The 72,089-nt window shown below is 40.2% G+C and overlaps 1 protein-coding gene, 1 non-coding gene and 1 pseudogene across 2 annotated transcripts; 2 read left to right on the top strand and 1 right to left on the bottom strand.

Annotated features, from left to right (window-relative positions):
* Nucleotides 1-456: 456 nt before the first annotated feature.
* Nucleotides 457-6,357, top strand: LOC122649808 (protein NRT1/ PTR FAMILY 5.6-like). The gene is made up of 5 exons (XM_043843049.1): nt 457-644; nt 3,815-4,032; nt 4,142-4,689; nt 5,272-6,152; nt 6,188-6,357. Exons 1-4 carry the CDS (start codon nt 488-490, stop codon nt 6,149-6,151), a joined length of 1,803 nt encoding a protein of 600 aa, XP_043698984.1. The 5' UTR covers nt 457-487; the 3' UTR covers nt 6,152; nt 6,188-6,357.
* Nucleotides 6,358-15,133: 8,776 nt separating this feature from the next.
* Nucleotides 15,134-36,054, top strand: LOC122650695 (annotated as a pseudogene).
* LOC122653368 lies at nt 23,820-23,926 on the bottom strand. The gene has a single exon (XR_006331799.1). It is a non-coding gene; the product is annotated as a small nucleolar RNA R71 (small nucleolar RNA).
* Nucleotides 36,055-72,089: the final 36,035 nt, after the last annotated feature.

Genomic DNA, 72,089 nt, shown 5'->3' with positions numbered 1-72,089 from the left:
TAAATTGAAAAAAAGCCAAGGACCTACGGCTTGCATGTACCACATGTGTTCATCTCATTTACCCAATATTTAAAGGATAGATGATGGCGATTTCTTGTCTCTTATGTTCGATAGTTACACTTGTGGCCTGAAGTTAAGCTACCATCTTTTTTGACTTATGCTATTTTTTTTTTCTTTTTGGTAAACGACTTATGCCATTATATATACCATATATCTTTTTTTGGTAAGAAATATATACCATATATCTGAGTGGTAAATATTTATAGTGTCGTACCAACAAAAGCCTGTTCATTCCTTGTTACGTCATTATATATCTATACACTTTATTTTCCACTTAAGCCAAAGTAAGGAATCATCTCTATATAAAGGAGGCCCTCACTTTAATAACCCACAATCCATCCATATCCTTCTCCATCTCTATCTATTTCTGTTGTCCTTCAATTCTAGTTGTGTGAGGTACTATTAGTATTGTCTTTCACTAGTAGAGATGGAGCAAGGAGGAGAAGAGAAGATGAAGAGAGGTGAACAAGCAAGGGATGAGGTTGATGAGGATAAATGGGTTTATGATTCATCTGTTGATTATAAAGGAAGGATTCCTCTCCGAGCTTCCACTGGTGTATGGAAAGCTTCCCTCTTCATTATTGGTAAGGATGAACCAATTAAGTACTTCTCTGTTTTGTGGGTTCTGCAACCTCACTTTACTATGTTTATAATTTCATTTTTCTCTAAAATCTCCAAGATGCTAGTTTGCTAGCTAGGTTGGTCCATGTAGCTTTACATTCCACTTTAGATTTCAGTCCTAGCTTGCTTCCAGTACCTTTCTTCATTCACAAACAACTGTCACTGAACAACCACTTTCTTGTCTTTACAAACATTTCCCTAATCTATTTTTGTAGGATTAAGTGATCATTACCTTCTCTTCTACTCCCTACAATGACCTAATTAACTTTAAATAGGGCCACCCAGCTGTGCCAGACTCGCTGCTCCTATGTCTTAACACACGGGCTCATGAAATGACTGTCGCATCCCTGACAATTTCCGGGGATCCAAATGGTGTGGCAGTCATTTTAGGGGTGCAGGGGCAGCATGCGCTGCACGACCAGGTGGCGTTCTCTTTCCCTTACACGCAGAAAGTGGCATTGTTTGTTTCCTACTCTTTCAAGTAGTTCTATTGAAGTGTTTCTGCGTTATAATTAGTAAGGAGAGAGAGAAAGAGAGAAGGGGGGGGGGGGGGGAGGACGAAATTTTGCTGGTCCCTGGGTTGCAGGAATGTTCTTGCTACCCGGTTCACAGCCAAAGAAATGGAATCAGAAAAGGCATTTTGGAAAACTCTATAATCTAGGAGGGTATTTGTGAACCCTAAGGCGAAGTGAAGTATTCCATATCTTTGGCTACAAGCCCAGGTAGCAGAAACATTCTTACAACCTGGGTAGCAGCAAAGTTTCTTTGGTGGCCGGGGGGGGGGGGGATGGTATAAAAAAAAGGAAGAATGTTTTCTGTGCCGGTGGCACAGGCTGTGCCCAGACACATGGGGTGGGCAAAATGACCATCTTGCCCCCTTGAATGGGAGGCCCATGTGTCTGAACGCAGACTGCGCTGCGGCACAGAGAACATCAACCCAAAAAAAAAATCTAAGAAAATGGACACCATAGGGACGATCTCTATCTTGTGACACTTACTTGGAAGAATTTTAATAGTCAACATATACGAAGTGTCCCACAAAAGTTTCTAAAGGCCCACCAGTATGTCTTGTAGTTCTCTTTTTATTTTTTTGGTAAGATTGTAGTTCTCTTATAGCAATCATATGTTTCCTATCCATCTGATTTCATTGTGTACAGCAGAAACTAGTGGAGAACACCACACAACTAATATAAACCTTAAATTTATATGGGTCGGTGTTCAGCGTGGCCCCTATACACAGAGCGTATGCATTGGCATCATTGGGTGGGATTTCTGCCTTTTATGTGAGGCAGAAAACTTTCTTCCAATAAATATTTACCAAAAACGATAAGAACTCCTTTCCCATGAAATTTTTGGAGCTATGGACTACAGTTTACCAAGTCGTCCCTCAAATCTCAAATCTCTCTCTCTCTCTCTCTCTTTTCTTTCTGATTCGGGTTAACATTCATGTACGCGAACGTACAAGAATGACTCACTGCCATTCAGATGGAATCCACTCTATGTGGATCCCACAGAAAGGATTCCATCTGAATGGCTATGAGCCATTCTCGTACGTGAACGTGATCTTGACTTCCTTTCATGCATACTTCCAAGTAGCGATGTAAACGGATCGGATTCGGATCGGATATGGATCGGATGTGATCGGAGCTGGATATTTTCTGGTCGAATACGGATACCTCTAAACGGATTCGGATGCGAATCGGATTCGGATTTTCGACCATCCGTTTACATCTCTGCCTTGTGTAACCCGGACCTTCCTCCCCCTAGCGGATACAATTCACTCTCAATCCATATCTCTTAGATCATGATTCTCTTTTCATCATATTCTAGAACTTATTTAATCTTCAAAAACCCTTGAAATCATTATTTACTTAATTTTTTATTATTAAGTATTCGGATTTTTTTTCGGACGGATTTTAATCGGAGTATTCGGATTATTTTCCGGATATCTCTAAACGAATACGGATGCCCCTAAACGAATACAGATGCGAATTCGGATTCGGATTTCGGTTATCCATTTACATCCCTACTTCCAAGTGGGTCATAGTGGACAGAGGAAGATAGAATGACGTCAATTTGATTTTCAAATGTTATATGTAAATCACACAACGCCTTCTTATGTCAATTTAACTTTCTTGGATTCTGATCCTCTACCCACTGCCCAAGCACTCTGCCTGATCATAATGACCGCTTGGCTGCCCAGCCGTAGAGGATTCAAATTGTTCTTATGTAAGGCCAAAGCACCTTATGGTGTTGCACTTTTTTGGGCAAGTAGCAACCTATGGGAACGCATCACTAACCCTAGGCCCCAACCAAAAAGAAAACTAACGACTGCGAATCTTTGAGAAAGTGGGATAGCACATGGAGTTCTATGACCACTCTTTAGAAATACTAAAGTGTCTCCCTAGCTTTAATTTGCATTTTCAAGTTCTATTGGGTCATTGAAACATAACAAAGGTGTCATTATCTAGCTAGTTATAATCTATGAAGTTAAAAAAGAACACAAAATTTAAGAATCTTTAACTTTTTGATAGTTATCTTTATTTAGTGGGTCTGTTTAGGCATCTCTGTACCTAAATATAATGTTTCACCACTTGTCATTTATTAGTGGATGGATTAGTCCATGTGATAGAGAACCTCACATTTCAATGGTCAAATTTTAGTTCAAAGTAAGCAAGGAAAGTTGCTCAAGCTCTAATTCAAAGTTTTAGTTAAAATTACTAGAATACTATCAAATAGAGATGAAAATAAAATATAAAATGACATCGTATATAATTTTCACTACTTCATCTTCTAATTTTAAGTTGAAATTGTACCAATGAGATACTTGCGTAGACCTCTATGGCATGGACTAACCCATGAACTACCATGTAGCAAATAGTGAAGTATTATACTTCACTAGACATAGTGACGAAAAAGAAAACCCTTATTTATTATAATGAGAAAAAGATCTCATCTTGGTGATGTTTCCTACCCTCTCCAATGGGTGAGCACACACCAGGGTACCCAGGGGTAGAGGCATCATCTCATGGTGCCCTGTGCGAGGGTGTAGGAAACACCACCAAGTAGACATCTTTTGCCTTTATTATATTATATTATAAGTGTATTAATCATTAATGTTCCTGTGAGACAGCAATTGAGTTCAGTGAGAGGTTGAGCTATTTCGGAATAGCAACAAATCTCATCACATACCTCACCAGAGTGCTCCATCAAGACCTTACCATGGCAGCCAAGAATGTAAACTACTGGGCAGGAGTAACAACCATGATGCCACTTATTGGAGGGTTCCTCGCAGACTCCTATTTGGGAAGGTTCCGTGCGGTCCTGTTCTCCTCTTTTATCTATCTCTCGGTATAATATCTTATATTCTCTCTCTCTCGCTTGTTTTCAATATATATATCAAGAGTCAAGATTACCTAACTCATTCAAAAACTTGAAAAAAAAAAACACATAACAACAGGGGCTGAGCCTATTAACAATGTCGGAATTAATACCAAGCTTGAGGCCTTGCTATATGGAGAAGTACTGCACCAAGTCTACAAAGATTCACGAGATCATATTCTTCCTCTCTATGTACTTAATCTCATTAGGAACAGGAGGTCACAAGCCCTCTCTAGAGAGCTTCGGAGGTGACCAGTTTGATGATGACCATTCCCAAGAAAGAAAGAAGAAGATGTCTTACTTTAACTGGTGGAATTTCGGTCTCTGTTGTGGTCTTCTCTTTGGTGTAACCGTTATAGTCTACGTGCAAGATTATATCAGTTGGGGTATTGCAGATATCATCCTTACTGTGGTTTTGGCCATTACTATTGTAATCTTCTGTGTTGGAAGGCCATTTTACCGATTTAGGGTGTCAGAAGGGAGCCCTTTAACACCCATGTTGCAGGTTTTGATTGCAGCTATAAGAAAGAGAAATCTTCCTTATCCTTCTGATTCTTCTCAATTATATGAAGTTCCCAAGACACACAAGTCCCAAGGAAGGCTTTTATGCCATACACCTAAGCTCAAGTAAGTGATCCCTAGCATAATAACTTAGATTACATCCTATAAATCTTGTTGTAACCAAGGTTGCGATTACAACAAGATTGTAACTTTATTTTTTTACCCCTTGTCTTATTCCTAAAAGTTATTTAATATTGAGATAATCTTATCATTGCACATGAAAAATAACAACTTTTACCCCAACAGGCAGCATAGTTGGCAAGGGACGAGGCCTAAGGAAGTTGAAGGTCCTGAGATCAACTCTGCCTCTCCCCTTGGGGCCACCCGCCTGAGAGTAAACTCCCTAGTGAACATGGGGGCCCCAGTATCACCAGGTTAATGTGTGTTGCGGGGTCATACACGAGCTCTGGGGGATTAGTCTACCTTGTGTTCCAAAAAATAGAAAAGAATATAAAAAAAAGTGACAACTTTTTAAAATAACAAAATGATAAGTTACTTTCAACTTATTTTGAAAACCTTTTTTACTCACAACGAAAATAACTTTTAGGAATAAGACAAGAGGCAAAAAAATAAGGTTACAATTTCTTAATTCACCTACTTGGTGACAACAAGATACTTCCTTTTTTGAAATATAATTTGGGTTTGCAGGTTGTTGGACAAAGCTGCAATCATTGAAGATGAAGATATTGGTAACCAGAGTCCATGGCGATTAGCTACAGTAACCAGAGTGGAAGAGATGAAGCTTGTTCTTAACATGTTTCCTATTTGGGCATCTTCCATGGCATTTGGAACATGTGTAGCTCAAACCACCACTTTTTTCATCAAACAAGCCAGTAACATGGACAGACGTATAAGCCATGATTTTGAGATCCCACCAGCTTCAATCTATTCTCTTGCTGCAATTGGAATGATAGTTTCTGTTGTCATCTATGACAAGATCTTAGAACCTGTACTGCGAAAAGTTAAGGGCAGTGAAAGAGGCATTAAGATCCTACAGAGGATTGGTATTGGAATGATATTCTCAAGTCTAACCATGGTTACTGCTGCCTTGGTGGAAAGAAAAAGACTTAAGGTAGTCGAGAGGCTTGCCACTGCCAGCGACAGCGGCGGCATGGTCGGTGTCCATCCAATGAGTGTGTTCTGGTTAACTCCACAATTCTTTATCATTGGTTTTGGGGATGGGTTTACTTTGGTAGGTTTGCAAGAGTACTTCTATGACCAAGTTCCTGATTCCATGAGAAGCTTAGGGATAGCTTTATACCTCAGTGTGTTAGGCCTTGGGAATTTCCTTAGCAGTATATTGATAACCATTGTTGAACATGTGACAGAGAGAAGTGGGAGAAATTGGTTTGGTAAAGACTTGAACAGCAGTCGCTTGGACAATTTTTATTGGTTGTTGGCAGCCATGAATGCGGTGAACTTGTGCGTATATGTGTTCTTAGCTAGAAGGTATTCTTACAAAAATGTGCAGAGAAGGGTGGCTATTGCTGACTGTTATGAGAAAGATGGAGCAGAATTCATTGCCTGAGATCCACAAAAAGTCTCTTATGTTCATATCCAATATATTAAATATATGACTGTAAGGAGTGTTATAGCTTTTCTAGCTAGGTTGGTTCTTCTGGGTTTTATAGTGCAATCTGTAAATGAAGAATTTGATCTTTAGTAGAAAAAAAAGGGGATATGGTTGTATTTCTCTCCATGGCTGCCTACATGGGAAGCACTGCATGGTTCCAAAATAAAACAGCCTAAACTTCAATTAACATCCAAGGCTCCAAGCACTACAGTTTATTTTTGGTTAAGGCCCATTTGATATTGGGTTGAGTTGAGTCTGGGCTTTAACAGTGTTGTTGGGGAAAAAATTCCAGTGGTAAAATGGAGAGCTGATATGGTTGTTCCAACCATTGGATTGACATTAGCCTCACTTATATATATTGGTCTGAATGGCAAATCCTATATAGCCTATCTCAAGCATACCGCTCACCATTTAGTGGATTTTTTGAGTGTCAACTAATATGCCATATGGTAAATACTTCTAAGTAGGGTTTTTTTTTTGTTTTTTTGGGTGAGAAACTAAAAATTTATAACTAAAGAAAATCGGGAAAAGAGCAACTCTTGCCAGCATAAGAAGAACTTGGAAGAAAACCTGGAGGGAAGGCCACCAAGTTCTAGACAACTTGAAGTTGGAAGCCCCCTTAGCAAGTGATACACCATTTTCTGTGCATCCAATCCCTGTTTTACACGTGGCCCCACTTGGACTATAACCAAACCGGTTCTCAAACCAAAGCCCAAAAAGTCAAGCCCAAGACAGTTATACCGGCCTGGACATGTCAGCAAAGACAGTTGTAAACTTTCAAGTGGGTATACGCAAATAATCGTAATTCACGTGCCATATCCAGAAGGATCCCAAGATTTGATGAGAGAATCTTGGTTCTTATAAGAGTTTGCTAATCCGAGCATACAGGGACCACCTTACCAGAAAGGAAAGGTCCACTGGTAGATCAGAGGGATGGAATAGGAAAGGGATTGGACATGAACTTGTATAAATAAGAGCCATGTCGCTCATAAAAGGAGAGACTTCATAAAATCATCTATCAATAAAGAGATCAAGAAATTTAGCAGAGCTATCTTTGTTTTTCCCTAATTCATTCCTAGCCCAAGGCTAGCTTGAAAGTTGTACTGCCTGAGGGTCTTCCTCCGGCAACATTCTTTGTGCAACAGCTAGAAATGAGCAGACAAATTTGAATCTCTAGGAACAAACAAAAACAGAATACTAGGAAAAGAAGAAACAAAAGACATAATATCACCAACAATAACACGGGTGGCCCTTCCAAGAACCACAAGAGAACGGAGAGCTTGGATACAATGACAACACACTTGTAGCTACAGATATTTTATAAAAGGGAAAATTATGTTTACCACCCCTGTAATTTGAATCTATTAACGTTTACCACCCCAAAAAATTTCTTAATTACATCTGTACCCTTGAATGTTAACTTTGTTAGTTTTAATTTGAAAAGATAGTTTTGCCCTTTCCTATGTTCCCGAACAACCAAAAATACATGACGTGGCTACATCTGAACCAACCATATCACTTTACTGTTAAACTCTCTCGCCAAGGTTCCTCCCCACGCCCCACCCCATCCCTGTAACCCCTGCCCTCGCTTGGAACCCAACCCCATCCCCTGCTTCACCACCCCAGCCTTACCTTCCCGTGCAACCCCAGTCTTGAAACCAGATTACTACTAGATTGAACCATAGCGAGAACAATTACCCAAGACCGGCAACCCCAAATTGCCCGTACAACAACCAAAGTAAACTGAAAAAATGAGTAAATCTGCTTCTCTCCAGAAGTGAAACATTTACATATGATTCACCGGAATCCCACCACCACCCGTTGTTCCATTACTACTACTGTTGCTGCTATCGTAGCTCAAAAGTGTTGCTGCATCAAGTACTCCATTTGGGCTTAATGGTGGATTAGTAGTTCTCGAATTCATGACCTCTTAAACCAGTTCATAACACTTCAATACTCTCTCCTGTGTTGCAGAAGCAAACCCGTTAAAAATTGCAAAGCCTAATCAAAGCAATTGTTAGGAATACGTTTGAATTTGATTCTCCAACAGTCTTTTGAATTTTTAAAATAGTTTGAAATATTCAAACTATCTGTTACTTCTTATCCCTATCTTCTAGCTTGTTCAATACTATCCCAACTCTACAACGGATAGAATCCTCTTATAGTTCTACTTGTACCAAGAATTCAAATATAAATAGAACACTCAGCTCATCGATTCAGATGAGGAGAAATACCAAAAACACATCGTTATTTACATAGTATCATCTGCCACACGATCTCTTTAGTGGCCAACAATGTCTTCCGCTCTTTTGCCCTCTTCTTTTCCCACTGCTAACTTCTAACATCATATTACTTTGAAGCTCTCCGCTGATATTTTCCTACTATGGAGAACTCAACTCTTTCCACTCTTGCGTTCCTATGATCTTGTGGGTTTCATTGATGGCTCTAACATCTGTCCACCAATTCAAGCAACATCCCCAAATTCTTCTTCTGCTGAAACGGATTCTTCCATCTCCTCTCCTTTGACTATTAATCCAGACTACACTGATTGGATTTGAAAGGACCAGGTGGTCATGAGCTGGCTTCTTGCTTCCCTTACTCCTGAAGTACCGCCATATGTCGTTGGCCTTAAAACTACAGTTGAAGTTTGGCATGCTCTTGAAATGGCATTTGGCACACTATCAACTACAAGCATTCTTCAACTACATATGCAGCTGCACAGCACTATGAAGGGTGAAAAACCAGTAGCCACTTATCTTCGAGAAGTGAAGTACATCACTGATCAATTGGTTGCAGCCAACAAACCTCTCTTCGTAGAGGAACTCAATGCCATTGCGTTTAAGAATTTGGGAGAAAATTTCAGTGATATTGTGTCAGCCCTTGCCATCAAGGCTGAACCAGTTTCATTCCATGATCTTCATCGCCTTCTTATCAGCCACGAGATGTGGATGAAGACTGCTGAAATTGTTGTTGAAGCCCATCTCTCTCATGTTAAGACCGACTCTTCCAAGAGCACTACCAACTCTGTTCCTTTGCAACAAGGTATTCTCCCCTCCTGCAGGTCATACCAACCAGACCTATCATAGCCAGGGGCAGCATCCTAGGAGGAAGGACCGCTGTCAAATCTATAACAAATTCAATCACACTGCAAGTAGGTGTTATTTTCGGTACTCCACCAACTCCTCGGCACAGACTCCACCCAATGCTAACATGGCTGGAATTCTGCCTTCTCCATCACCAAACCTGAAAGAATGGTACCTTGACACTGCACCAATGAATCATATTACCCCTGATCTATCCATGCTTCAAAATTCTTCAACCTACTCTAGTAAGGATCGGCTACATGTTGGTAATGGGATGGGTTTACCCATTACTAACATTGGTTCTTCTAATTTTATCTCCCCCACCCAAAAGAAATTCCATTTTTCCAATCTTCTTCATGTTCCCAAAATTACTAAGAATCTGTTATCTATTCATCATTTTACTAAAGATAACTCATGTTTCTTTGAATTTCATCCTTACCATTTTGTTGTGAAGGACTAGGTGATGACAATGTCGCTGCTCCAAGGGTCCCTTAAAGATGGATTGTACTAACTACCCAGTCTTCACCTCCCTAATAAAGCTCTTTCAAAGGAAGCCAACATCAGTTCCAGCAGCTCCATTGATGTATGGCATGCTCGTTTAGGTCATCCGCATTGTCATCTTATTCGTAATATTGTTAGCTCTAATTCATTACCTTACTCATCCACATCATCAAATAAATGTTCATCTTGTTTCATGGGAAAAGCTCATCGTGTTTCTCTATCACTCACTGGAACTGTTAGTAATGCACCATTAGATTTGATATTTAATGATGTTTGGGGCCCTACACCTATTTCTTCTACCAATGGTCATGTTTATTTCTTGATTTTCATTGACGATTTCTCTAAATATACCTGGCTTTATCCTATGACCAAACGGTCAGAAGTTTATTCACTCTTTGCTCAAGTGAATACCAAAAATTGAATAAGCTTCTTACAAGTTGCAGTATTGTTCATCGTGTATGCCCCCACACACATGAACAGAATGGAACTGCTGAGCGTAAAATTTTTCATATTGTTGACAATGGACTCACCATTTTGGCTCATGCTTCACTCCCTTTAAAATTCTGGAATTATGCTTTTGAGACCATTGTCTTTCTGGTAAATAGGCTCCCTACACTGGTTCTCAACAAGTCTCCCTTTGAGCTTTTGTTTCATACTAAACCCGACTATAAATTTTTAAAAGTTTTTGGTTGTGCTACATACTCATTGCTTCGACCTTATAACAATCAAAAGTTCTCTTTTCGAACAATTCCTTGCATTTTTCTGGGTTACAGTTCGAATCACATGGGTTACAAATGTCTAGATTTTTCAGCAAACCAGATGTATATTGCTAGACATGTGGATTTTATTGATTCTTCATTCCCATATAATTCTTTGTGTAAGCCTATACAATCCTCACCATTTGAGTCTCACTCTACCCCATGGCTTACGGTTTCAACAGTCTCCAATCCATCTACAGGACCCAATGGTGCACACGGCCATCTAAGAGGTATGTCACTTGATCCTTTACCCAATCCCACACCTCCTTCACCCGTGGCCTCTCCATCTCCTATTGCTGCATTGCCATCTCCAAGCCCTCCTATATCAGCACCCTCTTTGGATCCAACCTCAAATTCCCCATCACCAACTACCCCATTACCCATTCCTATTTTGATTACATCTAGTTCACAAACTCAGCCAATTGTAATTGATACACAGGAGCAACCAAAAAGGACCCACACTATGCAACTAAGAACCAATCCAAAACCCTCAACCCGATATCCATTACCATCTGCTTTTCTTACCCAAACCAGTGCTGAAAAAGAACCTACTTGCTATACAGAGGCTACAAAATATTCTCACTGGAACGATGCAATGTTACAGGAATTTAATGCATTGTTGCAAAATGGAACAAGGGTTTTGGTATCTCCATCTCCCAATCAAAATATAGTTGGGTCAAAATGGGTTTTTCAATAAAGAGAAAGACCGATGGCACCATAGAGAGGTACAAGGTTAGATTAGTAGCCAAAGGGTATAATCAACAAGCAGGGATTGATTACACAGAGACATTTAGCCCAGTTGTCAAACCTACTAACTACTATACGAACAGTTCTCTCATTGGCAACATCCCGTAACTGGCCCCTACGTCAACTTGATATCAGTAATGCCTTTTTAAATGGTGCACTACATGAAGATGTTTACATGTCCCAGCCGTTCGGCTTCACAGATCTAGATCGACCTGACTATGTGTATAAACTTAAAAAATCCCTCTATGGATTGAAGCAAGCACCAAGAGCCTGGTTTGAACGTTTGAGTTCTTACTTAGTGAAACTGGGGTTTCAAGGATCCAAAACCGATACATCCTTATTCATACTCAACAAGAGTGAACACTATCTCTATATCCTGGTTTATGTTGGCGATATAGTTATCACTGGTTCTACATTATCTCTAGTTCTACAGGTGATTCAAGATCTCCATAAGGAGTTTGCTTTGCATGACTTGGGACAATTGCATTACTTCTTGGGTGTAGAGGTCATCCCTCACTCACAAGGGATTATTTTGTCTCAACAAAAATACATCACCAATATGTTGGAAAGAACCAGTCTGGATGGTGTCAAGCCAATGCAAACACCTATGGCGACTAATGCCCAGCTATCTAAGCATGATGGGAATCCATTGGTTGATTGCACCTTGTATCGTAGCATAGTTGGGGCTCTTCAATATGCCACACTCACAAGGCTAGATATTTCCTTTTCAGTCAACAAAGTTTGCCAATTTCTTCAAACTCCTACAGAAGTTCATTGGCAGGCTGTCAGGATTTTGCGCTATCTTAAGGTAACTATGACTCACGGCCTTCTCATTTCTAAGAGTTCCACAACTCGTTTACTGGCCTTCTCTGATGCTAACTGGGCCGGTTGTGTTGATGATCGTAGGTCCACTGGAGGTTATGCGATTTATATGGGAGCCATATATTTAACAGCAAATCCATTATTTCATGCAAGAACAAAACATATTGAAGTGGATTTTTATTTCGTTCGACACTTAGTAGCTCAAGGACAAGTTGAAGTAAGGTTCATCTCAACCAAGGACCAGCTGGCTGATATTTTAACCAAACCACTATCAAAGGCTCGATTTGTCTTCTTGCGAGACAAGCTGAAGATTTGTAAATGCACCTCTTCATCTTGAGGGGGGATGTTAGGAATACGTTTGAATTTGAATCTCCAACAGTCTTTTGAATTTTTAAAATAGTTTGAACTATTCAAACTATCTGTAACTTCGTATCCCTATCTTTTAGCTTGTTCAATATACTATCCCAACTCTACAACGGATAGAATCTTCTTGCAACTCTACTTGTACCAAGAATTCAAATATAAATAGAACACTCAGCTTATCAATTCAGATGAGGAGAAATACCCAAAACACATCGTTATTTACAACAACAAAACAATTTGGGTTTTGGGTTTCATTTGTTTAGTCACCTAGTTTAAGTCAGAGGAAGAACAAGAGTCAAGTGTTGTTCAAATCGATGATTTGGGTTTCTCCAGCTATGGAGATTGCGACAACTAATGCTCTCTCTGATGGCCGCAATTTAAGGAATTCGACACTGCCCATCAGCAAAAACAGTTCAAAATCTATAAAGTGTCTAATTTTTCTCTTTATTTTTAGATTTCAAGTTAACTTTACAGATAGATAGATACCTTTGACCGTAATTAGAATTAGCTCGACCGATCGATAAACCACGGATTTGGGGCCTGGGTTTTCTGGGTTTGTCAATCTCTGCAAGAAATAGTTGATGAATGAGAGAGGGATAATTGCATTAGTCCTCCACTTCAGTACTGATAGTAGGAGAAGCTCCATTCTCTATATCATTTTCGGTTCGAAGATCAGGTTTCCTGAATCACCTACAAATATTAGAAACCCCTAAATGATTTGGGGAAGATGAGAGATAAAATATAACCCCAACGTTAGAAATCAAAATTTAGAATAGAACAACGTTGCTGGTCTTAAAGATCGGAATATGCATATTTTAGGGTTTCATAACTTTTTCATTATTTTAAGCTTGAACCGAGTTTGGTTAGAAGTGGAGAATAAGAGTCCAAGGAGGAGGAGGCGTAGCTGCAGTGGTGATGGTGGAGGAGGCGACGGCAGTGGTGGTGGTGGTGGCGGTGGAGGAGATGATGCTTTGCGTCATCCCTAATGAGGGTAAAAAAGTAATATCACTTGATTCCAAATAGGGGTAAATACAAAATGAGGTGTTATTAAGGGTATTATGGGCATTTAGATTAAAATTGGGCGATGACATCATCACTTAACTGCTCTAATCTAATGGTAGGGGTACGGTTGTAAGATTTTTTCAAAATACAGGGGAGGTTTTTGAAATAGATCAATTTTCAGGGATGGTAGACGTAATAGATTCAAACTATAGGGGTGATAAATGTAATTTTCCCTTAATAAAAAAATTGCAACTATAAATGCCCTATAAACTATGGTTTCTTCATGTGCATTAATATGGGATATTTATTGCTATTGTATTTGAAAACCGCATTAATAGATGACCTTGTATCTATGAAAACAAATATGAAATACTTATTACTGTAGTATTTAAAATTGTAGTAGCAAAGGGCCCTATAACTACGTAAACAAAAATACAGTTGAAAATCGTACTAAAATGGGATACTTATTGTTGCAGTATTTAAAACCAGAGTAACAGAAGACCCTATAACTGCGGCAACAAAGCTACAATTAAAAATTGCAGTAATATAAGATGCTTATTATTACTGTATTTAAAACCATAGTAATGGTCTAACATAGGACTTAATAATTGTGGAAACAAAACTGCAGTTAAAATCACAATAATATGAGATACTTATTGCTGCGGTATTTAAAACCGCAATAACAGAGGATCCTATAACTGCAGAAACAAAACCATAATTGAAAATGGTAGTATTATGGAATACTTATCGTTGAGATATTTAAAACCGCTGCAATAGAGGATCCTGTAACTACGGAAACAAAACTGCAATTAAAATCAAACTAATATGGAATACTTATTATTGTGGTATTTAAAACTACAGTAACAGAGAACCTTATAACTGTAGAAATAAAAGCGTAACAAATTACATTTCTCCCCCCAACCCTCGAGCCCTAATTTCTCTCCCCAACTTCAATCTCATCCAAACCCACCCGAAAAACCGTCTCCCCCCACTCACTCTCACTCTCTCGCAGCCTTGTAGTCCTGCTCACTTTGGACTTCTGATCTATTGCATATCTGACATTGGAGAAGGTACTCTCTCTCTCTCTCTCTCTCTCTCCAATACTCCAAGTTGTTCCCAAATTGGACCCCTAAAATTTAAAGCACCAAATCGTCCCATTCAACTTTTCTTCTGCTTTGTAAGCCTTGCTTTTGACACATGTGATTTGTGTCTAAAACAAAAAAAAAACAGGAAACCTCAATAAAACAATAAACAAAATAATATAGAAAAATAAAATAGAACACTGATATCCCTAATTCATGCACAAAACTTTAGAGGTTGCGTACACCCCTTAAATGTGCGAATTTGGCTCTGAAACTTCAATGAATTCATTGCATAGCATGTACAACATTAGCTGCCCTTTTCAAAAAGGTATTATGATTACTACAACTCAACCCTAGCAAAAAAGTTATGACCTTCGAAATTTGAGTTGGAAAATTAGTATTTTCAACCCGACCAAGTGGACTTTTGTAGGTCTAGCCAATCTAATAATTCTTTGGAAATCTTCTCTACATTTATTAGTGGTAGTATTAGTAATTGCCGTCAAAGACATGTGTTCGGCTGCGGAAATCTAAAACCACTATTATATATAGTTATGTATCGGCGGTCTATAAATAGATGCCATGGAAAGAGGTATTAGTGTGGGACTTTTGACGACAATTACAATAACTGCCATATATTTCTCTGTAACTGTGGATTTGAAAACCACAGCCGTATAGTACTTTCTTGGGAGAGGGTTTCTCATGCTGCCAACGTGGGGAGGAATTTCTTATTCTTGCAATATTCAATGTGAATCAACTCTTATAGGAGAAGCATATGCTATCCGGACGGGTCTTCTACAGGCGGCTGCTATTGGATCTACCTGTGTCATAGTTGAATCAGATTGTCAAAAACTGATTAATCTATTAAGCGCAGGTTCACAGGTGGAACAGGAAATTTTTAGCATATGCCTGGACATATTATATTTGCAAAAGACTTTTGTTTCCTGTACCTTTTCTTTTGTTCCAAGATCCTCCAATACGGTGGCGGATTACTTGGCCAAGGCGGCCCTATCAGTTGAGTCTCCGGTTCTGTGGCCATGTGCCTCTTAGTGATTTTTGCAACTTTGTGATGCAGATGCTATTGCTTGTAAAGACTCCTTTTATATATAAAATTTCTTTTGACCAAAAAAAAAAAAAAAAAAAACGTGGGGAGGAATTTGGACGCCACACCCAATTAATGTATTAATTTTTAATGAATGGTATAAGCATTTAATTGAATGATTGGTCTTTTAGCCATTAATTGATGGTTGGTAATATTTTATTGAAATGTGCGAATTGTTTACGGATATTTAATATGTTTCTCAGATTATTTTAATTGGAGATTGTCATGGTTTGGATTTTACCATCATTACATATTCTAGAGGAATTATTTAATTAGATGAATTATTGATAAATAATTTTATGTGAATAGCTATTTGCCACTTGGTCTAAGTTTACGTACATACCATTCCTATAACGACCCAAACCCGAACAAGGAATTAGGTCCCGCTCTCACAAGCGTTGCCCACATATGGTCACAATCATTCATATAAAAATAAATTATGATCCCAGATCATTCGTACAAACACTATGGAAGATATTACAATTAAAAACATGCTGAAAGTTATATACACTGATGGCTAACTTTAAATATAAATTATAAACAACTCTTTACATGACCAAAAAGACTATACACAAAACCTACCACAAGTTGTTCTATTAACTAAACATCTACATAATACAAAAAAAGAATACTAATCCCCAAAATAAACATCCTTCCAAAACTCTTGTAAAAATTTATAGCATCCAATCACGGTTCTTCACTTTCAAAACCACCTGCTAAGTATACCTTTTCTATAGTCTCATCATCTGTAAAACATCAACTTAAATGCAGTGAGCTTGCGCCCAGTGAGATACCATGAATATTACATACATATGCATGCATGGAACAATAAACTTACAAGCATAAATGACAAGTCAACACATCATAAATCATTCATTTGGCTAAGTAAGATCATAGCCATTAGTGATCTACTGAGTGCACATTATGTTGAGGGTCGTAGCCGGCCTCATATCAGCCCTAAATGAATGACACAGAAACATCATGGATGTACTCTACTCCATGTATCCAGACACCCTTTGGGGAGGATCCAATACCCATCAGGATGCGCTTAACTCCACCATAGGCACTGGGGAGGACCTAATATCTATCATAAAATCTCGCTAGATCACTTGTCAAAACAAGATCCAGATTCACATATCTCGCTAGATCACCCTTAAGACAGGCTCTAGATTCAAGTAGGCCCTCCTTCAATACATAACTCCCTACCGGAAAAGAGTGGTACTCACAGGGAAGTTTATATATATTCATTTAGTTACAAACATTCTCATACGCATCATTCATATACATTCTTCATCATGTTTGCCTCATGTCCATGACGTACATATAACATCATTGCAACTTCATTCTCATGGAATACAAGGGCATATCATATAATCCATCATAATTTATCAATGCATCACTTCCCATTCAAGCATACATGAGCATTACATGGATCAAGACACAAACACCCAACATTAATCATTCCTATCATCTAACATTAATCATTATTGCATAAATCATCTTATAATTATACATCAAAATATTCATCATAACATACATGTATTAAACCATGATTCCTTCAAACATCATACATATATTACATTATAGTACTTAGCCATAGATCCCTCGCCTTCCTTTCTTATCTTCTTTTTCTATAAACACTTCTAAACTCACATATGCTAGGATATGGCAAAATCTCTTATATGACATCAATAAATTATGATTACAATAGCTTGACTTATTGCTAAAAATACCCAAAGACCCATAGAACATGGTCGAAGCATGTAGGAGGGTCAATAGTTGGATATTCGGGTAAAAATCACTGAAACAGAGCCATTCAGATCCAATTTTCGGAGATTCGGCTTGCCGGATTCTTTCCTGAGAGCAATCGGTGGGCATTGGATGTTCATCCGGTGAGGCCGACAGAATCTGACTTGCCAGTTTCGCCTAGAAACCCTTCTTGAGGGAGCAATTCTGCCAAAGGGTTTTTGGGGATTTCAAAAGGGGTCTCATGGGGGTTAACCTCAACTTACCATACACCTCTAATGGAAATAAAAACACACTAAAAATAATCCTGATTGATGAGCACATTTATGTGTGAAATCTTAGGGCATAAAGATTACATTTTACCACATTGGACAGAGTTACTCGGTGCTTTCTTGTGCTTTTCAGGTTTTAGGTGAATTCTTGTGAAAATGGAGGAGATGATACTAAGGAAATGTTTTTAAGCTATTTAACGGTGTTAATGGCTTGGATACGTAGCCCATCGAGTCAGCTTCGTAACGGTTCAAACGGCACTTGATTCCGAGTTGAAACGAAGAAGTTACAGCCGTTTCCGTAACGAAGCACGAAAATGGTCTATAGGGATTTATTTGTAATTATTAACAGTCGGTTGGGGACAAAGTGAAACGAAAGTTCAGATTTTAGGGGCCTTAGCGAATTATTAGAAGTTATATTTCTTGTACCCGAAAGATTCCATTTGGAGGGCTCTGGACAGTCCAACTTCAACTTGAGATATCTTGGGCTCCCCAACTCCAAATTGGACGAAATTTGGATCTATTTTGGGTGATTTTTCGCAAGGAACACAACGGTGAGGCCTATATAAGCACCCCATGCTCCACGTTTTCTGAAGGACAGAATGGGTATTTTATTTATTCTTGAAGGAATCCTAGTCATCACCCTTACTCTCTCTCTCCTCCAACTTCTCAAAGGCACTTCTGGAATTCTACTTGGGATAGATTTATATTTTCTCATCTATGGAAGGTTGAAAAATCAAAGATGCTTTGATTTTATTGTTTGGAGAAGATATCTACAAAGAAAAGGAAGCACTTGTTAGAATTGGAAGTTTATTTTTCTAGAAATAGAAGGTCTATGTAAACAATCTTCTTTTCTTCTTCTTTCTTTTTTTTTTTTCTTTTTTCTTAGGATTCAAGGCATTGTAAAAGAGGAAAGAGAAGAGAATATTCTCTTTTCTTAGGGAATATTTCTCCTACACTTCCATCTTCTCTCTTCTCCTCTCTTCCACCTATAAATACCCCCTACCTCTCTTGTAAAAATTGTTCATTCACTTAGTGAAATTTCTTCTCTTCTTCTCCTTCTAATTTGTGATTTTTGACTTTTCTAAGTTCTAGTTTGCTTTTATGAATTTTAGTTAATGGTTATAATACGTTTAGTTTATGCTTTAATTTCAATTTAAGTCTTCAATTGGGTTGTAATTTCTTAATTCTAGTTTAGGTTTTAAGCCTTCTAATCTAACTTCTTCAGTTGATGACAAGACTTGAAGATTTAGAAGAGGAGGCCATGGTAAGTTTATGCAAGTATTCAAGCTTTTCATTTACATTCATGCAAACACATCCAGATTTTACTATCTAAACTCTCAATCTCATTCTCCATCTCTTCTATCTCTCTCTATCTTCTTCTTCTTCCCCCTCTATTTCTTTTATTTTAATTTTATATGGTTGTGATTTATGGATGCATTTTTATTCCCTTATTTCTTTTTATGTGGTTAGTATGTATGGCTGCATTTTTATTCTTTTCAATTCGTTTTAGTTTGATAGGTTAGATGCTCATGTGTTAGGACGCCGATTTAATCCCTTAATTTTGTTAGATGATTATGAGTTAGTATGCATTAATTTTCGTTAGTTTAATTAGTTTAATTTAACATTTTAATTTGGTTCACTTTGCATTACTTTTAAGTTAGTTAAATAGAGTGGCGTATATCTCCTTGTATCCGACCCGTAGCTACGATTGACCCATACGCTTGTGGTTTTATTTTAACTCAAACAAGTTTTTGGCGCCGTTGCCGGGAAAATTATTGTCCATTTTATTTAACTGATTTTTAAGTAGTTCGAAGTGTTTTAGTTTATTATCTTCTCTTCTAAAAAGAAAAAAAAAACAATTTTTGAAAACCTCTTCTTGTTTCTCTTCTGTTTCAAATAGTGTGCGTCCAATCTAAAGTCCTTCATATGCTTCAACCCTCTATCTTTTGGTGTCCCTCATAGGATTAAGTTACCTATGACGCTACATCTTGACTTGGTTGGGTGGATTGATATGTGACTTATCTTTGGAGGTGACCACTCTTGATAACAGGAAAGCGACATAGTGAGAGTGTTGGAAACATAAACGTATAGTAGACCTCCATTCTACATCAGAATCCATATTGGAGTCGCACGTAGGTGGCTACAGAAGACTATACGGGTTTCCTTGCTGTCAACCTATATGGCATCCTTACAGCTTTTGAACCATTGTTTCGCTTTTTGAGGGATAGAGATGCACTATCTACCTTGGGCTCCCTCTTGTTTCTAGTTTTTTTTTTTTTAAGTGTTTTATTTTTGTTTAATTTTTCTAAAGGAGATCTCATATCTGTTTAGGTGGCTAAGGTGTGGACTCGTGATTCAAGTAATCGTCTTATTAGAAGACCACCTTCTCTACTACCTTTGACCATGGGTGACCAACAACCCAAGACTCTTAAGGATAGGTTTTACCCCACCAGGGCTGCACAGCCCTCATGCATTAGTCTGCCTGTTGTTATAGGGAATAACTATGAACTCAAGACCAACTTCATCAGCATGCTACCCCATTTCCATGGGATGGCTAATGAGGATGCATATCTCTTCCTTAGGGAATTTGAGGAGGTCTGTGTTCTAATTAAGGTACAGAATTTGACTGATGATACAGTTAGGCTTAGGTTTATACCCTTTGCCCTGAAAGATCAGGCCAAGAAGTGGCTCTATGGACTGCCAACAAACTCCATTAATATATAGCATGAGTTCACCATTGTCTTTTTGAGAAAATTCTTCCCTCTTCACAAGACCAATAAGCATAAAAGTGACACCCTCCAGTTCGGGCAGAAACCACATGAGTCCTTTTCTAAATTCATGGAAAGATTCAAGGACCTCCTCTTAGAATGCCCTCACCATGGTTTTGACTTGTGGCAGCTATGCCAAATTATTTATGAGGGTATTGATTATCAGACCAAGCAACTTGTAGAGTCTATGTGTCCAGCAGGCTTTACTTCTTTTTCTGAGGAGAATGATGCATGGATATTCTTAACCAACTTGGCTGATAAGACTAGGGAATGGAAATCTTCCCAAGAGGCTGAAAGGACCTCTAAGGGGTATCTCATTGAGGGTATGCCAGTCAAGGAGGCCAAACTTGACAGCCTCATAAAATGGTTGGAGTCCATAGTTCTTAAAGAGTCTATACCAGTTAATCCGGTCAATCAGGCCAACCATATGTCGGTATGTAGTTGGTGCCAAACCCCTGGACACCTTTTTGAGGAATGCCCCAACACCTTGGTGGGCAATTCTAGCACTGAGAATGTAAGTGCTCTCTACCAAAATAACCCATATAGCAATACTTACAATCCAGGATGGAGAAATCACCCCAATTTCTCATGGAATCAAGGGAACCAAGCAGGCCCATCCAACTTTAACCATTGATGAGCACATTTATGTGTAAAATTTTAGGGCATAAATTATACATTTTACCACATTGGACAGAGTTACTCGGTGCTTTCTTGTGCTTTTCAGGGTTTAGGTGAATTCTTGTGAAAATGAAGGAGATGATGCTAAGGAGATGTTTTTAAGCTTTTTAGAAGTGTAAATGGATGCATAGCCCATCGAGTCAGCTTTGCAATGGTTCAAACGGCACTTAATTCCGAGTTGAAACGAAGAAGTTATGGCCGTTTTCGTAACGACGCGTGAAAATGGTCTGCAGGGGTTTATTTATAATTATTGACAGTCGGATGGGGACAAAGTGAAACGGAAGTTCGGATTTTAGGGGCCTTAATGAAATTATCAGAAGTTGCTTTACTGTACCCGAAAGATTCCATTTGGAAGGCTCTGGACAGTCCAACTTCAACTTGAGATATCTTGGGCTCCCCAACTCCGAATTGGATGAAATTTGGGTCTATTTTGTGTGATTTTTTGCAAGGAACACAATGGTGAGACCTATATAAGCACCCCATGCTCTACGTTTTCTGAAGGACAGAATGGGTATTTTATTTATTCTTGAAAGAATCCTAGTCATCACCCTTACTCTCTCTCTCCTCCAACTTCTCAAGGGCACTTCTGAAATTCTACTTGGGATAGATTTATATTTTCTCATCTATGGAAGGTTGAAAAATCAAAGATGCTTTGATTTTATTGCTTGGAGAAGATATCTACAAAGAAAAGGAAGCACTTGTTAAAATTGAAAGTTTATTTTTCTAGAAATAGAAGGTCTATGTAAACAATCTTCTCTTCTTCTTCTTTCTATTTTTTTTTTTTTTTTTCTTAGGATTCAAGGCATTGTAAAAGAGGAAATAGAAGAGAATATTCTCTTTTCTTAGGGAATATTTCTCCTACACTTCCATCTTCTCTCTTCTCCTCTCTTCCACCTATAAATACCCCCTACCTCTCTTGTAAAAATTTGCTCATTCACTTAGTGAAATTTCTTCTCTTCTTCTCCTTCTAATTTGTGATTTTTGGCTTTTCTAAGTTCTAGTTTGCTTTTATAATTTTTAGTTAATGCTTATAATAGGTTTAGTTTATGCTTTAATTTCAATTTAAGTCTTCAATTGGGTTGTAATTTCTTAATTCTAGTTTAGGTTTTAAACCTTCTAGTTTAAGTTCTTAAGTTGATGACAAGACTTGAAGATTTAGAAGAGGAGGCCATGGTAAGTTTATGCAAGTATTCAAGCTTTTCATTTACATTCATGCAAGCACATCCAGGTTTTACTATCTAAACTCTCAATCTCATTCTCCATCTCCTCTATTTCTCTCTATCTTCTTGTTCTTCTCCCTCTATTTCTTTTATTTTTTTTGTATGGTTGTGGTATGTGGATGCACTTTTATTCCCTTATTTCTTTTTATGTGATTATGAAGTGTGGCTGCATTTTTATTCCTTTCAATTCGCTTTAGTTTGATAGGTTAGATGCTCATGTGTTAGGACGCCGATTTAATCCCTTAATTTTGTTAGATGCTTATGAATTAGGATGCATTGATTTTCTTTAGTTTAATTAGTTTAATTTAACACTTTAATTTGGTTCATTTTGCATTACTTTTAAGTTAGTTAAATAGAGTGACGTATATCTCCTCGTGTTCGACCCGTAGCTACGATTGACCCGTACGCTTGCGGTTTTATTTTAACTCAAACAAGTTTTTGGCGCCGTTGCCAGGGAGATTATTGTCCATTTTTTTTATCTGATTTTTAAGTAGTTCGAAGTGTTTTAGTTTATTATTTTCTCTTCTTTTTTTTTGAAAAAAAAAAAAAAATCAGTTTTTGAAAACCTCTTCTTGTTTCTCTTCTATTTCAAATAGTGTGCGCCCAATCTAAAGTCCTTCATATGCTTCAATCCTCCATCTTTTGGTGTCCCTCATAGGATTAAGTTACCTATGACGCTACATCTTGATTTGGTTGGGTGGATTGACATGTGACTTATCTTTGGAGGTGACCACTCTTGATAACAGGAAAATGACATAGTGAGAGTGTTGGAAACATAAATGTATAGTTGACCTCCATTCTACATCAGAATCCATATTGGAGTCGCACGTAGGTGGCTATAGAAGACTATACGGGTTCCCTTGCTGTCAACCTATATGGCATCCTTACAGCTTTTGAACCATTGTTTCGATTTTTGAGGGATAGAGATGCACTATCTACCTTGGGGTCCCTCTTGTTTCTAGTTTTTTTTTTTTTTTTTTTTTTTTTTTTTTATTTTTCTTTAATTTTTCTAAAGGAGACCTCATATCTATTTAGGTGGCTAAGGTGTGGACTCGTGATTCAAGTAATCGTCTTATTAGAAGACCACCTTCTCTACCACCATTGACCATGGGTGACCAACAACCCAAGACTCTTAAGGATAGGTTTTACCCCACCAGGGCTGCACAACCCTCATGCATTAGTCTGCCTATTGTTACAGGGAATAACTATGAACTCAAGACCAACTTCATCAGCATGCTACCCCATTTCCATGGGATGGCTAATGAGGATGCATATCTCTTCCTTAGGGAATTTGAGGAGGTCTGTGTTCTAATTAAGGTCCAGAATTTGACTGATGATGCAGTTAGGCTTAGGTTTATACCCTTTGCCCTGAAAGACCAGGCCAAGAAGTGGCTCTATGGACTGCCAACAAAGTCCATTAATACATGGGATGAGTTCACCATTGTCTTTTTGAGAAAATTCTTCCCTTTTCACAAGACCAATAAGCTTAAAAGTGACATCCTCCAGTTCAGGCAGAAACCATATGAGTCATTTTCTAAATTCATGGAAAGATTCAAGGACCTCCTCTTAGAATGCCCTCACCATGGTTTTGACTTGTGGCAGCTATGCCAAATTATTTATGAGGGTATTGATTATCAGACCAAGCAACTTGCAGAGTCTATGTGTCTAGCAGGCTTTACTTCTTTTTCTGAGGAGAATGATGCATGGACATTCTTAACCAACTTGGCTGATAAGACTAGGGAATGGGAATCTTCCCAAGAGGCTGAAAGGACCACTAAGGGGTATCTCATTGAGGGTATGCCAGCCAAGGAGGCCAAACTTGATAGCCTCATAAAATGGTTGGAGTCCATAGTTCTTAAAGAGTCTATACCAGTTAATCCGGTCAACCAGGTCAACCATGTGTCGGTATGCAGTTGGTGCCAAACCCCTGGACACCTTTCTGAAGAATGCCCCAACACCTTGGTGGGCAATTCCAGCACTGAGAATGTAAGTGCTCTCTACCAAAATAACCCATATAGCAATACTTACAATCCAGGATGGAGAAATCACCCCAATTTCTCATGGAATCAAGGGAACCAAGCAGGCCCATCCAACTTTAACCATCAAGGCCAGGTTGGTGCCCAAAGGACCAACTATGCACCACAAAGCCAAGGAATGTCTCCTAACCCCTTTCCCCCTCGTCCTTATCCAGGATCTTCTATTAATTCTGCTAGGCCTCCTCTCCATGCACCTTATCAGCAACCCCCAGGGTTTACCAATATAGGAGAGGCAATAAGACTGAATGAGATGGACAACAAGATAGCTCTTCTCATGACAAGCCACAATAACATGGAAAAACAACTCACCCAGCTTGTCACAATCCTGCATGAGAGGGAAACAAGGAAGTTACCTAGCCAGCCTGAGCCAAATCCTAGGCATCAGGTTCATATTCAGCAAGGTACCCAAGCTCCTCCAACCAATGTTGCACAAGGCCAACAGCACCAAGGGCCCTCTAGACAGGTAAATGTTGTTTATGCTTTAAGGAGTGGCCGTGAGTATCAACAGGCTAGTGCACCTCAGTCTTTATCATCTCATACTCCTATTGACTCTCCCCCTTCTGAAGAGGCCATTGAAGTGCCTACAGTTTCAGGTTCGTCTGATGAACCTAAAGATATACCAGATGATTTGGTTGAGGAAACCAAAGAGGATTCTGTTGAGGAAGTTAAAAAGACCAACCCTGAAAGAATTTATACCCCACCTGCCCCTTTCCCAAATAGGTTGGTTAGCAAGAAGTCTCCTTCTATGGAGAAGATATTGGATGTGTTCAAACAGGTTCAGGTGAATATCCCCTTGTTGGATGCAATTGCCCAGATCCCCACTTATGCTAAAGTCCTCAAAGACTTATGCACCCAAAAGCGGACCACCAATGTGCCTAAAAAGGCATTCTTGGCTGCTAACATTAGTTCTCTAATCTCACAGCCAGTAGCAGCCAAGTATAAGGATCCGGGAAGCCCCACCATCTCTTGCACTATAGGCCATACTACTATTGATCATGCCTTATTGGACCTTGGTGCAAGTGTGAACCTCTTACCCTTTCATGTCTACCAACAACTGGGATTGGAAGAACTGAAACCGACCAAAATTACTCTTCAACTTGTAGATCGGTAGGTTAAAGTTCCTAAGGGAATGATTGAGGATGTCCTGTTGAAGGTTGGGGAATTTATTTTTCCTGTAGATTTTATTATTTTAGATACCCAACCCACTGCCAACTTCAAGGACCAAATCCCAATCATATTGGGTAGACCATTCCTAGCTACCAGTAATGCTTTAATCAATTGCAGGAATGGTCTCATGAAATTATCTTTTGGAAATACTTCTGTTGACTTCAATGTGTTTAGGTTGGGCAAGCAGCCTGACATGGATGAAGAGGTGCATATGCTTCAAGGATTTTTCGATGATATTGATATGTTCTTTGAGATTGATTTTGATTCGGGATTTCAAGAATGTATGCAAGAATTGGAGGGTGTTGATGATACTCCCTTATCTGAGGTCTGGAGCATCCAACCACCTTTGGACCCCTATCCACTTCCATTCCCAAATCCTCTACTATTGAGCCCCCCACATTAGAGTTGAAGGCATTGCCCTCCCAAGTATGTCTTCTTAGGCCATGATCATACTCTTCCTGTTATTATTGCTTCTGATTTGACTTCTATTCAGGAAAAAGAGTTGATTAAGCTTCTAAAGGACAATAAGGAAGCCATAGGTTGGACCATGTCTGACATCAAAGGTATTAGCCCCTCCATTGTTCAACATCATATACATCTGATGGAGAGTTCCACACCTTCTAGGGAACCCCAAAGGAGGGCTAATCCTGTGATGAAAGAGGCAATCAAGAAAGAGATCCTAAAATGCTTGGATCATGGCATCATTTATCCTATTTCTGATAGCCAATGGGTGAGTCCTGTGCAGGTTGTGCCTAAGAAAGGAGGAGTCACTGTAGTTGAGAATGCTAATAATGAGTTGATTCCAACCCGTATCCAAACAGGATGGAGAGTGTGCATTGACTATAGGAAATTGAATGCGGTAACTTGGAAGGACCACTTCCCCTTACCTTTTATTGATCAGATGTTAGAGAGACTAGCTGACCATGAATATTATTGTTTTCTTGATGGTTATGCAGGCTATAACCAAATTCCTATTGCTCTAGAGGACCAACACAAGACCACTTTCACATGCCCTTATGGAACCTTTGCTTACCGGCGTATGCCTTTTGGGCTTTGCAATGCCCCTGCTACATTCCAAAGGTGCACGATGAGTATCTTTTCTGATATGGTAGAGCACTTCCTAGAGGTGTTTATGGATGATTTTTTTATTCACGGCTCTACTTTTTCTAATTGCTTACATCATCTCTCTTTGGTTCTTAAAAGATGCATAGAAAAGAACTTGGTCCTGAATTGGGAGAAGTGCCACTTCATGGTAAAGCAAGGTATAGTTCTTGGTCACATTGTGTCCAAAGAAGGGATCAAGGTTGATAGATCTAAGGTGGACCTTATAGCCAATTTACCACCACCCAAGAGTGTGAAGGACATTCGATCTTTTCTTGGCCATGCAGGTTTTTATAAAAGATTCATCAAGGACTTTAGCCAGATAGCTAGACCTCTCACCTCTCTTTTGGCAAAGGACTGCCCATTTGATTTATCTTCTGAGTGTCATGATAGTTTTGAGCAATTGAAAAGAGCGTTGACTTCAGCCCCCATTATTCAAGCTCCAATTTGGACAGTTTCATTTGAACTTATGTGTGATGCCTCTGATTTTGCTATAGGGGCTGTTCTTGGGCAAAGAATCAATAAATTGCCCCATGTGATTTATTATGCAAGTAGGACTCTTAATGATGCACAACTTAATTATACCACCACTGAGAAAGAATTTTTAACTGTTGTGTTTGCTTTAGAGAAGTTTAGGCCCTACTTGGTTGGATCATATATGATTGTTTATACTGACCATGCAGCTATCAAATATCTTGTGCAGAAGAAAGATACCAAGGCTCGCCTCATTAGGTGGGTTCTTTTGTTACAAGAATTTGATCTTGAAATTAGGGATAAGAAAGGGTGTGAAAATTTGGTTGCAGACCATCTATCCTGGCTGCCTAATTCGTTAACTGTTGATTCTCCAGTCAACGAGAATTTTCCTGATGAGTATCTGATGGCAGTGTCTAGTGAACCTTGGTTTGTTGACATTGTTAATTATCTGGTTACGGGTGTGACACCTGCACATTGGTCCACCCAAGATAAGAATCGTTTCTTTTCACAAGTTAAGTATTTCTTTTGGGATGATCCTTATCTTTTTAAGACTTGCCCGGATCAAGTAATCCGGAGATGTGTCCCTGATCATGAGCAACAATCTGTCTTATCTTTTTGCCATGATCAGGCTTGTGGAGGCCATTTTGGGCCTAATAAGACTGCGGCCAAAGTTTTACAGTGTGGATTTTATTGGCCGAGTCTGTTTAAAGACGCTTTTACTTATTGTAGGGCATGTTCTTCATGCCAATCCTTAGGGCGTCTTACTAAGAGAAATATGATGCCCCTCAACCCAATTCTGGTGGTTGAGGTGTTTGATGTATGGGGTATTGATTTTATGGGGCCTTTCCATAACTCTTTTGGTAACCTGTATATATTACTTGCTGTGGACTATATGTCCAAATGGATTGAGGCGATTGCTTGTAAGACCAATGACCACAAGGTGGTTGTGAAATTTCGAAGGAGAACATCTTCTCCCGTTTTGGTACTCCCGGGCTCTCATTAGTGATCGGGGCAAGCATTTTTGTAATCGGCCTTTTGAGGCCCTCATGAAAAAAGTATGGTGTCGTCCATAAGTTGGCCACACCCTACCATCCCCAGACCAGTGGCCAGGTTGAGGTTTCAAATAGGCAGATCAAGCAAATTCTTGAGAAAACCTTCAACCCGAACCGCAAGGATTGGTCTAACCGATTGGTAGATGCGTTGTGGGCCCATAGGACAGCCTTCAAGACCGATCTTGGTCAATCTCCGTACGTCGGTGTATGGAAAGGCATGTCACTTACCTGTAGAGATTGAGCACAAGGCCTTTTGGGCTATCAAGAAGCTTAACTTTGACCTACGCACCGCAGTGCCCATAGGAAACTCCAACTATCCGAGTTGGAAGAGCTTAGGAATGAGGCATATGAGAATGCCCGAATTTACAAGGAAAAAACCAAGGCTTTCCATGATAGGCACATTTTGAGAAAATCTTTTGAGGTAGGCCAGAATGTTTTGTTGTACAATTCTCGTTTGCATATCTTTCCAGGTAAGCTGCGTTCTAGATGGGATGGGCCCTATATTGTTCAAAAAGTTTATCCTCATGGGGCTGTTGAAGTCCTCAATCCAAGTACAGGAGCTACTTTCAAGGTCAATGGCCAAAGATTGAAGCCGTACATAGAGATGCCTACTCCAGTTGACGAAGAGGTCATGAATCTCCATGAGCCTCTTTACCTTGACCCCTGATATTCTGGTATGTATCCCCTCCCTTGTCCTTATTCTTTCTTTTCTGCATACATTGAGGACACTGCATGAATTAAGTGTGGGGGGGGGGGGGTGTGTTGGACTTTAATTGTGAATTTTGTGAATTTTGAATTTTGATTGTGGCGATAGTTTTTGGGTATGTGCATAAGTCTCTTCGATTTGCAAAGCGAGAGTGAGAGGGAATTAGGTGCCCTCCTAACATGCGAAATAATAAAAAAAATCCCTTTTCAAGGATGGTAGTTGGTTTGTATCCGGTTATGGGGATTGAATTGAAAAATATGAGCGTTATTTCATTTGATGGCTAAATTCCTCTATGTGTTTTATGGACCCTTTGATCTTTTGGCTAGTAGTTGAGACCAATTTGTTTGTGGCAAGGCAAGGCATGAAAGTGGAAGTTAATGAAAAAAGAAAAAAAGAAAAAAAATAAGGAATAGAAAGAAAGTGGAATTCCTTGGGACTAGACAGGGCACTGTGCCTCATGAAGCAGGGTGACTTGATCGAAATTCCTTGGAAGGAAACTCAAAAAAAAAAAACTCTTGCATCAATGTCTCAATGTCTTATGGATATATGCAAAAAGCGAAGCTACCAAGTATTTGGGTGTCTGGTGTATGCTCCACCATGTCATTCAGAGAACAGTAGTGGAGTAGAAATAGAGTTTGTGGTTGAGAGAGAAAAAAACTTTTGCCTTAATGCCTGAAAAAAAAAAAAGTATGGTCAACATTACTCAATGCCTAAGTCTTTGGTTCCATCGATGCTATGGGGGGTTTACTTGAAGGTGAGTAGTGTTCAGAAAATATGAGGAGATCCCTTGAACTTGATGCATGCTTGTTACTTGAATTGATGTGGGGTGATAAAATTCAAGTGTGGGGAAACCTTTGGCTCCTTGATCTTTAGTTGAACACTTTTTGGGATTATGTGCACTATCCTACTTATGCCATGATTAAAATTTACAGCATTCATTTACAATTGAATTTTGGGAGTATATTCACTGCAAACACCCACGAGACACAACTCGTCCACTAGGGGTAACCTAGGGGTTTAAAGGCTTGTTGCACATGCTAAGTGCAACCGCGATTCCTACGAAAGTGAGTTAGGATTTTCAGCATTCTAGGTTAGTTTTTGTTTTTGCTTTACTTGAGGACAAGTAACGTTCAAGTGTGGGGGAATCTGATGAGCACATTTATATGTGAAATTTTAGGGCATAAATTATACATTTTACCACATTGGACAGAGTTACTCGGTGCTTTCTTGTGCTTTTCAGGGTTTAGGTGAATTCTTGTGAAAATGAAAGAGATGATGCTAAGGAGATGTTTTTAAGCTTTTTAGAAGTGTAAATGGATGCATAGCCCATCGAGTCAGCTTTGCAATGGTTCAAACGGCACTTAATTCCGAGTTGAAACGAAGAAGTTATGGCCGTTTTCGTAACGACGCGTGAAAATGGTCTACAGGGGTTTATTTATAATTATTGACAGTCGGATGGGGACAAAGTGAAACGGAAGTTCGGATTTTAGGGGCCTTAATGAAATTATCAGAAGTTACTTTACTGTACCCGAAAGATTCCATTTGGAAGGCTCTGGACAGTCCAACTTCAACTTGAGATATCTTGGGCTCCCCAACTCCGAATTGGATGAAATTTGGGTCTATTTTGTGTGATTTTTCGCAAGGAACACAATGGTGAGACCTATATAAGCACCCCATGCTCCACGTTTCCTGAAGGACAGAATGGGTATTTTATTTATTCTTGAAGGAATCCTAGTCATCACCCTTACTCTCTCTCTCCTCCAACTTCTCAAGGGCACTTCTGAAATTCTACTTGGGATAGATTTATATTTTCTCATCTATGGAAGGTTGAAAAATCAAAGATGCTTTGATTTTATTGCTTGGAGAAGATATCTACAAAGAAAAGGAAGCACTTGTTAAAATTGGAAGTTTATTTTTCTAGAAATAGAAGGTCTATGTAAACAATCTTCTCTTCTTCTTCTTTCTATTTTTTTTTTTTTTCTTACGATTCAAGGCATTGTAAAAGAGGAAATAGAAGAGAATATTCTCTTTTCTTAGGGAATATTTCTCCTATACTTCCATCTTCTCTCTTCTCCTCTCTTCCACCTATAAATACCCCCTACCTCTCTTGTAAAAATTTGCTCATTCACTTAGTGAAATTTCTTCTCTTCTTCTCCTTCTAATTTGTGATTTTTGGCTTTTCTAAGTTCTAGTTTGCTTTTATAATTTTTAGTTAATGCTTATAATAGGTTTAGTTTATGCTTTAATTTCAATTTAAGTCTTCAATTGGGTTGTAATTTCTTAATTCTAGTTTAGGTTTTAAGCCTTCTAGTTTAAGTTCTTAAGTTGATGACAAGACTTGAAGATTTAGAAGAGGAGGTCATGGTAAGTTTATGCAAGTATTCAAGCTTTTCATTTACATTCATGCAAGCACATCCAGGTTTTACTATCTAAACTCTCAATCTCATTCTCCATCTCCTCTATCTCTCTCTATCTTCTTCTTCTTCTCCCTCTATTTCTTTTATTTTTTTTGTATGGTTGTGGTATGTGGATGCACTTTTATTCTCTTATTTCTTTTTATGTGGTTATGAAGTGTGGCTGCATTTTTATTCCTTTCAATTCGCTTTAGTTTGATAGGTTAGATGCTCATGTGTTAGGACGCCGATTTAATCCCTTAATTTTGTTAGATGCTTATGAATTAGGATGCATTGATTTTCGTTAGTTTAATTAGTTTAATTTAACACTTTAATTTGGTTCATTTTGCATTACTTTTAAGTTAGTTAAATAGAATGGCGTATATCTCCTCGTGTTCGACCCGTAGCTACGATTGACCCGTACGCTTGCGGTTTTATTTTAACTCAAACAACCATCAAGGCCAGCTTGATGCCCAAAGGCCCAACTATTCACCACAAAGCCAAGGAATGTCTCCTAACCCCTTTCCCCCTCGTCCTCATCCAGGACCTTCTATTAATTCTGCTAGGCCTCCTCTCCTTGCACCTTATCAGCAGCCCCCAGGGTTTACCAATATAGGAGAGGCAACAAGACTGAATGAGATGGACAACAAGATAGTTCTTCTCATGACAAGCCATAATAACATGGAAAAATAACTCACCCAGCTTGTCACAATCCTGCATGAGAGGGAAATAGAGAAGTTACCTAGCCAGCCTGAGCCAAATCCTAGGCATCAGGTTTATATTCAGCAAGGTACTTAAGCTCCTCCAACCAATGTTACACAAGGCCAACATCACCAAGGGCCCTCCAGACAAGTAAATGTTATTTATGCTTTAAGGAGTGGCCGTGAGTATCAACAGGCTAGTGCACCTCAGTCTTTACCATCTCATACTCCTGTTGACTCTCCCCCTTCAGAAGAGGCCATTGAAGTGCCTACTGTTCTCGGTTCGTCTGATGAACCTAAAGATATACCAGATGATTTGGTTGAGAAAACCAAAGAGGATTCTGTTGAGGAAGTTAAAAAGACCAACCCTAAAAGAATTTATACCCCACCTGTCCCTTTCCCAAATAGGTTGGTTAGCAAGAAGTCTCCTTCTGTGGAGAAGATATTGGATGTGTTCAAATAGGTTCAGGTGAATATCCCCTTGTTGGATGCTATTTCCCAGATCCCCACTTATGCTAAAGTTCTCAAAGACTTATGCACCCAAAAGTGGACCACCAATGTGCCCAAAAATGCATTCTTGGCTGCTAACATTAGTTCTCTAATCTCACAGCCAGTAGCAGCCAAGCATAAGGATCCTGGAAGCCCCACCATCTCTTGCACTATAGGCCATACCACTATTAATCATGCCTTATTGGACCTTGGTGCAAGTGTGAACCTCTTACCCTTTCATGTCTACCAACAACTGGGATTGGGAGAACTGAAACCGACCAAAATTACTCTTCAACTTGCAGATCGATCGGTTAAAGTTTCTAAGGGAATGATTGAGGATGTCCTGTTGAAGGTTGGAGAATTTATTTTTCCTGTGGATTTTATTATTTTAGATACCCAGCCCACTGCCAACTTCAAGGACCAAATCCCAATCATATTGGGTAGACCATTCCTAGCTACCAGTAATGCTTTAATCAATTGCAGGAATGGTCTCATGAAATTATCTTTTGGCAATACTTCTGTTGACTTCAATGTGTTTAGGTTGGGTAAGCAGCCTGATATGGATGATGAGGTGCATATGCTTCAAGGATTTCCCGATGATATTGATACGTTCTTTGAGATTGATTTTGATTCGGGATTTCAAGAATGTATGCAGGAATTGGAGGGTGTTGATGATACCCACTTATCTGAGGTCTGGAGCATCCAACCACCTTTGGAGCCCCTTGGACCCCTATCCACTTCCATTCCCAAATCCTCTATTATTGAGCCCCCCACATTAGAGTTGAAGGCATTGCCCTCCAACCTCAAGTATGCCTTCTTAGGACATGATCATACTCTTCCTGTTATTATTGCTTCTGATTTGACTTCTATTCAGGAAGAAGAGTTGATTAAGCTTCTAAAGGACCATAAGGAAGCCATAGGTTGGACCATGTCTGACATCAAAGGTATTAGCCCCTCCATTGTTTAACATCATATACATCTGATGGAGGGTTCCAAACCTTCTAGGGAACCCCAAAGGAGGGCTAATCCTGTGATAAAAGAAGCAATCAAGAAAGAGATCCTAAAATGCTTGGATCATGGCATCATTTATCCTATTTTTGATAGCCAATGGGTGAGTCCTGTGCAGGTTGTGCCTAAGAAAGGAGGAGTCACTGTAGTTACGAATGCCAATAATGAGTTGATTCCAACCCGTATCCAAATGGGATGGAGAGTGTGCATTGACTATAGGAAATTGAATGCGGTAACTTAGAAGGACCACTTCCCCTTGTCTTTTATTGATCAGATGTTAGAGAGACTAGCTGGCCATGAATATTGTTGTTTTCTTGATGGTTATGCAGGCTATAACCAAATCCCTATTGCTCTAGAGGACCAACACAAAACTACTTTCACATGCCCTTTTGGAACCTTTGCTTACCGGCGTATGCCTTTTGGGCTTTGCAATGCCCCTGCTACATTCCAAAGGTGCATGATGAATATCTTTTCTGATAAGGTAGAGCACTTCCTAGAGGTGTTTATGGATGATTTCTCTATTCACGGCTCTACCTTTTCTCATTGCTTGCATCATCTCTCTTTGGTTCTTAAAAGATGCATAGAAAAGAACTTGGTCCTGAATTGGGAGAAGTGCCACTTCATGGTGAAGCAAGGCATAGTTCTTGGTCACATTGTGTCCAAAGAGGGGATAAAGGTTGATAGATCTAAAGTAGACCTTATATCCAATTTACCACCACCCAAGAGTGTGAAGGACATTAGATCTTTTCTTGGCCATGCAGGTTTTTATAGAAGATTCATCAAGGATTTTAGTCAGATAGCTCGACCTCTCACCTCTCTTTTGGCAAAGGACTGCCCATTTGATTTCTCTTCTGAGTGTTATGATAGTTTTGAGAAATTGAAAAGAGCACTGACTTTAGCCCCCATTATTCAAGCTCCAATTTGGACAGTTTCATTTGAGCTTATGTGTGATGCCTCTGATTTTGCTATAGGGGTTGTTCTTGGGTAAAAAATCAATAAATTGTCCCATGTGATTTATTATGCAAGTAGGATTCTTAATGATGCACAGCTTAATTATACCACCACTGAGAAAGAATTTTTAGCTGTTGTGTTTGCTTTAGAGAAGTTTAGGCCCTACTTGGTTGGATCACATGTGATTATTTATACTGACCATGCAGCTATCAAATATCTTGTGCAGAAGAAAGATACCAAGGCTCGCCTCATTAGGTGGGTTCTTTTGTTACAAGAATTTGATCTTGAAATTAGGGATAAGAAAGGGTGTGAAAATTTGGTTGCAGACCATCTATCCTGGCTGCCTAATTCGTTAACTGTTGATTCTCCAGTCAACGAGAATTTTCCTGATGAGTATCTGATGGCAGTGTCTAGTGAACCTTGGTTTGTTGACATTGTTAATTATCTGGTTACGGGTGTGACACCTGCACATTGGTCCACCCAAGATAAGAATCGTTTCTTTTCACAAGTTAAGTATTTCTTTTGAGCTGATCCTTATCTTTTTAAGACCTGCCTGGATCAAGTAATCCGGAGATGTGTCCCTGATCATGAGCAACAATCTGTCTTATCTTTTTGCCATGATCAGGCTTGTGGAGGCCATTTTGGGCCTAATAAGACTGCGGCCAAAGTTTTACAGTGTGGATTTTATTGGCCGAGTCTGTTTAAAGACGCTTTTACTTATTGTAGGGCATGTTCTTCATGCCAATCCTTAGGGCGTCTTACTAAGAGAAATATGATGCCCCTCAACCCAATTCTGGTGGTTGAGGTGTTTGATGTATGGGGTATTGATTTTATGGGGCCTTTCCATAACTCTTTTGGTAACCTGTATATATTACTTGCTGTGGACTATATGTCCAAATGGATTGAGGCAGTTGCTTGTAAGACCAATGACCACAAGGTGGTTGTGAAATTTCTGAAGGAGAACATCTTCTCCCGTTTTGGTACTCCCCGGGCTCTCATTAGTGATCGGGGCAAGCATTTTTGTAATCGGCCTTTTGAGGCCCTCATGAAAAAGTATGGTGTCGTCCATAAGTTGGCCACACCCTACCATCCCCAGACCAGTGGCCAGGTTGAGGTTTCAAATAGGCAGATCAAGCAAATTCTTGAGAAAACCTTCAACCCGAACCGCAAGGATTGGTCTAACCGATTGGTAGATGCGTTGTGGGCCCATAGGACAGCCTTCAAGACCGATCTTGGTCAATCTCCGTACCGTCTGGTGTATGGAAAGGCATGTCACTTACCTGTAGAGATTGAGCACAAGGCCTTTTGGGCTATCAAGAAGCTTAACTTTGACCTACGCACTGCAGGTGCCCATAGGAAACTCCAACTATCTGAGTTGGAAGAGCTTAGGAATGAGGCATATGAGAATGCCCGAATTTACAAGGAAAAAACCAAGGCTTTCCATGATAGGCACATTTTGAGAAAATCTTTTGAGGTAGGCCAGAATGTTTTGTTGTACAATTCTCGTTTGTATATCTTTCCAGGTAAGCTGCGTTCTAGATGGGATGGTCTCTATATTGTTCAAAAAATTTATCCTCATGAGGCTGTTGAAGTCCTCAATCCAAGTACAGGAGCTACTTTCAAGGTCAATGGCCAAAGATTGAAGCCGTACATAGAGATGCCTACTCCAGTTGAAGAAGAGGTCATGGATCTCCATGAGCCTCTTTACCTTGACCCCTGATATCCTGGTATGTATCCCCTCCCTTGTCCTTCTTCTTTCTTTTCTGCATGCATTGAGGACACTGCATGAATTAAGTGTGGGGGGTGTGTTGGACTTTAATTGTGAATTTTGTGAATTTTGATTGTAACGATAGTTTTTGGTTATGTGCATAAGTCTCTTCAATTTGCAAAGCGAGAGTGAGAGGGAATTAGGTGCCCTCCTAGCATGCGAAATAATAAAAAAATTCCTTTTCAAGGATGATAGTTGGTTTGTATCCGGTGATGGGGATTGAGTTTGAAAATATGAGTACTACTTCATGTGATGGTTAGATTCCTCTATGTGTTTATGGACCCCTTTGATCTTTTGGCTAGTAGTTGAGACCAATTTATTTGTGGCAAGGCATGAAAGTGAAAGTGAATGAAAAAAAAAAAAAAGAGAAAAATAAAAAGAAAAGTGGAATTCCTTGGGACTAGACAGGGCACTGTGCCTCATGAAGCAGGGTGACTTGATCGAAATTCCTTGGAAGGAAACTCAAAAAAAAAAAAAAAAAACTCTTGCATCAATGTCTCAATGTCTTATGGATACATGCAAAAAACAAAGCTACCAAGTGTTTGGGTGTCTGGTGTATGCTCCACCATGTCATTCAGAGAACAGTAGTAGAGTAGAAAAAGAGTTTGTTATTGATTAAAAAAAAAAAAAAAAAAAAAAAGCTTTTACCTTAATGCCTGAAAAAGAAAGTATGGTAAAAAATACTCAATGCCTAAGTCATTGGTTCCATCAGTACTATAAGTGGTTTACTTGAAGGTGAGTTGTGTTCAGAAAATATGAGGAGATCCCTTGACCTTGATGCATGCTTGTTACTTGAATTGATGTGGGGTGATAAAATTCAAGTGTGGGGAACCTTTGGCTCCTTAATCTTTAGTTGAGTATTTCTTTGAGATTGTGTGCCCTATCTTACTTATGCCATGAGAAAAATTTACATCATTCTTTTTGATTTATTGAATTTTGGGTGTATATTCACTGCAAACACCCACAGACACAACTGGTCCACTAGGGGTAACCTAGGGGTTGAAAGGCTTGTCGCACATGCTAAGTGCAACCGTGATTCCTATGAAAGTGATTTAGGATTTTTTTTTGCATTCTAAGTTAATTTATCTTTTGCTTTACTTGAGGACAAGTAACGTTCAAGTGTGGAGAAATCTGATGAACACATTTATGTGTGAAATCTTAGGGCATAAAGCATACATTTTACCACATTGGACAGAGTTACTCGGTGCTTTCTTGTGCTTTTCAGGTTTTAGGTGAATTCTTGTGAAAATGGAGGAGATGATGCTAAGGAAATGTTTTTAAGCTATTTAAAGGTGTTGATGGCTTGGATGCGTAGCCCATCGAGTCAGCTTCGTAACGGTTCAAACGGCACTTGATTCCGAGTTGAAACGAAAAAGTTATGGCCATTTCTGTAACGAAGCACGAAAATGGTCTATAGGGGTTTATTTGTAATTATTGATAGTCGGCTGGGGATAAAGTGAAGCGAAAGTTCAGATTTTAGGGGCCTTAACCAAATTATTAGAAGTTATATTTCTTGTACCCGAAAGATTCCATTTGGAGGGCTCTGGACAGTTCAACTTCAACTTGAGATATCTTGGGCTCCCCAACTCCAAATTGGACGAAATTCGGGTCTATTTTGGGTGATTTTTTACAAGGAACACAATGGTGAGGCCTATATAAGCACCCCATGTTTCACGTTTTCTGAAGGACAGAATGGGTATTTTATTTATTCTTAAAGGATCATAGTCATCACCCTTACTCTCTCTCTCCTCCAACTTCTCAAAGGTTCTTCTGGAATTCTACTTGGGATAGATTTATATTTTCTCATCTATGGAAGGTTAAAAATTCAAAGATGCTTTGATTTTATTGCTTGGATAAGATATCTACAAAGAAAAGGAAACACTTGTTAGAATTGGAAGTTTATTTTTCTAAAAATAGAAAGTCTATGTAAACAATCTTCTTTTCTTCTTCTTTCTTTTTTTTTTTTTTTTTTTTTTCTTAGGATTCAAGGCATTGTAAAAGAGGAAATAGAAGAGAATATTCTCTTTTCTTAGGGAATATTTCTCCTACACTTCCATCTTCTCTCTTCTCCTTTCTTCCACCTATAAATACCCCCTACCTCTCTTGTAAAAATTTGCTCATTCACTTAGTGAAATTTCTTCTCTTCTTCTCCTTCTAATTTGTGATTTTTGGCTTTTTTAAGTTCTAGTTTGCTTTTATGATTTTTAGTTAATAGTTATAATATGTTTAGTTTATGCTTTGATTTCAATTTAAGTCTTCAATTGGGTTGTAATTTCTTAATTCTAGTTTAGGTTTTAAGCCTTCTAGTCTAACTTCTTAAGTTGATGACAAGACTTGAAGATTTAGAAGAGGAGGCCATGGTAAGTTTATGCAAGTATTCAAGCTTTTCATTTACATTCATGCAAGCACATCCAGGTTTTACTATCTAAACTCTCAATCTCATTCTCCATCTCCTCTATCTCTCTCTATCTTCTTCTTCTTTCCCTCTATTTCTTTTATTTTAATTTTATATGATTGTGATTTATGGATGCATTTTTATTCCCTTATTTCTTTTTATGTGGTTAGTATGTATGGCTGCATTTTTATTCTTTTCAATTTGCTTTAGTTTGATAGGTTAGATGCTCATGTGTTAGGACGCCGATTTAATCCCTTAATTTTGTTAGATGATTATGAGTTAAGATGCATTGATTTTCGTTAGTTTAATTAGTTTAATTTAACACTTTAATATGGTTCACTTTGCATTACTTTTAAGTTAGTTAAATAGAGTGGCGTATATCTCCTCGTGTTCGACCCGTAGCTACGATTGACCCGTACGCTTGTGGTTTTATTTTAACTCAAACAAGTTTTTGATTTCGCGTGCTAGGACATCTAATTCCCTCTTTCTCTCGCTTTGCAAATCGAAGAGACTTATGCACATAACCAAAAACTATCACCACAAGCAAAATTCACAAAATTCACAATTAAAATCCAACACTGATCCTTCAAAATCATTAAATCAAATCCATAAATACAATTAAAAAACTGATCAAGAACAAAAACAAACCTAAAATCTCTGCAACACTTGTTTTCTCTCTAACTCTTCATATATAGCAACTCCAATGCTCAAATACAATCTCAGATTGGTAAATGTCCTTTCAAATCTTGACTCCAACAACTCTAGATCCTAGTTCCAACCTCAATTAGTATTCCAAAATTTCCGACTCTCTAATTCCTCAGAGCTCATCTTTAACTTCTAAGAATTCCAGCCACATTCCTTCTTCATTATTCTTCTTCCAATCATCATAATTCCTAAGAGAGGGCACTCACAAGTTCACCAATATCTCCTAATTCCAAACCCTCCCTTAAATCTCTAATTAAACCCTTCAGTCTCCAAAAATCCAACTAGACGCAAGGCAGAGCTCCTCTTCTTCTTCTTCCTTCTTTGTCTTTTTCTCTCTTTTTCTTCTCAAATCAGGTTGTTGAGATTCCTCCAGCTTAATCTCAAATTAACCCTTTTATAGGTCCTTCTCTAATCCCGATTAAGCCATAAATAATCTCCTTAAACTTGATCAATAGCCCCTAACTAACTTAAACCAAGGATAATGACATCTTTGGTAATTCTTTGTTGAAATGGGGCCATTACCAACATTTCCCCTCTTTGATTCGTCATTCCACTCACCATTTTACCTCTTAAAATCCATGTAGCTCTACCTAACCTTTTCACTTTCTAAAATGCCCTCCATCCTAAACACAAACCACACATACGTCGAATGAAGCAAAACCATAACTTTAACCAAATTCATGGGTTGAACCACCAACTTAAATTGACCCAAACCAAATATCACTATACCATATATGAAGGTGTTAAACGGTTCAAATTCTGTGTAATCAGTTCGGTTCAGTTCAATGCAAGAATTTTTAGAGGAAACCAGAACCGAAATGTTTATTAAACAGCTTGAGTTATTGAAACCAAAATCATTTAGTAAACGGTTTCGGTTTGTCGGCCTTAAATGTTTTCAGTCACGGTTATAGATACTCGCTTCCTAAAGGTTTGCTTGTTTTACACCAAAAATTTTTTTTTTTTTGGTAATTTGTTTTACACCAAATTTAATGCATGCTAGGATGTACTCAACAAGCCACGTTGAAAATGACATGATTCTAATTCATCGAGAAGCCAAATATTCATAGAAACATTGAATACTATTATACTAATATAATTGAATGAATCCAAGCCGATTATTTTATTACAAATTCCACATATACACTTTCTACGAATTCATGTTTTTCATTGTTTCAAATTAAGCAACAACCTATTGTTTGAAGGCACTAATGGTTAATTATTGCCATTACATATTATTAATATTTGTTTTAGTTTAAACAGTTTCCTAAAAAGTTTACCAACATTTTAAATGGTTCGATTTGGTCTAAACCATTTTAATAAACGGTCCCAATTTTAAAACCTAAATCGAACCATTTATTAAATGGTTTCATGGTTTCGGTGTAAACGACTCGGTTCAATTTTGGTAAACTGTTTCGGTTGGATTTTGATACCCTTAACCGTATATCATTCATCAACTTTATAAACACTATTTATATATTAGATAATATAAATATAATGTATGCATTAGACCATAGTATATAAATACAACAACATCCCATAATTAATAAGAATTGTATATAAAATAATAAAATGACATCTCTTACATTAATATAGTATAAAATACTAATCAACACAATAAAATGTTATGTAATGGTAAGAAAACAGAATATTAGGTATTAAACATCATGCATTGTCAAAGTCAGTTAACTTTTTGGGATTGGTGTGTGGTTTGTGTGATTACACTTTCGTTAAAAAAAAAATAAAAATCCTGCATTGTCTCACCAAGGTAAATCTCAAAAATTACAAAACTGCCAGTATACAATAAAAATAATATATTGATTCATTAAAATAATAGTAAAATAGTAATGTACTACCAATTGGAGGTAAATAATATTTAAATAATCACATTGACATTAGGATATTCATAAAAATTAAATATAATTTTAAAATAATAACATCATGCATGTGTGGTGTTACATTTTTGGTGAATCCTCATGTGAATCTCTAAAGAAGTCCGATGAGCTCTTTCAAATTTTGTCAAATTTTGTTGTGGTGTGCCACTGGAAGTTTATGGTGTGAACCTACAAAATTGTTCATAGACAAGGCTACAAATTTTAAAAGAGTCTCCTTTCCCACCTGGGAGAGGGGGAGAGGAGAAGGTGCTTCCGATTTGTCTTCTCCTCTGTATGAAAATCTGCACTTTTGACAGCCTAATCTCGCTCGATTGATTTAAGTATCTTTTTGGCCCTTTCTATATTTGATTTTAAGAATCCTTGAAAACCAACGGCTAACTTTTGTTGGAGTATTAGGGTTGAAGCTAAGCACTGATTTGGCATGGTTAATAGATTGTCCGCTTGCAAGGCAATCAGTTTCAAGACACCATTTCATCTTTCAAATTTCCTGAAGATTTACCCTAGAGAAAAGAAGACAATAGTCAACAAAAAGGAGGTGGAAAATTGGGTCTAATCGATTGTGTACCTTAATTCCTTTAATGCTACCAGTGAATTCTGCTCATCGGAGGAAACAACTAAAGTCTTGTGCGCATATGATGAATAGGGAGGTTTACCTTATATTAGACATTTTCTTGCATTCTCAACTGTCTAAATTTTTTCAAAAGATCATTTTTTTATGGGAAGTAGTTTTCTGTACGGGAGTGTGGTCTACAAAATCCACATCCTCTACTTCCGCCTGCCCCTACTTCCATGTGTGCCCTACACACAACGGGGTGCGCAAAGACCTCCTTACCCCCGCTCAGGCAAGGCGCTCGGGCAGGGGTAAGGTGGTCTTTGCGCACCCTATTGTGTGTAGGGCGTACATGGAAGTACGGGCAGGTGGAAGTAGAGGATTCCAACTCGTGGTCTACACTAGCACTCCTATGTGTCTATCTCTCTCCTCCTTAAAACAAGGGGGCAGAGGTGTCTTTTCACATGGGGAGGAGAGAGATAGATTCATGGGAGTGCTGGCGTAGGCCACACTCCCGGACAGAGAACTTTTTCCCTTTTTTTATTTACTGGTTTTTTTTTTTGTTTTTATTTTTTTTTATAAACTTCCTTCTTGAGTATGGAAGAGAGGGGAAAGGTGACTTTGGCGCAAAAGTACACAATGGTGACAGCTACGTACCTACCACTAAAATTTGGCCCCAGCTCACTAACCACATGGCAAATGATGCCATAAATCCTATATAGGACATGTATATTTATTTACTAGTTAATTTACTATTTTTATTTAGGGCTGATGTTCTCTGTGCCGCAGCATAGCCTACGACTAGACACATGAGCCTACTATTGAGGGGGTAGGTTGATCATTTCGCCCACCTCATGTGTCAGAACGCAGCCTGCGCCTCGGCACAGAAAATATTCTCCCTTTTATTTATTAAGCCGTCAAGGAAAATTGTTTCTTTGTCGCCCATTTTAAATATCTTTTTTTCACCATTGTCACACCCCAAATCACCCCCTGGGAGGATTAGATAAATGACCCTAATTGCATTGTAGCAATCCGTCGAATCCCAAGGATCTAGAAGCAATTAATTCATTCATAGACACACATATCCACCATAGTACATAATGTAAAACTCAGAGTGCAGCGGAAATCTATATATACATTAAACATTTACAAAAAAGAAGTAGAACAAGAAAAGAAAATATTTACAACACAGTGTTTGTTCATTCTCTCTCTTACTCCCAACGTAATAGCAATTCCTAACTCTACCAGATACAACTTTATACAAAAGAATATAAATAGGGCAAGGTAACCCGAGCCCCAAAAACAAAGATGGAAAACAAAAAGGGAAACTCCAACAAAAACAAAAGGAGTTCCCAAGATCAAAATAGAGTCAGTAGCACCCTTCACGGGTCATCCTCAGCTATCACAGAAAACACTCGTACCAGCAGTATGACCTCCGTCCAAGTCCATACCAATATTGTCATAACCACCATAGCTCGCCTTCGGGAGATAAGCCTCCTCGCCATAGTAACATCCACCTGTAGGATCATCTAACAAAAACATATATAACAGAGTGTGAACTCCACCGAGCCTATGAATGAAATAATCACCACGCATGCATATGCAATCACAACCACATGAGTCCTACATGAGGTGTAGTTCATTTTATTTATTAGCAACCTAACATCACAACTAAGACAAGTTAGTACTACTACAATCCCCAATACATGTATCCCTGGTGTGGCTTTTAACCCCTTCCCGCAATACACCCATTGAGTTGTCGGAGTGGACCAATCAGCTCCCGCATCAGTCACCAAGGTCAGCCCGACCAGCCCTCTGTGATTAACTTGTGAGGCATCCATCCTTTATATCATATTTCTTTTCTCTGGCTTATAGTCCATAATCACCTTTTCGGTGCAATAACATTTCTTTCTTTTCTTTTCTTTTCTTTTCTTTCATTTTTCTCTTTCATATGATCACTTTCACAAGCATCCAACACCTTAACCCCTGCTGGCAAGGATGCATAGCACAGGTGATGATACTCTAGCCCAATGCATCTCGTATGAGTCGGGTGGTGTCAATCGCATCCCATTCTACGAGCTACCACAGGCCTCATTTCCAAGCCAGCTACGACATTTAGTCTAGCAATTCATATACAACATTCAATGTTCAATCACAACATTCACCAGTCAAATATTTCTTATTCAATAGAATTCTTAGTAATTGAATTAAGTGAACAGTGTAATAATATTAATATAAATTGTGTTGACATATTAGCCGTGTCGCATTTACATACACGGTGTAATTTTACTCACCTTGTTCTGGTCCTACTGGTTCAGCTGTTAGTTCTATTCCAGCCAGTGTCTGGCTGTGTACCTCGGCATGAGATCAAATCCTAATTTATCGGATCATAAATGTGTGTCAATTAATATTCAAAGCTATATTAATATCCTAGTGTTGGTCTAGGCTTACTGGTATGACTCTGTGTTTATTCTGGTGTTACTTGGAATTCTCTGGGCTTTGCACTGGGCTTTTAGGTCTATCTCCCGGGGCATCATCCAGAGATATGGAATTCAATCTGACTTGGTACCCAATAGTATAATCAGCCAATACATGGTCCAGACAATCATACAAACCAGTACCCAGGTCAGCAGTATAGCTGAATCCATTCTCGGGCATGGTTACCTGGCCCTGTGGGGCCCACTTGGTTACCCAAGGTATGGAGGTCAAAAACATTAGTGGAGAGGGGTAGTTTGGTCATTTACACCCTCATCACACAATCCTTAGGTCACTGGTGAAGGCCCACAAAGAAAGGACAACAAATCAGTCCAAAATATATCTCTGGGTGTTTTACTAGGTGATTGGGCCAATTGCCCAGTGCATCGCCCAGAGCCTGTTTAAGACGAGTTTGAGCTGATTTTCTTGGATTTGGCAGTAGGGCCTGCCATGGCGGATGCATGTGGGATGGTCATGGACCATATTTGGAGTATAATCCAATGGTTCCAATGGTTTTGGGTTTAGTTTACCCATTTAGAAGCTAGGAGCGGTTCTGATAGCACAGAGAACAGCTGTCCAGGCTGAACTCAAGCTCAAGGATTCGGTTTAGGCTGCATGCAAGGCCTCTTTTACCTATAATATCATGGTAGGACACTGATCCTACACTAAACTAAGCTAGGATCAGCTTGCATGCCAAGATTCATGCCCAGATTGTCTATTCAGGGTACAACTGGGTTGTGCAGTCAGGCACAGAGACTGGTTTCAGTCTCAGCAGTAAAACAACAGTAAGAACATGTATATAATAATCAGATCTTACATGCAATAGCTTTGCATGTCAGATCTGATGCATCCCAAGGCAGCCCCAAAGTGTTCTGAGCTTTACTAGTTAGATAAACCATCAACAGAGCAGAGATCAAGATGTAAACACAGGGGACAACAGCACGTAGAGGTAAGGATGATTACCTGGGGAGGATGTGCAACTGAGGCAGTGTGCAGAATGGCAGCTTAGGTCCTTCTTCTCCTTCCCTCTTCCTTTCCTTCTCGTCTTCTTCCTCTTTCTTCTCTTTCTCTCTTTCTCTCTTTCTCTCTTTCAGCTACAGTAACCAAAACGAAATCAGGGCTGCCCCCCTTCTATTTATAGATTTGGCCCCACTAGGGTATGTTTGGCCATAGACTCCTCTCTCCCAAAATGCATTTTTAACTGAATTCTAGGCCATTCTGGCTGCATAGGTGGGGTCCACATGGTTCCAGGGGTGGGTAATGGTTCTTAAAATTCCCATCTACCTCTAGAGGGTGTTCAGGGTCTGTATGGGTGGTCCCCACATGTCTGGAGTCCAAAATACTCATTTTAGCCACTTTGGGCGATTCGTTGGGCCTTTGGGCCAATCGCCCAGTGCATCGCCTAGAGAATACAATATTGCTGTATAGGCCTTGTGCTTGCACAGGTGCTTGGCCCAGGGCTTGGGCTTTGCACCAACACCTCATCCAGGGTCTGACACACATCTAAATAGGTGTGGGCCCCACATTTATGGATAGGAGAGAGAGTACCTGGGGTTGATACAGTACATCATGTTGCGGGCAGTGCAGCTGCATGGGTCTGCAATCTATCTTCTGATAGTTATATAGGAGAATATCCTCGGGGGTTCCCCATTGACTTCAACTACTGGAGTGATGCTCCACAGTATGTTGAAGTGTTTGGTCAGAGGTCCCTGTCCTTCATCCAAAATTCCAGTCAGTCAGGGGCAGGCTTGACATTTCTCCCCACCTTACAAAAATTTCATCCTCGAAATTGTCTTACCTTGTAGTTCAAATAGTTGGGGATACTTCTCTCATATTTCCTCTTCGCGGTCCCACGATGCTTCCTCTATGGGACAATTTCCCCACCGAACCTTGACGAATGCGACATGCGGTTATGAAGATTATGTTCCTTTCTGTCTAATATCTCCGTTGGCTATTCTTCATAGGTCATTTCTGCATCTAATTGTTTAGGTTTAGCTGAGAGTACATGTGCCAGGTTGTTGATGTACTTCCTTAGCATTGACACATGGAAAACATCATGGACACCTTGCAAGGATGGCGGTAGTGTCAGTCGATACGCTATGGGTCCCACTCTGTTGAGGACTTCGTAAGGACCAATATATCTTGGGCTTAGTTTGCCCTTCTTGTTAAAGCATAGCAACCCCTTCGTTGGAGATACTCGGAGAAATACCTTCTCTCTGACCCCAAATTCAATATTATTCCTCTGACTGTCGGCATAATTCTTTTGTCTGGATTGTCCGCTTTAATCTTTTCTTTGATCACATCCACTTTCTCACAGGTTGCCTGTATCATCTCAGGCCCAAGATACTTTCGTTCTTCGACTTCGTCCCAATACAATGGTGTACGACCCTTCCAATCAGATAAAGCTTCTTATGGTGCCATGCCAATGGTGGAGTGGTAGCTGTTGCTATACACAAATTCCACCAAGGGTATGTGGGTATCCCAACTATCGTTCATTTCCAGTATACAGGCTCTGAGCATGTTCTCCAGAGTCTAAATGGTTCTTTCGGACTGTCCGTCCATCTGAGGATGGAAAGCCGTGCTAAGATTTAGTTGAGATCCCAGTGCCTATTGCAGGCTCCTTCAAAATCTTGAGGTGAATCGGGGGCAGGAAGACTACATTTTCAATGTATAGTTAGGCAAGTTTTTCCATCAAATAGTTTATTCTGATGGGAATAAAGTGAGTTGCTTTTGTCAGTTCGTCGACAATCACCTAGATTATATTCATCCCTTTCCTGGTGTTGGGTAGATTGGTCACGAAATCCATGGTAATTCTTTCCCATTTCCACTTGGGAATAGGGAGTGGTTGCAATAACCCATATGGTCTATGTCTTTCCGCCTTTATTTGCTGACAGGTGAGGCATTCAGACACGTATATAGCTACAGTCTGTTTCATTCCAATCCACCAATAGTACTTCTTCAGATCCTTGTACATCTTTATGCTCCCAGGGTGGATTGAGTTGGGTGATTTATGTGCCTCCCAAAGAATTCGATCCTGCACATCATAGTAGTTAGACACACGCAATCTATCTCTAAATTTAAATGCCCCGTAGTGGGCCAACGAGAAGTCTGGGTCCCTGTGGACTCCATGTTGTACTTCCCAGATTATCTTGGCTAGATCGGGGTCTTTGGGTTGCAATTATCTCTTCCCGAATCGACGACTGTATATCAATAGCTGCTAGTTGCATAGCCGTTCCTTCGATCATAAGTTCTAGATCAAATTTTTGAGCTTCTTCTATCAGTTGCTCGCTTACAACCAAGAAGTAAGGGATGCGGTTTGGGATTTCCTGCTTAATGCATCCGCCACTACGTTGGCCTTGCCAGGGTGGTATTGAATCTCACAGTCATAATCCTTTACCAATTCCAACCACCATCTCTGTCTCATATTCAACTCCTTTTGGGTGAAGAAATACTTCAGGCTCTTGTGATCGCTGAAGATCTCACTCTTTTCACCATAGAGATAATGTCACCATATTTTCAACGTGAAGACTACCATAGCCAACTCTAGGTCATGAGTAGGGTAGTTCTTTTCGTATTCCTTCAACTGCCTTGAGGCATAGGCGACCACTTTACCTTTCTGCATCAATACACTGCTCAATCCTGTTCGGGATGCGTCAATGTATACCTCCATTCCCCCAGTGCCATCTGGAATAGCCGTCACCAATCGATTCCTTAACTCATGGAAACTTTTCTTGCAAGCATCATTCCACTCAAACTTTGCATATCATGCCCCAAACCACCCCTTGGGAGGATTTAGGCAAGTAACCGGATATCCTATGACATCCACCAATCCCCAAGGATCTAGAAGCAGTATTTACACGTCACAAACCACTCACTGAGGTTAAAAGATAATAAAAGAATATCAGAGTGCAACGGAAGATCAGACTACCCACAGATGATCTATATCATAAATAAACAGATCCCAATTTTCTTATGTTATACCATTTACATATCCATTTATGTTCAATAAGTACATTGTCTTGGTAATTACACTTCTTAAAAGAAAGAAACTTAAACAATAACAAAATCATCGTTAAGCAACAAGATGATGAAGATCTACAATTCCATAGACAGCTTCCCCACCCATTGGCAAACCTGTTCCTGCAAAATTAACTAAAAGAGAATATACAAGAGTGTGAGCTCCACCGAACCCGTGAATGAAATATAAACCATGCATGCACATGTAAGCACAACCAAATGAGTCCTACATGAGGTGCAGATCATTTTATTTATTAGCCACCTAACATCACAACTAAGTCAGGTCAGTGCTACTACAATCCCCAATACATGTATCCCTGGTACGGGCTTGGTTCCCCCTTTCCGCGATACACCCATTGAGTTGTCGAAGAAAACCAGTCGGCTCCAGCATCCCTTCCTAGGTCAGCCCGACCAGCCCTCTATGATTAACCTGTGGGGTAACTGTTGGCATTTAGCTTAATTCTCTTCTTTTCTTTTTCTTTTGGATTATATTGTGGCATAAAGCCTGGCATATAGCTCATAATCACATTCATTTTCTTTTGGATTATATTGTGGCATAAAGCCTAGCATAAAGGTCATAATCACATTTCTTTTCCTTATTATGGTTCTAAGCTTGGCATATAGCTCATAATTGAATTGTGGCTTAGAACCTGGCATATAGCTCAAGGATTATATTCCTTTTTCCTTATTATGGTTTTAAGCCTGTCATATAGCTCATAATTGAATTGTGGCTTAAAACCCAGCATATAGCTCAAGGATTATACGGTCGCCCCCACAGGTATCCAACACCTTAACCCCTGTTGGCAAGGGTGCGTAGCACGGATAATGAAACTCTAGCCCATGTCTATATGACATCGTATGAGTCAGGCGGTGTCAACTGTATCCCATAATACGGGCTACCACAGGCCTCATTTCCAAGTCGACTACGGCATCTAATCTAGCAATTCCATATACAAGCATTATCATCCATTTCCAATGTTCATCAGATAAGATTCAGAATTCAAATGAGAATATAAAATAATTTAAAGTAATTAAAGATAGTAAATATTGTTGTTGATGTCATCATCAGTCATGTTACACCTACACTCATGGTGTAATTCCACTCACCTTGGTTTGATCCTACCGGTTCAGTTGTTTGTTTAGTTCTGGCCGGTATCTGGTTGTGCACCTCGAGCACGGAAAAAAAATCCTAAAATAATAAATCAAAAATATGTTATTTTAATTATTCAAACTGTTTTGGATAACCCAGTGTTAGTCTAGGCTCCTAGGTCTAACTCGGTGCTCTGACCGAGATCACTTTGAATTCTCTGGGCCTTGCACTGGGCTTTAGGCCCATGTCCCGGTGCATTATCCGGAGAATGTGGTCTAGGGGCAGAATGGTCATTTACCACTGTAGTACATGTTTCTAGGTCACAATAGTCTTACAACACAGTCCCTAGGTTTGCAGTGCTGTAGGACCAACATAGATAGGGTTTCCAAGCCCTGCGGGGCCCACTTGGGTACCCAAGGCATTCCCAGTAAAGGAAAAATGTGGGGAAGGGTATTTTAGTCATTTCCAACCTTCCCACAGTGTCCAGGGGGGTCAGTGGGTGAGATCCCCCAGGTCTGCCCACCAAAATAGCCCATTTTACCTCACTGGGCGATGGCTCTGGGCCTTGCTGGATCGCCCAGTACATCGCCCAGTGGCTGTACAATCGATGCAGGCTAAGTTACCAAGGTGGGGCCTACAAGGCTGGGATCAGACCTGATCCTCTGCATGTTAGGGGGGTCTGGTAGCCCCTGAGGTGGCCCACCCATTGGTCCAATTGGATCCTCCATCAGATCCACCATCAGACTGACAGTGGCTGCCCAAACAGCCCAGATGAATAGTGTCATAGGGTTTTGGCTAGGCTTGGGAGTTGGTTTGAGCCACATGTAGGGCTGGAAAAGCATGAAAAATAAGGGTTCAAGGCTGCAACTACCTATGGTTTGGTCTCATGTAGCTAGGGCTTGCATCCAAGGTTCCAAACAGTCCAACAACTGGGCATCTGGCAGTGCAGCTGTGCACAGCCAGAATTTGGCTCCAAGAATAGCATATCAGACCTGTATTTTTACAAAAAATGTCAGATCTTCCATGCCTTACACGTGCATGGCAGATCTGGAATGGTTCTAAGCAGTTCCCAGCTGTTCTGGGCTGCCAGATGGCTAGAAACTCAACAAATAGCATGAACCTAAGGAGATGAACAGTAACAACAGGTTTATTATATGAAAAATGCTCAGATCTCACATGCAACAGGTTTGCATGTTTGATCTGAGGCAGCACAAAGCAGCCCTTAGCTGTTCTAGGCTTTCCTTGGCCAAAAATGATACCTAAGCACTAAGATCCATGAAGATAAATAGAGAACAGCAGCAAGAAAGCATGTACAGGTATAGCATTATACTTGAACTGAGTTGAGAATGGCTGCTGGAGCTGATTTGATGCACAGGTAAGCTCTTCCCTCTCTTTTCCTTTTTCTTCTCCTTCCTTTCTTCCTCCTTTCTCTCTCTTTTCCTTCTCTTTTCTCTTCTCTTATGCTAGGGCAGTAGGGAAAACGAAATAAGGGCTGGGCCCTCCTATTTATAGACTTTCAAGGTACTAAGGTCTGTTTGGCAGCTTAGGCCCATTCCTAGAATGCATTTTCAGACTGATTCTCAGTCATTCCGGGCACTCTGGGGTCCAAGGGTATGAGGTGGTCCCCCAGACTTCCCTCAATGTATGGAGGGTGCCCATGTCCAATATGGGTGGTCCCCAGACATCTGTACATTAAAATACAGCAATTTCCCACTCTGGGTGATGTCTCTGGGTGATGTGTGCATCGCCTAGTGCCATCGCCCAGAGAATTCATCTGCAGAATTGTTTGGATTGAAATGAAATTTCAGTCCATTTAGAGACATAATTGGGCCATGGTTCCTTCTAGGAAAGTGAAGCTCTATGAATATAGTTTCTAGGAAAATTGGAATCAAAGGAAAATAAGAATGGATGATGAAGTTATGTTATTTTTATTATGCAAAGGTCAACCTGTCAAAACAGCAGGATCCGATTTTGACAGAAACTTGGGCTAAACTTTTAACTAACTTAGAGACATATCTAGGTAATGGTGTCTTCTAACAAAATGCATCCCTATGAGTATAGTTTCCAAAAAAATTAGAACCAACACAAATGAAGTTTGGCTGGAAGAGTTATATCATTTTAACTAAGAGAAGATCAATCTGTAAATTAGCAGAATTTGTCATTTATGTTGGGATTTAAGATATATGTATGGAATTGGGTTCTCATCATCAAATCAATCATTAAAATTGATGTTTGGCTTTAAAAATTCCTTATATAAAATATTTAAAGTGATGAAGATCATCATTAGTTTAACCTAGATCTAGGATTTAGTCCAAGGATTCTAGAGTCAAGGGATAGTACCTTCCTCAAGCTGTACATCTACAAAGGTCTACAATCCATCTTTTGACAGGTATGTAGGAGGACGTCTTCGGGGCTTCTCCATTAAATTCAATCATTAGAGTGTCACCCCACAGTGTGCTTGGATGCCATGTCAGGGGTTTCCTATCCTACATTTAAATCCCCAGCCAGTCAGGGGTGGGTTTGACATTGCACCCTTCTTTGTCAGCTTTGTCATGGGCGCCGAGATGTGCAAGAAATTCTCAATAAATTGGTGGTAGTACTCGGCTAAACCTAAGAAGCTTTGGATCTCAGTGGCATTCTTCAGAGTCTTCCACTCGAGAACCGCCTTCACCTAGTCTGGGTCTACCTTGATGCCGTCTTTGGTGGCGATGTACCCCAAGAATCCAATTTGGTGGAGCCAAAATTTGTACTTGCTGAACTTAGCGAACAACTGGTGATCCCGCAATCACTACAACACAAAAGTAAGGTGTCGAGCAAGCTCCTCTTCACTTTAAGAATACACCAAAATGTCATCAATGAATACAGTGATGAATTTATCCAACACATCATGGAAAACTCTATTCATCATGTCCATGAATACTGCTGGGGCGTTGGTTAACCCGAACGATAGTACTAAAAATTCATAATGTCCATAATGAGTTCTAAATGCCGTCTTATGAATGTCGCCACTCTTGATCTTCAATTGGTGGTATCCAGATCGAAGATCAATCTTAGAGAAAACTTTTGCTCCCTACAGATGATCAAATAGGTCATCGATGCGTGGCAACAAGTATCGATTCTTGATCGTAAGTTTATTCAGTTCTCTACAATCGATGCACAGTCGCATGCTACCATCTTTCTTCTTCACGAATAGCACAGGTGCTCCCCAAGGGGACATGCTAGGTCGTATGAATCCTTTCTTTAGCAAGTCTTGTAGTTGGACCTGCAATTCTTTGAATTCAATGGGTGCCATTTGGTATGGTGCCTTGGATACCGGTGCCGCACCAGGAATCAGATCGATTGTGAACTCCATCTCACGATCTAGCGGTAGCTGGGTCAGATCTTCTGGTAAAATGTCTGGAAATTCTCTAAGTCAAGCTCTTCCAATAGCTTTATCCTTGCCTCGGTATCCATTACTGTGGCCAAATAGCCTTGACATCCTTCATTCAACAACTTTCACGCCTGGAGGACGGATAAAGTTATTCTTTTAGGCTTCCTCATCGGTTCACTTTGGTAGGTGAAAACTGAGCCATCATCCAACTTGAATGTGATCTTCTTCTCCACACACATGACGTTCGCTCCATAGGCAGATAACCAATCCATGCCTAGTATCACATCAAAGTCTTTCATACCAAACTTAATCAAACGAGCAGTTAAGTTCTTCTGGAAAATTTTCACCAGACAGGGGTCATAGACTTCCTTCAGGGTCATGACACTGCCGATCGGTGTACTGACTACTAAATCATGACCGATGTCCCTTGGTTGAATATTCATCCTACTTGCGAAGGTGTTGGAAACAAAAGAGTGGGACGCGCCTGAGTTGAATAGTACTCACGCGGGGGCGGATGAGACAATCAGGGTACCTAGGATTTGTATAAAATAAAGATGCAATTAAGTTTCCTTGCATCCACAGGTTATTTCCTACAATTTAGTAGTGTTAGGTGGACTTACCTGTCATCACTTTGGGATTCGCCTCCGCTTCTTCGTTAGTCAGCGTGAACACTTTTCCTCGAGTCCGATTGTCCTGTGGTTGGAAGGGTCGAGCGTGGGACTGGTTTGGTGAGTAAGTGTTGTATCCGTGGTGCATGCATTCCCTGGCCATATGTCCTGCCTTGTGGCATACGTAACATCTATTTGATAGCACGACCGGTGGTGAGGCCAGGCTTGGTTGGCTCGTTGTAGGTCGGGCTGGCGAAGCTGTGGTTGTCCCTTGACTTGCAGTTGGTTGAGCAGGCCGGCTATAACTGGGGCAAAAAGGGTTCTGGCCCACATCTGGCCGATGATACTAAGTCGGGCTGGGGCTCAAACTAGTTCCTCGAAAAACCTTATTCGGCCATCCAAAATTCTAATAATTGCTTGGCCTCTTGCCCAACTGGTCGACGCTATAGCTTTCTCTTTCTCCTTCAATCTGTCTTCCATAGTTTTTGCCTTGTCGACCATTTGAGCGTAGTCCTGAATATCTAGGATTGACAGAATAGACCCGATCTCTGGTTTGAGTCTTTTCTCAAATTTCTTTGTCTTACTAGCTTCCCCCTTCAGGTGTTCCGGAGCAAAATGGAACAAATCTTCGAATTGCTGCTGATACTCCAGCACAGTCTTGGTTTTTTGCACAAGAGCAGAGAACTCAGCTTCCTTCTTATCTCTAAAGCTCTCACAGAAGTAGTTCTTAAAGAAAACTTCTTTAAATTGCTCCCAGGTAGGATTTGGATGAGCTGCTTCAAGATTAGGCTTGGTTGCTTTCCACCATCCTTCTGCCTCATTCTGTAGCTGATATCCAGCGTATATCAGTTTCTGCGCATCCGTACATTCAAGTACGTCAAATGCCTTTTCCAAGGCACTAATCCATCGTTCTGGCCACATTACCTCAGAATTTATCTTGGAAAACGTGGGTGGTTGGAGCTTCTTGAATCTCTCCATCACCTTAGTTGTAGAGCCTTCCGCTATATATTGAGGCACAGGTGGTGAAAATTGTATTGGCCGATTGGGTGGTGGTGGTGCTACCGCTCGCTCTTGCATCATAGCTGCGAATTGTGTAGACATTTGGCCCAGTAGCTCCTATTGTTGCTGCATGGTTCACATCATGGTGGTCATGATGGTGTTCACCTCTCCAGCGGCCACACCTGGCTGAGGTGCAGCATTAGTAGCTTGGGCAAGCATTGGTACCCTCGGTGAAGTAATCGATACTTCAAAATTCTGAGCTTTGGCTCCGTCTAGTAGCTCAACTTCTGGGATAAATCGAGGGCGTCTTCCACGACGACTACCTCGGTTAGATCTAGTATTGACCATGATCGATTTCCTGAAAGAAGCTATATGTTCAATAATATTCCCACAACCTTAACTGGAACAATTTATAATTTCTAACTATCACATGTAAATTATCAATTCCACAATTCTAGTGTAATAATGTTATCATTTCAGTAAGATGTGTTATTCATCAATTGTCATTGCTAAGAGTTTTATGTCTGTGTGGTGTTTTATGCCATGATATGTTATGCATGATGTCATGTTAAAGATTTATGTTAAACAGTGGTTACTTAGTCTTATACCTATACCTAGCATGCAAGTCTCTCCAACTTCGTCCTGGTGGTAAGAGCCTGTACGTATAGGTATCCTATATCACTCCTAACCTCGTCAGCTAGGGCAAGGTACACGTCATGCTCCGCTGGTCTGCTAGTATTTGCGAGTACTAAGAAAACAACCAGTCGCTTCTCTGCCCGGAACTGAATCTCTCAAATCTAAGCTAGTCCCTTCCTCAGTCGCCTAATGTAGTGAATGTTGTTGGGATCTCCAAGCCCGAACAACACAGTCAGGTCCTGCCATGGAGAATTTCTAAGTATCAGGTTTCTATGGTTATTTATCTTAAAATCATGTTCAACACTATAGGTAATTTAAGCAACATAGACAAGAAGTTAAATGGATCAGCTTGAAGTTGCACACAATGCTACAGTGTTCTATTGGGTCCTACGCACTACTTAGGTAGGAATAGGTGCAGTGCATAAAGCTCTTATTTACCTTTGGTGTATTGGGTTTAACTTTGGTTGAGCTGGGTTATGGGTAAGGTACGGCCTACTTGCAGGCACAATGCTATAAGCAGTGTCTAAATTCTCAAGACTTCGTAACCACTCATCCTGTGTATCTATGTTTGGTTTTTCACACACATCAATCACACAAAGGTTCATACATCCAAGCATATACATATATTACTTTATACATAATAGTTATGCCCAAATTAGGCTATATAAAAAAAAAATTTGTCTTCTTGAAATTTCTTACTTCTTCATTCTATCTTGTATACATCTATGTATTTTGCTTATTATTGATGTATTTATTTATTATTATTTATATTATTTTTTTATCCACAATATCATACAAATGCCTTAATAGTGTCATTCATGTCATTACATTGTAGGAATCATAAGCCCATATGCCAAAATTTCAATTCCTATTGAAATTCCATTCTCTGGGCATTTGGCTCAATCGCCCTGAGAATCGGGGCTCAGTTTAAAACAGTCCGAGAGCTCAGTCTCTCATTCCATTTTCTATTTTGAGAGCTCGAAACCCCTAGGGCAGTACTCAATAGGACTTTTTGACTAATTCCTCACCAATTCCAAGCATTTTTACAAGTCTCCCACGCATCTACACAATTCTATGATCAGTTTTCTTTGCATTTTCTCTGTTATTGGACTGCTGTCCATGTTTTTGCCTTCTTTTGGTTTGATTTACTGCTTTCATGCCCTAATTGTTTTTTCTTTCCCTTCTTGCTTTGCAGCAACCATGTCCACAAGCGGTAGACACAACACAGCGAGGAAGGTAGTGACTGATCGTGTCGTTAACCGGTCAAAAATAAAATCCTAAACTAATCTAGCAAGTAGCAAGTAAGGGGTCGATCTACGAGGAACTGGAAGGCTAAATTACTAAGATGAAAGTGATGAAAATTAAAATGCAATAAATCTGATTTTAAACTAAGAACAAAAGAAACAACTTTAAACTAACAACGTTGTGCAAATACGGGAGAAGACTATCTTTAGGGTTCGAATCCCCAATGGGTTGCTATTCAATTCAGTTGCATGCTTCGGTTTATTATAACCACATGCCTAATAATACCACAGAGTGTAGGGTTCCTCCTAGGTATGGACTATCTTGATGAGTACTATCGTCCTTCGCTTATAGGGCTTGGCACGCTTAATTCGTTCAGCTATAATCCATCATCGGTACAACCACATAAGAACAAAATACCATTGCTTGAATGAAAAATAATGAATCACAGAAACAAAATTTTTCTACTAAATACAACAATTAAAATCATCCAAATAGGGATGGGGTCTCAACATCAAGCAATCAAGCATACAAACCAGAATTTTTAAATAACAAACACCATTAGTTCATCTACACCTAAAGATAGAAAGAACTTAGCCAATCATGGTGGAAGGCGACAAAGGACAGCAATGGTGATGATGATCCATGAAGCTAGAACGATGATCTTCCTCCTCTCCTTCTTGCCAAACCCAAGATCCAAAAATAAAACAAAAAAGAAACAAAAGAAGAAAGATGAAATAAGAAGAAGAAGAGAAGAGGGCACGACTAATGGCTATAGAATCGAATGGGATCAGATTGAATGGCAATCTGTCCGTGGGTTTATATATCTATCAGAGATTTAATAAAAAAAAAAAAAAGAAAAAAAAAGGAAAGCACGAGAGATAGAAAGAATGATGGATATCCCGAATCGGTGAGGGATTTGGATAGAATAGATATAAGAGGAGGGAGAGAGAAGTGAAATATAATTAGGAATGGTAGGACCCATTAAGGATTTGAGAGGGAGAAGGAGAGAAAATTGAAGTTGGAGAGATAGATTAAACCCTACTAAATGAGAGAGATATATTGGAGAGGAGAGAGAGAGTTTAATGTAGATTATGAATTTGATTAAAATTCTCTTTTTGGGAATTTCTCTCTTTCCTGGCCCCGGGTGGATCCAGTCCGAGAATTAAAGTTACTCCAATTAATTTTTTGGACGATATGAACCCAAGGTCGGATATCTTCTGAAGATGCCCTAATTTTCTAAAATTACAGTTATGCCCCTGGGTCTTCAGTGAAACGTCTTCCCATCTCACCCTTGATAACCTCTGAGTCGATCCATGGGTAGCGTGGTGCCTATGTAGCACTGAACTCCTCCAACCTGGTTTTCTCAATTTAGTCTCTGAAAATGCACTTTTTCTCCAATTATTCCCATATGCCAAAAATACCCCTGTACCCTGAAAAAGACAGAAAATACCCAAGGTAGCTCCATTCTAAGCAGATAAAATGCAGAATTAAATGGGATAATTTCACACACAAATGTGTTCATCAGTGACCCACAAGCTCCTGCGGTCTGACCCAGTGCCTTCTTCACCTTCGGCAGTACCTTCTCCATCGCCCGAAGATGATTCCTCATCCGAGGAATCGGAGTTTGACCGATTTTGGTTCTCCAGGTACAAGCATTCGCAAGATTGGGTGAAGTTCAAATCTAAAAATATTGTGAATGGTAGGGTGGTGCAAGTTGATGACTCCACCAATATGGGCTCTATGCCAAATTCAATGCCCTAGGTTGGGCACCGATGCTGTCTCCTACGCTACCATGCTACCCGAACTTGGCTCGGTATTTTTATTGCAACCTTGTACCGGCCTCTGGGGTGCAAGGGTTTGGATTGGAGAACAGGGTGAAAGGGGTAGACATAAAGTTCACTACTGCCATTCTAGCAGAGATTTTGGGACTGCCCAACACAGGCGACAGGTGTTACTACAAGCCTAGGGTAGACATTTCTGACATGTTTTCTTTGGAGACCCGGAGGACGGCCTTTAAAGCTTTGACTGGAGTTGAGGGGATTCTGAAGTCTGAGGCAGATTACAAGCCTACTGCTAGGATCATTAGCAGATGCATCTCCTACAATATCTATCCCAAGGGTGGGAACCGAGGTAGTATTTCCATCCTCCGGGCATATATTACTTACTGCTTACTTGGGGCCAGCAAGGGGGGGTCCAATGATCAACCTCCCTTACTTACTGATGCAGGTGATGCTCTACCATGCACAAAACCCATCAGATGGGAACCTGCCCTATGGGAAGTTCCTGACTCTTGTGTTCCAGTACTTTGGGGTTACACTTGCTGGCGAGTATGGGGAGGTGATAGGTCAAAACCTATCAGTAAGACCTCCATCCAGAAGATGAAGATGCAAGGGGAACCAGAGAGCGATCTTGACTTTGAGGAGGAGAGGGAGGAGGGACATGAGGCAGCAGAGGGGACTGAGTTAGGTGAGTAGGAGGGTGTTCTGGTGGATCCTAGTGCACAGTTCGGAGATCTACCTTCCTATGGGCCGACTGGAGCTTCTAGTTCTTAGGTGCCTGAGTCCTATGGTTGGTCTAAGTTCTAAGGTCTCCACACTCAACTTGCTCAAATGTCGACATAGATGGATCAAGGCTTCACTTCCCTGGAGGGGAGAGTAGGTTCCGTTGAGCAGCGCCTTGACTTTTGGGATTCCTACTACCGAGTTGACTCATGATAGACTCGACCTCCGTAGTGTGATGATCCTCCATAAGAGTAGCCTCCAGCTTCAGTTTCATTCCTAGGATTTGGGTCTCTTTTCTACAGCCTGACTTTATGTAGTTTCTTTTTTTTTTTTTGTTTATTTCCCTACAGTTGTACCTGGAAGTAGTACTTCCAATTTGAACTTTTATGTAATGGCTTCTGCCACATTTCAGCCCTTATTAAATCTTAATGTTTGTGTTCTGTCCTTTATTTACATTTGCCCATGTAAATTTTAATTATTACATGTTTTACTTTCTTGGAAGTTATTGATCCTATTCCACGGTCTATGAATGTAGAAAGAGCTTCTTGCTCTGATACCAACCTCTATCACACCCTAAACCACCCCCTGGGAGGATTAGGCAGGGGACTCGAATTGCATTGTAGCAGTTTGCCAAATCCCAAGGATCTAGAAACAGTTAATCCATTCACAGACACATACATTCACCATAGTACATAATGTAAAACTCAGAGTGCAGCAGAAAGCTATATATACATTAAACATTTAAAAAAAAGAAGTAGAACAAGAAAAGAAAATATTTACAACATAGTGTTTGTTCATTCTCTCTCACTCCCAAAGTAACAGCAGCTCCTAACTCTACCAGATACAGCTTTATACAAAAGAATATAAACAGGGTAAGGTAACCCGAGCCCAAAAAACAAAGCTATAAAATAAAAAGGGAAACTCCAACAAAAATAAAAGGAGTCCCAAGATCAAAATAGAGTCAGCAGCACCCTTCACGGGTCATCCTCAGTTATCACCGAAAATACTTGTACCAGCGGTATGACCTTCGTCCGAGTCCATACCAATATTGTCATAACCACCATAGCTTGCCTCCAAGAGATAAGCCTCCCCGCCATAGTAACATCTACCTGTAGGATCATCCAACAAAAACATATATAACAGAGTGTGAACTTTGCCGAGCCCGTGAATGAAATAATCACCATGCATGAATATGCAATCACAACCACATGAGTTCTACATGAGGTGCAGTTCATTTTGTTTATTAGCCACCTAACATCACAACTAAGGCAGGTTAGTGTGACTATAATGCCCAATACATGTATCCCTGGTGCGGGCTTTTAACCTCTTCCTGCGAAACACCCATTGAGTTGTCGAAGAGGACCAATCAGCTCCCACATCAGTCACCAAGGTCAGCCCGACCAGCCCTCTGTAATTAACCTATGAGGCATCCATCCTTTATATCACATTTCTTTTCTCTGGCTTATAGCCCATAATCACCTTTTTGGCGCAATAACATTTCTTTCTTTTCTTTTCTTTTCTTTTTTTCTCTTTCATATGGTCACTCTTACAAGCATCCAAGACCTTAACCCCTGTTGGCAAGGATGCGTAGCACGGGTGATGATACACTAGCCCAATGCATCTATATGGCATCGTATGAGTCGGGTGGTGTCAACCGCATCCCATTCTCTGGGCTACCACAGGCCTCATTTCCAAGCCGGCTACGACATCTAGTCTAGAGATTCACATACAACATTCAATGTTCAATCACAGCATTCACCAGTCAAATATTTCTTATTCAGTAGAATTCTCAGTAATTGAATTACGTGAACAGTGTAATAATATTAATATAAATTGTGTTGACATATTAGCTGTGTCGTATTTACGTACATAGTGTAATTTCACTCACCTTGCTCTGGTCCTACTGGTTCAGCTGTTGGTTCTGTTCCAACCAGTGTAGGATCATAAATGTATGTCAATTAATATTTAAAGCTGTATTAATATCCTAGTGTTGGTCTAGGCTTACTAGTCTGACTCTGTGTTTATTCTGGTGTTACTTAGAATTCTCTGGGCCTTGCACTGGGCTTTCAGGTCTATCTCCCGGTGCATCATCCAGAGATGTGGAATTCAATCTGACTTGGTACCCAATAGTATAGTCAGCCATTACATGGTCCAGACAATCATACAAACTAGTACCCAGGTCAGCATTTAAGCTGAATCCATTCCTGGGCATGGCTACTTGGCCCTATGGGGCCCACTTGGGTACCTAAGGTATGGAGGTCAGCAAACACTAGTGGAGAGGGGTATTTTGGTCATTTACCCCTCATCACACAATCCTTAGGTCACTGGTGAAGGTCCACAAAGACAGGACAGCAAATCAGTCCAAAATATATCTTTGGGCGTTTCACTGGGTGATTGGGCCAATCGCCCAGTGCATCACCCAAAGCTTGTTTGAGACGAGTTTGAGCTGATTTTCTTGGATTTGGCAGCAGGGGCTGCCATGGCATTGATCTTGGATGCATGTGGGATGGTCATGGACCATATTGGAGTATAATCGAATGGTTCCAATGGTTTTGGGTTTAGTTTACCCATTTGGAAGCCAGGAGCTGTTCTGACAACACAGAGAACAACTGTCCAGGCTGAACTCAAGCTCAAGGATTTGGTTTGGGCTGCATGAAAGGCCTCTTTTACATATAATATCATGGTAGGACACTGATCCTACACTAAACTAAACAAGGATCAGCTTGCATATAAAGATCCATGCCCAGACTGTCTATTCTTGGTGCAACTGGGCTGTGCAGTCAGGCACAGAGACTGGTTTCGGTCTCAATAGTAAAACAACAGTAAGAACATGTATATAATGATCAGATATTACATGCAACAGCTTTGCATGTCAGATCTGATGCATCCCAAGGCAGCCCCAAAGTGTTATGAGCTTTACTAGTTGGATACACCATCAACTGAGCAGAGATCAAGGTGTAAACACAAAGGACAGCAACACATAGAGATAAGGAAAATTACCTGGGAAGGATGTGTGATGAGCACATTTATGTGTGAAATCTTAGGGCATAAAGCATACATTTTACCACATTGGGCAGAGTTACTTTGGTGCTTTCTTGTGCTTTTTAGGTTTTAGGTGAATTCTTATGAAAATAGAGCAAAAGATGCTAAGTATAGTCGGAAGCGCCCAAGAGTCGAGAAAATCAAGTTTGGATTGAGCACTGAAAGAATCATGTCAATCAATCAAATTTGAATGTAATTATAGTGGGCCTCTTAGCATAATTTTGAGGTGTTAATAGTATGGATACGTAGCCCGTCGAGTCAGCTTCGTAACGGTTCAAACGGCACTTGATTCCGAGTTGAAACGAAGAAGTTACGGCCGTTTTCGTGGACAGGGGTTTATTTATAATTATTGACAGCCGGCTGGGGACAAAGTAAAGCGGAAGTTCGGATTCCATGGGCCTTAGCGCAATTATCAAAAGTTATCTTTTTGTCAGCCGAAAGATTCCATTTGGAAGGCTCTGGAGCAGTCCAACTTCCACTTGAGATATCTTGGGCTCCCGAACTCCAAATTGGACCAAATTTGGGTCTATTTTGGGTGATTTTTCATAAGGAAAACAACAGTGAGGCCTATATAAGCATCCCAGGCTCCAAGTTTTTTGAAGGACAGATTTGACATTTCATTAATTGTGAGTAGAATCCTAGTCATCACCCTTGATCTCTCTCTCCTCCAACTTTTCAAGGGCACTTTTGGAATTCTACTTGGGATAGATTTCTTTTGAAAGATATTCTCTCATCTATGGAAGGTTGAAACATCAAGGATGCCTTGATCTCATTGCTTGGAGAAGATATCTACAAAGAAAAGAAAGCACAAGTTAGAACTAGAAAATTACTTTTCTAGAAATAGAAGGTTTATGTAGCTAGGATTTTTATTTCTCTTAGTTTCTATTTTTTTCTTTTTCTTAGGATTCAAGGCATTGTAAAGGAGGAAGGAGAAGAGAATATTCTTTTTTCTTAGGGAATATTTCTCCTACCACTTCCCTCTTCTCTCTTCTCCTCTCTTTCCCCTATAAATACCCCCTACCTCTCTTGTAAACCTTACTCATTCATTTAGTGAAATTGCTTCTCTTCTCCTCCTTCTAATTTGTGATTTTTGGCTTTTCTAAGTTTTAGTTTGCTTTTATGATTTTTATTTAATGGTTGTAATAGGTTTAATTTATGCTTTAATTTCAATTCATGTCTTCAATATGGTTGTGATAATTCTAGTTTAGGTTTTAAGCTTTCTAGTCTAAGTTCTTAAGTTGATGACAAGACTTGAAGATTTAGAAGGGGAAGCCATGCAAAGTTTGTTCAAGTATTCAAGCTCTTCAATTACATTCACTCATGCAAGCATATCCAAGTTTACTCTCTAACTCTTAAACTCATTCTCCTCTCTTCTATCTCATTCTCTCTTCTTCTTTTTCTCGCTTTCTTTCTTTTATTTATTTTTATGTGGCTGTGAAGTCTTTTATTTTTTTTTAATGTGGTTGTGAAGTGTGTCTGCATTTTTTTGATTCCTTCCAATTTGCGTTAGTTTGATAGGTTAGATGCATATGTGTTAGGACGCCAATTTAATCCCTTCGATGCTTGTGAGTTGGGATGCGTTAATTTTCATTAGTTTAATTTAACATGTTAATTTGGTTCACTTTGCATTACTATTAAGTTAGTTAAATAGAGTGACATATATCTCCTTGTGTTTGACCCGTAGCTGTGATTGACCCGTATGCTTGTGGTATTATTTTAACTCAAACAATGGGCAGCTGAGGCAGTATGCAGAATGGCAACTCAGGTCCTTCTTCTCCTTCCCTCTTCCTTTCCTTCTCTTCTTCTTCCTCTTTCTTCTCTTTCTCTCTTTCTCTCATTCAGCTACAGCAACCAAAACGAAATGAGGGCTGCCCCCTCCTATTTATAGATTTGGCCCACTGGGGTCTGTTTGGCCATAGACTCTTCTCTCCCAGAATGCATTTTTAATTGAATTCTGGGCCATTCTGGCTGCACAGGTGGGGTCCACATGGTTCCACGGGTGGGTAATGGTTCCTAAAATTTCCATATACCCCTAGAGGGTGTTCATGGTCTGTATGGGTGGTCCCCAGATGTCTAGAGTCCAAAATACTCATTTCAGCCACTCTGGGCGATTCTCTGGGTCTTTGGGCCAATCGCCCAGTGCATCACCCAGAGAATACAGCATTGTTGTATAGGCCCTGTGCTTGCATAGGTGCATGGCCTAGGGCTTGGGCTTTGCACCAACACCTCATCTAGGATCTGAAACACATCTGAACAGGTGTGGGCCCCACATTTTTGGATAGGAGAGAGAGTACCTGGGGTTGATACAGTATATCATGTTGTGGGCAGTGCAGCTGCATGGGTCTGCAATCCATCTTCTGACAGGTATATAGGAGAACATCCTCGGGGGTTCCCCATTGACTTCAACTACTGGAGTGATGCTCCACAGTAGGTTTAAGTGTCTGGTCAGAGGTCCCTATCCTTCATCCAAAATTCCAATCAGTCAGGGGCAGGCTTGACAACCATGCCAACCACTTTTCAGGCACTTGGATTGGTGATTTGACGAATTGCTTCTTGGAGAGATGGGATCCACATAGATCGATTGCCTTTCTTAATTAACCATATTATCCATCATGTATGAATTAGAAAATAATTTCAAATCAACTATTTCTAAGACCTTGGATGATTTCATAAATGAATTGTCTTTTCCACCCAACAACCTTAGGTTTTAAGTTGGATTATTCAACATATTATCGAAGCCACCACTAACAATAACTCAATAATACCTATACATGTTTTATGTAATCCCATATTTATTAATTCTAGGACCTTGGATAACTTTAACTTCAAGTTTCTAGCACTCAACAACATCCACTTGATATTTCAATCGTTAACTTGATGTTTCTTTCATTTCTTGAATGTTTTCAAACTTAATTCCATTTGGTTAGATGTGAAATGAGGTAAAAAAAAAAAAAAAACTGAAGTAATTTTAAAACTGATAAGTCATAAATTGGCAAACCAATAGGAAATTGACACGTGGCATTGCCAGACTGAATATGGGAGACAAGACCGACCATAGGAGGCAGGACCGACCATTGGAGGTAAAACCAACCCGAAGGTGACCGGTCATCGTAAAGTAAAGCAATCATGGACAGGTGTTCGAGCCATGACAACAAGCCAATCATGAGAACAAGTGTTAAGAAACTCACCAGACTCCGAACATAGAGGACAGTATGGTTTAGAAGGGGATAAGCACGAGCCGACCATTTAGTCGACCATTCCCAACACATCTCGTAAAAGATGCGTAACGACTCCACCGTTGGAGCTCCACGTCTCCCCCAACAAAGACGTAATGCATAAGGGGTTTTACCCGCATTACTGATAAGGACACCACGACACCCTAAATCGTGCCTAAAATTCCTCTCCAGCGAGGATCCCTCTTCGATTCGGACACTCCCTCACTACCGAGATTAGCTCTCCTCCAACGCCTATAAATACACTAGTAACACCCAATACTGATGATCTGACACTCCCCTTATCTGTTGCTAAGAGTACTGACTTAGGCACCAGAGCTTCCAACATTGGCTTAGCCCGACCAATCTTCTGTTAACTGTTCCTTGCAGGACCAACCCGAGGAAGTCAAGTTCAACCCGAGGTTGACCCTCCCAGTTCTTGATGCAATAGATTGGTGCCATCTGTGGGAAGATTTCTAGTTTACTCACAAAGACTCAATGGCTGACGGGAAGGATTCCGTTCCCTCAATCATTCTTGATGCTACTCAGTAGGACAACCAGGCACAACACCAGACCACTTGGGCGGCTCGTAGTGGCACTTGTATGTAGTGTCACGCCACTCGCCATGTAGTAACTCCTGTGACGGCAATCAGCGTGGTCGGAGAAAATGTCCAGCCCATTGGAGAAACACTACCACCGCCGCCACCTCTCCCAGTCACACAATTGATGTCACTGGACCCAATGCTTTGGATACTGTCGGACAAATCAACGATCTGCAACAATAGCTACTGCAGCAGAATGACCTCTTCAGGGACATGCTGAGGCAGATGCAACCTGGGGGAATGCCTATCCCTACACCAATCCTCATGATGATAGCAACGTTAGATCCAACTCCCACCAACACCAACAAGACTGCCAAACTGTGCTCGAAGGGTTGAGTGCACCATATGGAGGGACGACGATGCTCTGAGAATGCACCATATGGAGCGTACCCCCTACGGCAATAGTTTGGACCGGAGATCTACCAATCAGGGTTCGTGAGAATCAGGCACCAGCCTCAGAGTGGTCATTATCTATATGGCGAACTGAACAATCATAAATTGAGCAGAGCCAGACGCGGCAGGAAGGTACCCGATCCCATTGGCATAGGTCCTATGTTGATGGATTAAGGTCAACTGGTCAAGAAAATGGGCTATAAGAAGGCGGTCATGGGATTTGCTATCATGCCCTCATTCTAGATAAGGAATATATTACAATATGAAGGGTGACTAGGACAACACATGTCATCCCATTAAGCTGCCCGGATCACAGACACAGTGTCCCAACGCACATAACCAATATTAAAGCAATATAATATTAGAATGCAGGGAAAAAGAAAATATTACATTCCAATTAGATCAGTAGTTTATGGAAGCATATAATTAAATAGTTAAAATATGTTCAAAGAATCATAACCAATATTAAAGCAATATAATATCAGAATGCGAGGAAAAAGAAAATATTACATTCCAATTAGATCAGTAGTTTACGAAAACCTATAATCAAATAGTTAAAAGATGTTCAAAGGCTAAATGATAATGTACTGTAGAAAACACAGTTCCTGTGACCATCAAATAACTACAAAAGGGTACAATAGTAAATATGTATACATGGGCTTTAAACCCCAAGATAATAAAAAAGGGACCGAATCCTAAGTATCATCACATTCCGTAGGCACAATCATCACAAGGACATCCATCACCGTGTTCCTCTGACACAGCCTTCGGCTCTTCAATACCAATATCATCGTATCCCGAGGACTGGACTTCGAGTCCTGCGAGATATCCACCATTTGGATCATAATCTAAAAAGAGTGTATACGAGGGGGTTAGCTCCAATGAGCCAGCGAGGGGATGGGGATGCACAAATAAACAGTTCACATGTAGTCCATGATGCATGTATATGTTAGTAAATTTTCCACCTATCACACAGTCTAAGTCAATGGTATATGCTACTATGATAACTCGGATAAACACCATGGTTCACTTATGTTATCGCTACAGTGAAACCTCCACTGTCACTAGAGAGCCCACGCCGGTTGAAGCCTCACTACCACCCAGTGGCAGACCTCGATGATCAGTGGTCATTCCTACCTGGCCTCTCTCCTCCACAGACAATCGGAGTCCTGATCACCCATCACCTAAACCCCTGTTGGTAAGGGTCATAGCACAGGGAAGCAAAACCTAACCACAGATATACTAGATGCAAGTCCTATCGTATCGATAGGTATTCTGGGTGCATCAACGTCCCATACCATTTAGCACCCGGGTACTAGCATGACACGGCCCTTACAGTTCAATATGACATACAATAAAAGATCAAATACATTCCTGGGGTTCCAGCACCGTAACCCGAATACATTGATGGAAAACAATCACAACATCATAATATCAATCAAGTAATATAAAGTATGCAAGATATGTAATCAAATCATGCTTAATAAAGAATAACTAGTAATAGGCAAACCCAAACAATAACCAAACCTTCTCACAATATAGATTATGCCCCGTTGTTATAAATTTGTCGTCGCGGTTGAGTAATAAGCCTGAAGATAAGAGTTTTAAGCCTAGGAAAAGATTGAGAATAAGGTTACATAACCAATGGATAAGATACCCCAAAAGGTAACCCTTAAATCACCCAAGTATAGGGCTTCAATGGTAGGGCAGTTTTATGGATGGTTTTAACCCAATCTTGAAACCATATGTAAAACCTCTCAAGTCAGTAGCTCTAAAGCCTGGCAGTTTTATGGGTCGTTTTACCCAAAACATAAAATCGCATGTAAAACCTTACTAACCAATAGCTCATATTGGGGGACGGTTTTAAGGGTAGTTTTACGTAGAGTCTTAAAACTGCATGTAAAACCTTACACCTTTAGGTCTGAGATTCAAGGGGTTTTTCACCCAGGGTTTCATTCCCAAGGAGTTTGAGGGCATCAGAACATGAAAGGAGCTTCCCCCTAGATTCCTTAGGGTCCTAAGACCTTATTAGGTCCATACAACCAAAGGATTGAAGTGGAGAATCCAAGAAGAGCCTAATCTAAGGCACAATAGGGTAAAACCCTAAGTCTTTCAAGTAGTGGTGAGTCTTAGGGGTCATGAATAGAGGATAAAGACCCCACAGTATCACATGGTGGAGGTTCAAATATATCCTTGGGTTCCAAGTGGAACCCTAGGTCAAAGTCTTCCCATCACCCCAAGTCCCCAAACCCAAAAAAAAGAAGAGGAGAAGAGAGTTTAATGGCCTACCTGATCAAAACAAAGGAGCTCCACGTTCAAGACTCCAAGGGGTGGGGTCTTAAGCCTTTAGCCAATCCCCTTCACCCACCTTCTTCCTTTTCCCCTTCTTTCTTGCTCTCTTCCACGATTTAGGCCGATGGGAGGAGTTATGGCTAGTGAATACTCATAAGGTTCTATTTACAGTAACTGGAACTTAAGGTCCATTTGGTTGGATAGTAATTAGATTAAAACCCATTTTTGTGTTAAAGTAGGTTAAACGTGTCTACCCATTGGTCCCACAAGGAAAAGAATATTATGGATGGGGTCCACAAGATATGGGAACATAAGTCCCTAGCACGTTTCCTAAGGTAAGTGGGACCCACAACATACTCCACAAATAGCTAAAATAGCTTGAGCAATTTTAAGGGTGGTTTTACTAAGCACCCAAAACCATATGATAAACCACCCAAGCAAAGATGGGTTATTTTTCACCCCAAACATTCCCATCTTTGTCCTGTAGTTCGAGGACCTCAAAGGGAAGGGTAAACATATAAAACAAGAGGCTAGTAACTTACTTCTCAACCGTCATGGTGTGTCCCCCATGACATTGAAGAGTTTTCCCACAGCAATACCAAGTTCATCACTGAACAAAGTGTCCAAGTAGGGCGACGCTCCAGGGTACTCTCTCCAAAATTCTTTGCTTTTCGGGTTGGTACTAGGAGGATAGTCGACAAAGTCGCCATCAATGAATTTCTCCCGCTGCCGATTGAGGAATCTTTCTTCCACAGGCAAACCCATGCAATGGTCAATGATCTTGTAGCTGGGTTTGACCACCATCGAGAACAGCTCACCAGCATACAGGGCAGCAGTATCTACACGTCACGAGGAAGAAAAGAATAATTAATTATGATCCCGGGTGCGGGTATAACATCCCCCTACCTTACAAAAAATTTTGTCCCCAAAATTTGACGTACCTTGTAGGAAAGCAAGGAAAGGGTACTTCCCTCACATCTCTACTTTTGCCTCCTAAGATGCTTCCTCCTCAAGATGATTGCACCATTTCACCTTCACATAGTGGATGAGCCGATTATGAAGGTGAATAACCTTGCTGTCTAGAATCTTCTCAGGTTGCTCTTTATAAGATATGTCGATCACGAGCTCTGGCAGTTCTTGTGGTAGACCATGGCTTGGGTCATGAACGTACTTTCGTAGCATGGACACATGGAAGACCTCATGCACACCATCCAAGGATGGAGGGAGTGCCAACCGATACGCCACTAGCCCGATCCTTGCAAGGATCTCAAAAGGTCCAATAAACCTCGGACTCAACTTGCCCTTCTTATTGAAATGCATCACCCCTTTGGTGGGTGATACCTTAAGGAACATCTTGTCGTCGATAGTGAACTCTAGGTCCTTTCACCTTAGATCCACATAACCTTTTTTCCTAGATTGGGCTGCTTTGATCTATTCACGAATCAAGTCCACCTTCTCGTATGTCGCCTAGATCAACTCGGGACCAAGAATATGTTGTTCACCTACCTCGTCCCAGTATAGAGGTGTCCGATACTTCTTCCCATACTGAGCTTTGAATGGTGCCATACCAATAGTAGCTTGGTAAATATTATTATAAGCAAACTCGATGAGTGAGATGTGCTCATTCCAGCTGCCTTGTACGTCAATGGCACAAGCTCGGAGCATATCTTCCAATGAATAGTCCTCTCTGACTGTCCGTCTGTCTGAGGGTGGAAAGCTGTACTAAAACTCAATAGTGTACCCATTATATTTTGAAATCCACCCCAGAACTTCGATGTGAACCTGGGATGCCGATCAGAGATGATGCTAACTGGAACTCCATGCAGACGAACCACATTATCAATGTACAAGAGAGCCAGCTTGTCCATCGAGTAAGTGATCTTTATAGGGATGAAGTGAGCTATCTTCGTCAATCTTTCAACAACAACCCATATGACATCAGTACCTCTAGGTGTGCGGAGTAACCTAGTGATGAAGTCCATAGTAACATGCTCCTACTTCCACTCTGGGATGGGCAATGACCGTAAGAGGTTATGAGGTCGCTGCCTATCCACCTTCACCTGCTGCCACATCTCTCTTCATTCCATTCCACCAGTAATACTCTTTCAAGTCTCTATGCATCTTCATACTACCTGAATGAATCAAATAAGGAGAGTTGTGGGCTTCAGATAACACTTTCTTCCTCAACTAAGCATTACTAGGAATGCATAGCTGATCTCTAAACATAAAGGACACCATCCTCTGTCAAAGTAAAGTCTAGATCTCGCTACGCATCTTCTTTGATAGCTTCAATGATCTTTTGAAACTCTTCATCAGAAGCCTGGGCTGACTAGATTTGCCCTTCCAGTATTGATTGTACTGATAAAGCTGACAGGGATAAGGTAACACCGTCAACCAGTAATTTTGGGTCCATTCTTCTAACTTCCTCAACAAGTCTTTTGCTAACTACCAGTGATGCCAGTGACAAGGTCTGAGATTTTTAGCTCAGTGTATCTGCTACTACATTTGCTTTGCTAGGGTGGTAATGGATGGGGCAGTTATAATCTTTCATCAACTCCAACCACCGCTGCTACCTCATATTGAGTTCTTTCTGTGTAAAGAAGTACTTGAGACTCTTGTGATCACTGTAGATCTCGCTCTTCTCATTGTACAAGTAATGTCTCTAGATTTTTAGAGAGAAAACCACGGCTGTAAGATTCAAATCATGGTTCGGATAATTCTTCTCATAATCTTTCAACTGTCGAGAAGCACATGCCACGACTTTCCCATCTTGCATTGGGACACAACCCAAGCCCATTTGAGATGCGTCACTGTAGACTACCATCCCTCCAATACCATTAGGAATAGTGAGTACCAGAGCAAAAACCAGTCTCTGCTTTTGCTCTTGGAAGCTCTTCTCACAACTATCAAACCACTCGAACTTCACTCCCTTTTGGGTCAGTTGTGTCATAGGAGCAGAAATCCTTAAGAAGTTCTAAATAAACCTCCTGTAATAGCTAGCTAAACCTAAGAAACTGTGAATGTCTGCCACATTCTTAGGTGTCTCCTAGTCAACTATCGACTTTTCCTTGCCAGGGTCAACCTCAATACCCTTGCCAGAAATAAGGTGTCCCAGAAATGCCACTTGTTGCAGCCAAAACTCACACTTGCTGAATTTAGCGTACAATTGCTTCTCCCTCAAGTGTTGCAATACCAGACGGAGATGGTCTGCATGCTCCTCCTCACTCTTGGAGTAGATTAAGATGTCATCAATGAAGACAATGACATACTTGTCTAGAACATCATGGAACACCCGGTTCATCAACTCCATGAAGGCAACTGGGCCATTGATCAGCCCGAAGGACATGACCAAGAACTCGTAGTGACCATAGCGAGATCTAAATGTTGTCTTGTTGATATCACTGTCACTGATCTTCAGCTGATGGTACCCCAATCGGAGATCAATATTCAAGAACACCTTAGCACCCTAGAGTTGATAGAATAAGTCATCGATACTGGGCAAAGGATATCAGTTCTTGATCGTCAATTTGTTGAGCTCACGGTAGTCGATGCACATACGCATACTACCGTCCTTCTTCACAAACAACACAGGTGCTCCCCAAGGAGACACACTGGGTCTAATGAAGCCTTTCTTCAACAAGTTATTTAGTTGTTCTTATAGCTCCTTCAACTCAGTTCGGGCCATCCTATAAGGAACCTTGGATATTGAGGCTGCGCCAGGTACCAGATCTATCATGAAATCTGTCTCATGATCGGGTGGCAACCGTGTTAGGTCTTTTGGAAAGACATCCAAAAAAATCTTTCACCACACCTAACTCCTCTAGTGTCTACCACATATGCCAAGTAACATTGACATCCTTCTGCCAATAGCTTCTGTAGTTG

The sequence above is a fragment of the Telopea speciosissima genome, chromosome 2, assembly GCF_018873765.1.
Source record: "Telopea speciosissima isolate NSW1024214 ecotype Mountain lineage chromosome 2, Tspe_v1, whole genome shotgun sequence".
NCBI classification, from domain to species: Eukaryota; Viridiplantae; Streptophyta; class Magnoliopsida; order Proteales; family Proteaceae; genus Telopea; species Telopea speciosissima.
This window is presented reverse-complemented; position numbering and strand designations above follow the sequence as displayed.

Coding starts and splice junctions, on each gene's coding strand:
- LOC122649808 (XM_043843049.1), top strand. CDS start 488: ATGGAGCAAGGAGGAGAAGAGAAGATGAAGAGAGGTGAACAAGCAAGG. Junction 645..3,814: donor AGCTTCCCTCTTCATTATTG/GTAAGGATGAAC, acceptor CCTGTGAGACAG/CAATTGAGTTCAGTGAGAGG. Junction 4,690..5,271: donor TGCCATACACCTAAGCTCAA/GTAAGTGATCCC, acceptor TTGGGTTTGCAG/GTTGTTGGACAAAGCTGCAA.